Source organism: Tamandua tetradactyla, chromosome 15 (genome assembly GCF_023851605.1).
Source record: "Tamandua tetradactyla isolate mTamTet1 chromosome 15, mTamTet1.pri, whole genome shotgun sequence".
In the NCBI taxonomy this organism is placed as follows: Eukaryota; Metazoa; Chordata; class Mammalia; order Pilosa; family Myrmecophagidae; genus Tamandua; species Tamandua tetradactyla.
The window spans coordinates 71654237-71726325 of NC_135341.1; positions in this window are offsets into that span (position 1 = coordinate 71654237).

Sequence of the window (72089 nt, forward strand, 5' to 3'; positions counted from 1 at the left end):
TTTATTTGCATCCTCTCTCTTCTTCTTTTTGTCAATCTTGCTAAGGGCCCATCAATCTTATTGATTTTCTCATAGAACCAACTTCTGGCCTTATTAATTTTCTCTATTGTTTTCATGTTTTCAATTTCATTTATTTCTGCTCTAATCTTTGTTATTTCTTTCCTTTTGCTTGCTTTGGGATTAGTTTGCTGTTCTTTCTCCAGTTCTTCCAAGTGGACAGTTAATTCCTGCATTTTTGCCTTTTCTTCTTTTCTGATATAGGCATTTAGGGCAATAAATTTCCCTCTTAGCACTGCCTTTGCTGCGTCCCATAAGTTTTGATATGTTGTGCTTTCATTTTCATTCACCTCGACGTATTTGCTAATTTCTCTAGCAATTTCTTCTTTCACCCAGTCGTTGTTTAGGAGTGTGTTGTTGAGCCTCCACGTATTTGTGAATTTTCTGGCACTCCGCCTATTATTGATTTCCAACTTCATTCCTTTATGATCCGAGAAAGTGTTGTGTATGATTTCAATCTTTTTAAATTTGTTAAGACTTTCTTTGTGACCCAGCATATGGTCTATCTTTGAGAATGATCCATGAGCACTTGAGAAAAAGGTGTATCCTGCTGTTGTGGGATGTAATGTCCTATAAATGTCTGTTAAGTCTAGCTCATTTATAGTAATATTCAGATTCTCTATTTCTTTATTGATCCTCTGTCTAGATGTTCTGTCCATTGATGAGAGTGGTGAATTGAAGTCTCCAACTATTATGGTATATGAGTCTATTTCCCTTTTCAGTGTTCGCAGTGTATTCCTCATGTATTTTGGGGCATTCTGGTTCGGTGCGTAAATATTTATGATTGTTATGTCTTCTTGTTTAATTGTCCCTTTTATTAGTATATAGTGTCCTTCTTTGTCTCTTTTAACTGTTTTACATTTGAAGTCTAATTTGTTGGATATTAGTGTAGCCACTCCTGCTCTTTTCTGGTTGTTATTTGCATGAAACATTTTTCCCCAACCTTTCACTTTCAACCTATGTTTATCTTTGGGTCTAAGATGTGTTTCCTGTAGACAGCATATAGAAGGATCCTGTTTTTTAATCCATTCTGCCCATCTATGTCTTTTGATTGGGGAATTCAGTCCATTGACATTTAGTGTTATTACTGTTTGATAATATTTTCCTCTAACATTTTGCCTTTTGTATTATATATATCATATCTGATTTTCCATCTTTCTACACTCTTCTCCATACCTCTCTCTTCTGTCTTTTTGTATCTGACTCTAGTGCTCCCTTTAGTATTTCTTGCAGAGCTGGTCTCTTGGTCACAAATTCTCTCAGTGACTTCTTGTCTATAAATGTTTTAATTTCTCCCTCATTTTTGAAGGATAATTTTGCTGGATATAGGAGTCTTGGTTGGCAGTTTTTCTCTTTTAGTAAATTAAATATATCATCCCACTGTCTTCTAGCTTCCATGGTTTCTGCTGAGAAATCTACACATAGTCTTATTGGGTTTCCCTTGTATGTGATGGATTGTTTTTCTCTTGCTGCTTTCAAGATCCTCTCTTTCTCTTTGACCTCTGACATTCTAACTAGTAAGTGTCTTGGAGAACGCCTATTTGGGTCTAATCTCTTTGGGGTGCGCTGCACTTCTTGGATCTGTAATTTTAGGTCTTTCATAAGAGTTGGGAAATTTTCAGTGATAATTTCTTCCATTAGTTTTTCTCCTCCTTTTCCCTTCTCTTCTCCTTCTGGGACACCCACAACACGTATATTTGTGCGGTTCACATTGTCCTTGAGTTCCCTGATACCCTGTTCAAATTTTTCCATTCTTTTCCCGATAGTTTCTGTTTCTTTTTGGAATTCAGATGTTCCATCCTCCAAATCACTAATTCTATCTTCTGTCTCTTTAAATCTATCATTGTAGGTATCCATTGTTTTTTCCATCTTTTCTACTTTATCCTTCACTTCCATAAGTTCTGTGATTTGTTTTTTCAGTTTTTCTATTTCTTCTTTATGTTCAGCCCATGTCTTCTTCATGTCCTCCCTCAATTTATCGATTTCATTTTTGAAGAGGTTTTCCATTTCTGTTCGTATATTCAGCATTAGTTGTTCAGCTCTTGTATCTCATTTGAACTATTGGTTTGTTCCTTTGACTGGGCCATATTCTCAATCTTCTGAGTGTGGACCGTTATCTTCTGCTGCTGGCGTCTGGGCATTTAGTCAGATTTCCCTGGGTGTCGGACCCAACAAGGTTGTAAGATTTTTCTGTGAAATCTCTGGGTTCTGTTTTTCTTATCCTGCCCAGTAGGTGGCGCTCGTGGCACACGTTTGTCTGCGGGTCCCACCAGTAAAAGGTGCTGTGGGACCTTAAACTTTGGAAAACTCTCGCCGTCCGGGAGGTTCGCTAGCCGAAGCGGATTGGAAGAGTGCCAGCCGGCCCGGGGTCCGAACGCGGGGAGGGTCCCTGGCCGCCGCAGCCCGGGAAAGCGCCCGTCCGAATTTCCTAGTCGGCCCGGGGCGCCAAGCTTGGCGGGAGGGCACCAGCCGCAGCGGCCCGCCCGGGAGAGTGCACGTTCCCAGGGAGTCACGGGTTTGGAAGGCCCCCCCCCGTCGCCGTTCTCCGCGGCCTGGGGATTTCTGATCCAATTCTCTCAGTTGGTCCGGGGGGCCGCGCGTGGTGTGGGCGCCAGCCGTCGTGGTTTGAGGGGACCACCTGTCCAATTCTCCCAGCCGGCCCGGGAAGGGGGAAGGGAGTGACTCCGGCCGCTTGCCGCCCCGCCCGGTGAAGCCCGCGTCCCTTGGCGATCTCACCAGAGTGGGTTCTCTCAGCCAGCCAGCCGTTCCAGGATGGGGTACGCTGTCTTTTTTATCTCTGTCGTGGCTTTGGGAGCTGTTCTGTATTGTTTCTACTCCCCTAGTAGCTGTCCTGGAGGAGAAACTAAGATCCGCACGTCTTACTAAGCCGCCATCTTCTCCGGAAGTCTCGGAGGTAGCTTCTTAAACTTTATACTCAAGGCACAAGCCACAAAAGAAAAAAATAAATAAATGGAACTCCTCAAAATCAAATGCTTCTGCGCCTCAAAAGACTTTGTCAAAAAGGTTAAGAGGTAGTTAACTCAATGGCAGAAAATATTTGGAAATCACACATTGGACAAAGGTTTAATATCTTATATACATAAAGAAATCATACAATTCAACAACAAAAGAACAAAACCCATTTATAAAATGTGCTAAAGATATAAATAGGCATTTTTCTGAAGAGCAAACATAGAAGGCTCAAAAGCACATGAAGAGATGCTCATTTTCATCAGCTATATATAAGGGAAATGCAGATCAACACTACAATGAGATACCACCTCAGACCTATAAGAATGGCTGCTATTAAACAAACAAGAAACTATACATGTTGGAGAGGATGTGGAGAAATTGGGACACATGCACTGCTGGTAGGACTGTATAATGGTACTGTTACTATGGAAAACATGTTGGGAATTCCTTAGGAAACTAAATATTGAGCTGTCCTATGACCTATATGACCTGGCAATAGCACTGCTCAGTATATACCCAAAACAGCTGAAAGCAGAGACACAAAACGACATTTGCACCTCGATGTTCATAGCAGCATTATTCACAATCACCAAAAGATGGAAACAATCCAAGTGCCCATCAATAGATGAGTGGATCAACAAAATGTGGTGTACATATATATATATATATACACACACACACACACACACAATGGAATATTACACAGCAGAAAGACAAAATGATGTCCTGAAGTATGCAACAAGATGGATGACCCTTGAGGACATAATGCTGAGTGAAATAAGTCAGACACTTATCACACAGAATACAAGAGGATTTAGAGATAAGTAGAAGGTAGAGATGGGTGAAAGGTTACTTAATGAGTTTGAACTCCAATGTAAGGGAATAGATAGAAGTGAGGGTGCTTCACTAGTGGGTCTATAAGTAATAGTACCATATTGAAGGTAAACATGATTGAAAGGGGTTGTATAGATCAATGGGTCCCATTGATTAACAGTACAAATATAAACAAGTTTTTGCATGAACTACTTCAAAGGTATGATTATTAAACAAAGAGTATTTAAGTTCAGGATATAGGGTGAAAACTGTTGCATGCTATGGGATATGTTTAACAGGAAAACATCAATAGTACCACAGCAACACCAGAAGTAAATAATGGGGGTGAGGGACAAGAGTTAAGGGGAGGTTTAGATCTCCTTCTTGGTGAGGGTGTGTTTATTAGTTTTCTTTCTCTTAGGAACAATGAAATTATCTAAAATTGAGAGTGTTGATGGACTGTGGACTTTGGACATTATACATGATGCCTAATGAATGCAGGTAGTTGAAAGGTGCACTAAGTAAAAAGTAGATTAGTGAACGATGGTGTATACATATGATTGAATATCGTACTGCTACAAAAAGCAACAAAGTTGTGAGGTATGTGATATTGTGAATGAACCTGTTGGACATTTCTGGCAAAATAAGCCAGAAAGAAAGAGCAATTATTGTATGGTCTCATTTAAAAAATGCTTATAAGAAAACAGGGACCTAGATTGTAAGCTCTTGTAGCAGTAACATTTTGTCTGGAATGATAATTATTATTTCTGGATTTTTAGAGACTGTTTTATATATGTACAACCTGTTGTTCAAAGATAAGAACAAAGGCAGTCCGGTCATGATTAAGGTAATTCAGAACACAAGGGTAAGGAAGACATTGTCTACATTTTAGAACTTTACCTATTCTTTAAGACCAAAGGAAGAAAGGTTTATTTTGTCCAGAACCTAAATTTTCCATAGCACATAATCTAACTCAACCTATCTAGATAATCTAGTTCATTTAAACAATAAAACACAGGGAACACAGAATAAAAATGAGGGCTTTTAATACTGTATAGCCTACTGTAATGCCTGGATATATCCCAGAATATATTAAGCAGATAATCAAAAAGTATTGGCAAAGTTCCTTGAGGGATGGGAGAAAAAATATAGAACTATTAAACCTTACCACCGGGGAAACCCCTGATACAGTGTCAAACATTAGGGATGCACGAATCAATAGGCCAAGCCTTTGATCTTGATGTTTGCTCCTGTGAAGCTTATGTATGTAGTGGAGAAGCTTAGCCTACATATAGGTGTGCCTAAGAGTCACCTCTGGAGGACCTCTTTTGTTGCTCAGATGTGGCCTCACTCTCTCTAAGCCCAACTCTACAAGTGAAATCATTGCTCTGCTCCCTACCTGGGACATGACACACAGGGGTGAAAGTCTCCCTGGTGGCATGGGAGATGACTCCAGGGATGAGTCTGGACCTGGCACCATGACACCAACAATACCATCCTGACCAAAAGGGGGAAAAGAAGTGTAACAAATAAGGCACCAGTGGCTAAGAGAGTTCAAATAGTTTCAAGAGGCTACTCTGGAAGTTGCTGTTATGCATGCTTCTGTTAGACATTGCTACCTATCATAACTTGCCAAACCCCAACCAAAACCATCCCAGCCAATTCTAAAGAACACCTAAGGAGGCAATATAAGATTCTACAAAGGTTCCATGCACTAGAGTAACTTTCCAGAAAACTACAACCTCTAGATATGTCCCTGGGAAAGATAAATCCTGAAACCTAGAGGGCCCAGCCTTTCCAGAACATCAGCTATTTCCATATCCCTATCCCATATTCTTGACAGCCTTTCCAACATAAAAAAGTTAGAATGGACATAACCCAAATACCCCTAAAAAGTAGGAAGAAGATCAAAGGTGATGGTAGAGTTATACAGAGAAGGTAGGGTTTGACAAATGAGTGTGATTGCTTAATAATTCTATTGACATTTCTTTTAATTTCCAGTATCTTAGAGTCTATCCACTTCTGTCCCCTTTCTCAGCTCCTCTAGGTATATACCTAGCAAAGGAATTGCAAGATCATATGGCATCCCCATCCCTGGTCTCCTGTGGACCTGCCACACTGTCATCTGGAGAGGCTTTACTTCTCAGCTTCCCTACCAAGTGAACTGGTATATCTCTTTCTCCACATTTTCTGTACCACTTGTTTCTCTCTGGTCATTTTTAAAGAGTTTTATTCACATACAATCCAACCTAAGTAAATAGACATGCCTATGCCACCATAATCTATATGAAGACAATGAATGGAATGTGTTTCCTTCCACAACGAATCCATAACCCTATGCCCCTCACCATTTGTTGACATTTAGTTTTGACATAATGCCTTTGTTACATTCAATGGAGCATATTACAATGATACTGTTGACTATAGACCCTAGCTTACACTGACTGTAGTTTTTACCATATACCATCTATTTTCAACACCCTGCAATACTGACATTTCTTTTTCTTCCTCTTGCAAGATAGGAAAGGTGTATGGATTCTTTGTGAAATAAAAGGAAATGTCTTCAGATAGCATATGGTGGTAAAGGCATGTCTATACAGTTAGGCTGGATTGTATAATGTATGAATAAAACTATTTAAAAATAAAAAGAGAGAAACACGTGCTACAGGAAATGTGGAGAAAGAGATGTACCTATTCACTGTGGATAGGGAAATGAGAGATGCAGCCCCTTGGATAGTAGTGTGGTGGTTCCACAGGAGTCTAGGGGTGGGTTTACCATATGATCCTGAAACCCCATTGCTCTGTATATACCTGGAGGAACTGAGTGTGGGTACATGAATGGACATTTGCACACTGGTGTTTCTGGCTGCAATGATGGAGGTGACCTAAGGGTACAATGACTGAAGAATGGAAGAGGATACTATGGTACATGCATACAGTGGGCTACTGAGCTGCCACAAAAAGGAATGAAATTGAGGCATGCAACTAGATGAATGAACCTTAAGAGCTATATGTTAAATGAAATGTCAGGAACAAAAAGACAAATATTATCATGCCTCAATCATATGGACTAACTATAATATAAAAATTCTGTGAACTAAGGTCAAAAGCATGAGTAATCAAGCTCTTACAGCCATCACATATATTTAGGAGGTGTAACTGTTAATTCAAAATTCTGAGATTCTGAGCTGTTTGTATATAACATGGTCTTTCCCAGAAACTTCAGGTATTTAAGTGACATCTGAGACTCAGGGTTAGAGCTCTGAAGCTATGAAAGTCAGCAGTACCCCATACAGTAACTGTTTAAAAAGGAAAAAGAGATCAGACATCAAGTAGAGATATGAATGAAGATGATCTTCACAGGACTAAGGTAATCGGAAGACTGGGTAATGGATGATATCATCCATATTTTAACACTTCAACTTCTGTGTGAGACTAAAGGAAGAGATGTTTATTTGGTGCAAAATTTATATTTTGGGTAGTGCATTGTGGTAGTTAAGTTCAGGTGTCAACTTGGCCAGATGAAGGTGCCTAGTTCTGTTGCTGTGGACAAGAGCCAATGGTACATGAACCTCATCTGTTGCTGATTACATCTGCAGTCGGCTAAGAGGCGTGCCTGCTGCAATGAATGATGTTTGACTTAATTTGGCTGGTGCCTAAATGAGAGAGCTCAATGTAGCACAGCCCAAGCAGCTCAGCATACCTCATATCAGCACTCACAGCTCAGCCCAGGACTTTGGAGGTGCAGAAAGGAATCACCCCGGGGAAAGTTGTTGGAACCCAGAGGCCTGGAGAGAAGGCCAGCAGAGATCACCCTGTGCTTTCCCGCATAAGAAAGAACCTCAGTTTAAAGTTAGCTGCCTTTCCTCTGAAGAACTAACAAAATAAATTCCCTTTTATTAAAAGCCAATCCATTTCTGTTGTGTTGTATTCCAGCAGCTAGCAAACTAGAACATGCATTTCCTAATTCAACTTGTATGGTCAGTTTAGTTGAACACCAAAAGCACATGGAATCTTGAATAGGGCATGAGATTTTGTTGGTTTTTCCAAGTTAGTGTGATGCCCCAATAAATCCCAGAGTGATTTGGACAGTGAAAAAAGAAGTATTTGCAATATTCTCCTGGGAGAATGGGAAGACAGAGGAAAATATTCAACTTCCCCATTTGGAGAATTTCTGAAATTCTTGCAAGCAGTGGGGACAATCAAATCAATAGATCAAGTCCTCGATCTTGGGGTTTGCCCCTATAAAACTTATTCCTGCAAAGGATAGGGTAAGCCTACTTAAAATTAGACCTAAGAGTCACCCCCAGAGAACCTCTTTTGTTGCTCAAATGTGGCCTCTTTCTCTAAGCTGACATGGCAAGTGAACTCACTGCCCTCCCCCGCTATGTGGGACATGACTCTCAGGGATATAAATCTCCCTGGCAACATGGGACAAAAATCCCAAGATGAGTCGGGACTTGGCATCATGGGATTGAGAAAACTTTTTTTTTTTTAATTTTTTTTTTTATTAATTAAAAAAAAATTAACAAACAAAACATTTAGATATCATTCCATTCTACATATACAATCAGTAATTCTTAATATCATCACATAGTTGCATATTCATCATTTCTTAGTACATTTGCATTGATTTAGAAAAAGAAATAAAAGGACAACAGAAAAAGAAATAAAATGATAATAGAGAAAAAAAAAACTATACATACCAGGGGCGGGCCGCGGTGGCTCAGCGGGCAAAGTGCTTGCCTGCTATGCCGGAGGACCTCGGTTCGATTCCCGGCCCCAGCCCATGTAACGAAAACGGAGAAACAAAATACAATAAAAACAAGAAAATGTTTAAAAAGATGTTTCCCTTTCTTCCTCTCTTCCTTCCTTCTATCCTTCCTTCCTTCTCTCTGTCTTTCCTTTAAAAAAAAAAAAAAAAAAACTATACGTACCATACCCCTTATCCCTCGCTTTCATTTACCACTATGAGAAAACTTTTTTAACCAAAAGGGGGAATGAGAAAAATAAAGTGTCAGTGGCTGACAGATTTCAAACAGAGGTTATCCTGGAGGTTGCTCTTATGCATTATATAGATGCCCCCTTTTTAGTTTATGGTGTATTGGAGTGGTTAGAGGGAAGTACCTGTAGCTGTTGAACTGTGTTCCAGTAGCCTTGTTTCTTGAAGATGATTGTGTAATAATATAGCTTTTACAATGTGACTGTGTGATTGTGAAAACCTTGTGTCTGATGCTCCTTTTATTTAGGGCATGGACAGATGAGTAAAAAATATTGATTAAAAAATAAATAATAGGGAGAACAAGGGTTAAAATAAATTGAGTAGATGGAAATACTAGTGGTCAGTGAGAGGGAGGGGTAAGGGGTATGGTATCTGTTCTAGTTTGCTAGCTGCCAGAATGCAACACACCATTGACAGATTGGCTTTTAACAAAGGGGGATTTATTTTGTTAGTTCTTAAGAGGAAAGGCAGCTAACTTTCATCTGAGGTTCTTTCTTATGTGGGAAGGCTCAGGGTAATCTCTGCTGGCCTTCTCTCCAGGCCTCTGGGTTCCAACAACTTTCCCCGGGGTGATTTCTTTCTGCATCTTCAAAGGCCTGGGCTGAGCTGCAAGTGCTGAGATGAGGAATGCCGAGCTGCTTAGCTGTGCTACGTTGCACTCTCTCATTTAAGCACCAACCAATTAAGTCAAACGTCATTCATTGCAGCAGGCACACCTCCTAGCCAACTGCAGATGTAATCAGCAACAGATGAGGTTCATGTACCATTGGCTCATGTCCACAGCAGCAGAACTAGGCACCTTCACCTGGCCAAGTTGACAACTGAATCTAACTACCATATGTCCACCCCTTGTCAACTTGGCACCTACACGCGTCAACTTAAATAAGGTGCAAAAAAATCTCTTCTGGCTGTGGACCTGTGAATCTCAAAGCAAGTTGTCTGGTGCCAATATGCAAAGAAGGGACAGTCACAGGATACAGGTTTTCATTTCCATAGGGAGAAATTGGGAGAAACACAGATGTAAAACCTGCAGGGCAAGCACCATGGGATTTCAAAGTCTGAAAGTCATTTATCCTTCAGCTTTAGAAAGTGGCAGTCCCACCTTTTCCAAGGGCCTATGCAGTGGCCCACCTCTTTCCAAATCAACCTCAGGGAACACTGAGGAGACCACCTTTTTCTCTGCTCCACTCTCTCCAGGCATGAGGGCCACCCCTCAGCTCTTTGCCACTTCTGGGGCACATACTCAACCCCTCCATGTGGTGGCAGCCAGGCTCTCCCCAGTCCCTAAGATGCGTGCTATACCTTTCCCAAGGCCTGCGGCTGCACAACTCTTCCACTGCAATGAAATGGGAGACTCATCCTCTGCCCTCAGGGGAAACTCACCCTCTCCATGTATATGGGTGGGTCCACTCTCCTGACCAAGGTTTCTTGGCTTCAGACTCGAGGGTCCATGGTTCTCACTCTGCAAACTCCAGTTTGTCCCTTTGTGTCCCCCTTTGTCCAGATTGGCAGTGGTTCTGTTTACACCAACAGTCTCTTCAAGCACTCCAGGACTTCTCCATCATTCCTTTCACAGTTCTTCCAAAATCTTCCCCTTAGCCATCAAAAAAAAAAACCGTTCCAACATATCTGGTATTTGCAAACTGCAGCAGCACCCCACTCTCCAGTACCAAATCTGTTCTAGTTTGCTAGCTGCTGGAATGCAACACACCAGAGATGGATTGACTTTTAATAAAAGGGGATTTATTTCGTTAGTTCTTCAGAGGAAATGCAGCTAACTTTAAACTGAAGTTCTTTCTTACATGGGAAGGCACAGGATGGTCTCTGGTGGTCTTCTCTCCAGGCCCCTGGGTTCTAACAACTTTCCTCAGGGTGGTTTCTTTCTGCATCTCCAAAGGCCTGGGCTGACCTGCGAGTGCTGAGATGAGGTGTGCCGAGCTGCTTGGGCTGTGCTACGTTGCACTCTCTTATTTAAGCACCAGCCAATTAAGTCAAACATCATTCATTGCAGCAGGCACGCCTCTTAGCCGACTGCAGATGTAATCAGCAACAGATGAGGTTCACGTACCATTGACTCTTGTCCACAGCAACAGAACTAGGTGCCTTCACCTGGCCAAGTTGACAACTGAATCTAACTACCACAGTATGTATGAGTTTTTTCTTTTTTCTTTCTTTTTCTGGAGTGATGCAAATATTCAAAAAAATGATCATGGTGATGAATATACAACTATGCGATGATATTGTGAGCCACTGATTGTAACCATGTATGGAATGTTTGTACATGAAGAATGTTTGCATGTTTGTACATTAACTTTTATCAATAAAATTTTTTTAAATAAAAAAACCTAAACATTAGAACTAAAACCATAAAACTTTTAGAAGGAAGCATAGTAAATATAACTCTTGTAATAGGAGGCAGTTTCTAGACCTTACACTCAAAGCACAAGCAATGCAAAAAGAAATAGATAAATGGGATCTCCTCAAAATTACACACTTTAGTGCATCAAAGAACTTTGTCAGGAAAGTAAAAAGGCAGCTTATGCAATGGGAGACAATATTTGGAAACCATACATCAGACAAGGGTTTAGTATCCAGAATATATAAAGAGATTCTCCAATTCAACAACAAAAAGACAGCTCAATTAAAAAATGGGCAAAAGATATGAACAGACACTTTTCAGAGGAGGAAATATAAATGGTTAAAGGCACATGAAAAGATGATTAACTTCATTAGCTTTTAGGTAAATGCAAATAAAAAAACCACAATGAGATATCATCTTACACCCACCAGAATGGCTATTATCAAAAAAACAGAAAATGACAAGTGCTGGAGAGGATGTAGAGAAAGAGGCACTCATATGCACTGTTGGTGGGAATGTAGAATGGCACAATCACTCTAGAAGTCAGTGTGGCAGTTCCTTGGGAAGCTAAGCATAGAATTACCATATGATCCAGCAATCTTATTACTAAGTATATATTCATAGGAACTGAAGGCAAAGACAGAAACAGCCATTTGCACATCATGTTTATAGCAAAGACACAAATAGGCATTTGCACAGCAATGTTTATAGCAGTAGTATTTACAATAGCCAAAAGACGGAAACAGCCCAAATGCCCATCAATGGATGAGTGGCTAAACAATCTCTGGTATATACATACAATGGGATATTATGCAGCTGTAAGACAGAATAAAGTCATGAAGCATGTAACAATGTAAATGAACCCAGAGGACATTATGCTGAGTGAAATTATCCAGAAACAAAAGGAAAAATACTGTATGGTCTCACTAATACGAATTAACATCAGTGAGTGAACTTTGAGAGTTAAGGAACACTGCTTATCAGGAGATAGAAATAGGGTAGAGATTGGGCATTTGGTGCTAAAGAAATACAGAATGTACAACAGGACTGATTGTAAAAATTCAGAAATAGATAGCACAATACTATTTGATTGTAGCACAATAATATAAGTACTGAATGAAGCTGAATATGAGTATGATTGAGGGAGAAGGGAGGGGGACATGTAGGATACCAGAATGAAAGAGTATAAAGACTGAGATAGTATAATTTAGGCATGCCTAGAGTGGACGATGAGTGTGATCAAATGTACAAATACAAAACTGTTTTTGCATGGGGGAGAACAAATTAACATCAACATTGCAAGGTGTTCAAAATGAGATGGTATACAGGGAAAAAATACAATCAATGCAAGCTAGGGTCTGTAGGCAACAGTAATACTATAATACACTTCCACAGAACATGACAAAGCATTATGCCCAAACTAAGTGTCAACAATTAGAGTACATGGGAGTAGGGTATGGATTCTTTGCAGAAGAAAAGGAAATGTCTTCATATAGACTATGGTGGCGGAGGCATAGCTATTTACTTTAGTTGGATTGTATGATGTGCAAATAAAACTCTTAAAAATGAACAGACAGAGTGGTTCAGTGGTAGAATGTTTGCCTTCCATATGGGAGATGCAGAATTGATTCCCAGGCCATACACCATCCCCGCCCCCCCCCCAAAAAATGAACAGAGAAAAACAAGTACTAAAGAAATGTGGAGAAAGAGATGTACTATTCACTGTGGGTAGGGATGCTGAAGTGTACAGCCCCTTGGAGAGCAGTGTGGTGATTCCACAGGAGGCTAGGGATGGCGTTGCTGTATGATTCTGTGACCCCCTTGCTGGGTATATAACTGGAGAAACTGAGAGTGGGGATACAAATGGGCATTTATAACCCACTCCAGTTATAGGATTAATACCCATCCTGGGGCGGTGCAAGGTGGCTCCATGGCAGAATTCTTGCCTGCCATGCTGGAGACCTGGGTTCAATTCCTGGTGCCTGCCCATGCAAAAAAAAAAAAGGAAAAAGACCCATCCTGGACCATACTTTAACTGAAGTAACCCCATTAAAAAGGTACTACTTAAAATGGGTTAACACCTACAGGAGTGAATTAAGTTTAAGAACATGTTTTTCTGGGATGCTTACAGCTTCAAACCATCACAAGAGTCCATTTAATCTTGACCAAAATTGCAACAGATTTCACTGTTTTTTTACTCAACAAGTAGATTCTAAATTTATATCAAGGAGCAAAGGGCCAAGAATAACCAAGTCACCTCTGAAAAGGGAGAAAAAGATGGGGGACTCATCTTACTAGATACCAATACATAGTGTAAAGACATAGTTGCTAAATCAGTATGGTATTAACACAAGAATAGATTAAAAAAAAGACTAGTGGAACAGAATAGAGAGCCCAGAAACAGATCTACAAATACACAGAAACTTGATATTTCAAGTTGGCAAACAGATCAGTGAAAAAGGATAGACTTTTCTATTGCATTTGAATCATTGGGTGTTTATTCTACATCATACGTACTTTATCATACCACATATAAAAATAAATTCCAGATGATCTTAAAAATATAAATGGCAATGCTATAAAACACTTAGAAGACAAAATAGGAGTATAGCTTTATGCCTTGACATGGGAAAGGATTTCTTTAATAAGATACAAAAGGGCACAAATCATATAACACACAACTAATAGATTTAATTACATTAAAATTAAGAATTTTGTTCATTAAAAGATACAATAGAGTAAAAATATAGGCTATAAACTGGGAGAATTTTACAGCATTCACAACTAATATAGTATCTGAATCTACACTGTATAAGCAACTCTTACAAAGCAGTAAAAAAAGACATATAACACAACAGAAACATGGACCAAAGACTTAAGAACGTCACAGAAGAGAAAATATGAATGACCCAAAAAAATATGAAAAAGATGCTCAATCTCTCTAGTAATCAGGAAAATATAAATTCAAATAACAGTGAGATTCAATTTCACCCCTACAAGGTGAAAAAAAAAAGTATGATAGTATCTAATGTTGAGATTAGAGGTAACTGAAATTCTCACACACCGCTGGGGATGTGTGAATTGGTACAACTACATTAGAAAACAATTTGGCATTTTGTAGTAAAATTGAAATTTTGTATCCTTACAATCCAACAATTCTACTTTTACATACTTCATACTTGCATGAAAGATTTAGTCAATATAAATTTCAAAACATATGAAATATTATTTTGAAAAGACACATCTTTAAATGACCAAAAATTAAAACTTTCATCAAAATTAAAAAAAAAAAATTAAAGGCTTTTCCAACTCTGCTCACTACCCTCCACTCTACCTGGAACATGTCTTCCAGTGATGTGCCTGGCCATGGCATCAGGGGATTGAGTATGCCTCCTTGACCAAAAGGAGGAAAATAAATGAAACAAAGTTTCAGTGGCTAAGAAATTTCAAATAGAGTCAAGAGGTCATGCTATGTTGGACTTATGTTATTTCTAGGTTCTCAGCATCCATTCCTTCTTCTAATTGATAAATAGAATCCATAATTTCCTTCATGAAAACCTCACTCCCCATTTTTAGTCATATGGTTCTGATGAGCACAGGAGAGGACATATGACTCAGACTTAGCACCAAATTCCCTAGAATTGTTTCAGCAATGGGCCATGACTCACAGAATGTGATCAAAATCAGAGTGAATCTCAGACTTGTGCAGGAGCTACAGAAAGAGGGCTTTCCTTTTTTCCTTTCTTTTTTTGTTCTTAAATAATTGGAATGATTGAAGAACAAAGTTTCTAAAAGCCTGAGAATTAAATGAAAACCATAGGAGAGCGAAGAGATGAAAGGAACCAGGTCTAGATGTCATTTTTAAATCTCTAGATCAAGCTATACCCTGGACTTTCTCAAAATATTGCTAACAAGGATCCCTTTTACAGTTAGGCCATTAAGTCGGGTTTTCTCCCTTGCAACCAAGAGTTATAATAAAAGTTTGTTTGAAAAGGAACAGATACCCATTCAAATTAACTCCAGAAAAGAGAGGAAATAAGGGAAGGAGAGACCCTTATGGGACGCATGAGAACTGGAAAGTTACCAGACCGCAATCCTCTCCATTTTGCATGGCTTCTATTTTAAATACCTACTTCATCTCTCCCTGCTTTTCTAGCGGGTTTCTACTGTCCCCTTCATATAAAAGCTATCAGGATAGCCTCAGACCCTGGGGTTTATATCACCTTTGAATTCATTTCCACATATCCAACTTGCATAATCTCAGTATCCCAATGCCAAATTTCCAGAGGGAAAATCTGGTGGGCTTTGGCCAAGTTTATACCCATGGTCCAACCAGCCTGGCAAAGACAATGACATGAGGTCTGTAGGGGTTGCCTTCTTTGGGCTGTAAGCTGGACATGTTCTCGAAACAAAGATGTAGATAAGGGGTAAATCATATGCATCTCTGGAATATCAGAGGGTGGGAGAAATGGGTAGCCAAATGGTGATTTACTGTGGAACATTAGGCAGTCACCAAAACCATGTTTCCAAAAAGTGTCTAATATCATAGGAAAATATGCACTCTTTTAATGTGAAAAAGTCAAAATTTAAAAGTAAACGATTCCAATTTAATGTTTTTTTAATGTAGTATAGACAAATGACAGGAAAAAATATCAACAGTAAAAATTCTAGTACTGGGATTTTGGTAATTTGTATTTTCTTCTTTATACCATGCTATATCTTCCAAATTTCCAAGTGTGATCATACAATTATATTATAAATAAACAAAAACTATGAAACTCACTATTGTAGACACTTCTAATGCTCACCAATATGAGGTTGTCCTCTCTTCTGAAGGAATATACACTTCCTAGACCCCTTGCAATTAGTCAGGGAATGTGGCCATTATGGAAAATAGACTTTGAGCGAAGACATGTGTGTCACATATTGGTTATTTATTGCCATGCAATAAAGTAGCCCAAACTCTGTGGTTTCAAACAACAATCATTACGTATATCACAAATCTACCATTTGAACTGGGCTGAACAGAGACACTTCAGCTCTGTTCCGTGTAGCATCACCCAGGGTGGCTTGAAGGCCAGGGGTGGAATCACCTGAAGATTGTTCTCTGTCTCAGGTCTGGCAATTGATGCTGGCTCTGTCAGCAGGGATCTGAGCTGGAACTATTGACCAGGACACCCATGCATAGCTTCTCATGTGGCTGCTTGGATTCCTCAGAGCACGGAAGTTGGGTTCCAAGAGTGAGGGTCCCAAGAGAACCGGACAGAAGTTGTGTCTCTTTTTGTGACCTACTCTTGGAAGTCACATAGCACCCTTTCTGCTGAGTTCTTAAGTCCACCCAAGTTCAAGAGAAGGGGATATAGACCTCCAACTCTCCATAGAAAAAGTATAAAAGGCACAATGCAAAAAAAGAGAATGTGGGATGGGGGATAACTCTTTTGGACATTTCTGGAAAATGAAATTTGACACAATCAGACTGAGACAGCATAGGCACCTGGCTGACCCTTGCACAGTCCTTCAACTCTCTCATCCCCTGTTACAATGATCACAGAGAACATTTGTTGAGATGATCGATCCATACAAAAATAAGTAGACTGGACCTGATTCACCAATTGGAAGCTACCATGAAAGTCCTGGAGAGGTGTCAGACACCAACATTCTGAGTGATGTACTATACTTTACCAAAAGACATACTCACATGCTTATTTCTAATCAATTTCTAATCACGTGAAGTAGAAAATAAAAGTGGATGCTATAGATGTTGCTCTGTTGCTAACACTTTCTCTAATCTCTTGCCCTATGTTTTTAAAAATTATTTTCTAATCTCATTAGTAATTGTGCCACACCATTTTTTTAGATCCATTTTCTTGAAAGATTGAACAAATGCTCCTCGATATATGTTGGCTCACAAAGAAAAGACCACTGTACAATCAATCGTTAGTGCAAAGTGAAAAAGGAACCATTCTTGACATCTCCAAGATTGCATAATACTTTTTTTTCAGAAAGTCTACCTGTGAGATGAGCTGAGGAGTTAAAGTACTGTTTCTTCACTATTGAAGAAAATTAATTGAAAATATGGATACATATTCTTCTAAGATGACATTTTAAAAAAATTAATGCTCATTAAGCAAAAAGTGTTTTTCTTTTCAAAGTATATTGTTAACATGTAGAGAAAAAACCAAGAGTATGTATTTACTAAAAAGAGAAAAAACATAACACTGCAGAAGCATTTACAAAACATGAGTAATTTGTTAAAGAAAAGTTAAGGATGATTGGGAAATATCCTTAATATTTGAACATGATGTTGTGGTAAGAATGCTGAACTGGGAGGGGACTAGCCTGCATCAGGATGACCTTTCTTTCCAATTATCCTTCCCAGGAGTGACAGGGCAGGGCTGGGGCATGATCATTGCATCAAATCAAAGAGCCCAAGAGGAGCCAAGTGCCCTCTATATTGTCCAACTTCCACCCCCAAAGGTTAACAACCCAGAGAAAAGAAAAAAAATATGATTGTTGGAAACATGACAGATTTGCTAAAAACACATGACATCAGCTATGGAAATTGCAAAACATAACCCATAGTTATGCTTGTTCTACAGGAGCATAAAAATCACAAATGTTTTTTTAAGCTGGAAAATAAAAACAAAGAAATCTCTTAGTGCCATCACATGGAAAAATCTACTCCGCCATGTCTAGGCAATCTAACCTTCCTATCACTCACTAGCCAAACCATTTTTTTAAAAAATATGTTTATTGATAAATCTTCACACACATAACAGTCCATACATGGTGTATAATCAATGGTTCACAATATCATCCCATAGTTGTGTGTTCATCACCATGATCATTTTTAGAACATTTGCATCACTCCAGAAAAAGAAATAAAAAGAAAAAAGAAAAATCTCATACATCCCATACTGCTTACCCCTCCTACTCATTGACCACTATTTATGTCAATCTATTCAATTTATTTTATACCTTATCCCTGCTATTATTTATTTATGTTTTTATCCATATATTTTTTACTCATTTGTCCATACTCTGGATAAAAGGAGCATCAGATACAAGGTTTTCAAAATCACATGGTCACATTGGAAAAGCTATATAGTTATACAATCATCTTCAAGAATCAAGGCTACAGGAGCATAGCTCAACAGCTTCAGATACTTCCCTCCAGCCACTCCAATACACCACAAACTAAAAAGGGATATCTATATAATGCATAATAATAACTTCCAGGATAACCACTCAACTCTGTTTGAAATCTATGTCACTGAAACTTTCTTTTGTCTTATTCCTTTCTTCCCCCTTTTGGTCAAGAAGACTTTCTCAATCCCATGATGTCAGGTCCCAGCTCATCCCGGGAATCCTGTCCCATATTTCCAGGGAGAGTTATATCCCTGGGAGTCATGTCCCATGAAGGAGGAAGTAGCCCAGCCATTTTAATTATACTTTATCTGTGGCAATTGGCTTCCCAGAAACCCATGCAGGGCACAGGGTTCAGGGGATCCTGACTGTGGTATGGTATATGGGCCTAAGAATTCTTCCTAGTGATTGCATCTGTCAGAGTTTTCCACATCTCTGGGAATGAGAAAACTATTTGGAGTCATGTTAACAGATCTCAATGGGGCAAATAAGAAGTGGGGTGCAAGTCAAAAGGACAGGCAGCCAAGGACCCAGGGGAGCCCATCACGTAGAGGGCTCGAAGTGGGAAGAACATTCCTAGCTGACAGCAATCAAACACCAGGACTCTCATTTGTGCCTGAGTCCTTGTGTGAGAGCAGACAACTTCTTGTTACATTTGTTCTTCACCACTGTAAAATGTCAATTATTAAGTATGCAGGGCCTACAGAAACCTTTCCACCAGGGTTTTCTAAAAGACCATCTAAGTCAACATTAAAATTAACACACAAAGGTGTTGGTGTGAAAAGTTGTTTATGTTTGCAGAATAAGCATGGGTTGAATTGCTGTTTTCTTTTTTTCCATTTTGCTGTTTCTGTTCTCCTCCATGTACATGTCTTTCTCATCACTGCATCTGCAGCCCCAGAATAGGGTCTGACCCATGGCAGCCCTTAATTAATATTTGTTGAATGAAACAATAAAACCGGAAGGATATTAAAGGTGGGAGAGGCACTAGAAGAGTTGGGGTGGGTGAATAGGACTGGAAATGTTCAAATAAGTGTTTACCAGACCTCCAAGTTTAATGATCTGATTTAGGTAACAAAACACCAGATTGGGAATCAGGAGACTTTGCTCTATGGACTCGGATCCCATCTCTTTTCTTCTCTGGGGCACGTTTCCCCATTTGAATCTCTCTTGAACTTGTGAGAACACCTGATAAATTTAAAGTATTCACTTTCTGGACAATCATGCTATTCTAACTAATTGAGTGGTGGAAGACTAAGTGTTCAAAATGAGAACATTTAAGATGCCTAATTGCATCATTAGGATTCTTTTAGCTACAAGTAACAGAAAACCCAAGATGAAATGGCTTAAACACGAAGGTTTACTGATATCCTCAGGTTAACTTCCAAGTCTTTCTAGCAGTTGTATAATATATAAGGAGGGCAATCTTTTTCTGATGGATTCGCCTGAAGGTAATCATCCCTAGAGAGGTGGAACAGCCTGAACCAGGACAGCGATTTACTTTGTGAAGAGGGGGGTGGTAATTACATGCAGTCCTTTCCCTCCAGTACCCCTCATCATCAGGGAAGCATGACCAAAGCAATTAGTCTGGATATGGGCCAGCGGTGAGTACATCAAAGGTGTACAATGTAATCAGTTTACATCATAATGATAGAGCAATGATTCTAATTTTGTCCCCCATGGGACATTTGACTGTCTGAAGATTTTTGATTGTCACAATTAGAGGTGAGGGGTCCTACTGACAGCTAGTGGATAGAGGCCAGGTGTGCTATTAAATATACTACAATGCACAGGATAGCCTCTCCCTACCTTAACCAAAGAATTATCTCATCCAAAATGTGAATAGTGGCCCAGGTGAGAAAGCCTGTGATAAAGCATTAGAGTTATGTACCTATAATGTGAAAACTCATCTCTCTTGACGATGGGAAGGGAAAGGCACTATGATAAAATGGGCAACTGGAATCTTGGTATTAGATGACATTATTTACATTAGATGTATAGAACACCCTTTTTTCAGAAGCAATTGGTTAAGTGGGCAAAACGCAAGATTTATCTAGAAGATATGTTGGTGAGGGATGGAGATGTTGGTTTGATCTATTGCTTTCTAAAGTTTTAGAAGTTAAAGTGAGTGATTGTATGGACTCTTCCACTAATTAATTATACAAACTAAGCAGCTGTGCCTCTTTGAGAAGTCACTTAAACAGTGCAGGATGAATCATCCTCATATGGATCACTGGTTTTAAAACATTTCCATCTGCCTCTGGAAGTGTCGCAGGGCTTGTCTGGAGAGACATATGAAGGGAACAATCCCACGGCTTCCCTCCACCCAGCTTGACCAAAGCAGCTATGCTTTTATCTATTTGACGTGAAATAGGCTGAAATAAAAGCAGTGTAATTCAGATATATATCCTCTTCCCACTTCAAACAAGGAATTATGTGGTCCAAAATATCAAAGATGTCAAAGTTGAGAGATAGAGTTCCTTTGTTTCCCAATGTCCTACTTGGTGGGGGGAGGGGCATGGAAAATCATAAACCTGCCAAAAAGGGTATCTCAGTGTTTTCCTGTTTAAAACACTCTTCCAGATTAACTTCACTTGAAATTTTTTTAGGATGGTTTCTTATACAATCTATAATTGAAAATTCTTTTTTTTTTTTTTTTTTTTTGGTAAACAGCAGAAAACCTTCTTCAAATTATGTAGAAGCCCAAAATATACCAATAAAAATAGTAAACATCTAGTTAAATAATCAAATTCAAGGGTCCAACTTGTTTCTTTCTCTCCTCTCCAAGATAGCATCATGAAGAAGGAAAATTGCATGGCCACCAGGTGAGAGGGAAGATGGCTGGTCCATGTGCCCAGGAACTCACTGGGCTGGGCTGTCCTTTGTCTATCCTGGTCACTGGGTGACTAGCTATTGTCCACAACTAGGAGATTTGTGCTCTATTCTCTTGATACTACTGGGCCAAGTGGTCCCCTAACTCCTCCCTCTAAATCGGACACCTCTGGACTCCTAGAGCTGTCAGACTTGTATGTCTCAGGCAAGATACCCTAAATCTCCACTGGAAGGTCACCTTACCCTTCACCATAAGCTTCTTTGGTGAGTAGTATTTTAAGTTAAATGTAATCCATCTCACTCAGAGTGGGTTTTAATCCTCTTCTCAGAATCGTTTATAAGAGATTGAAATTCTGACATAGGGAGAGAAAGCCACGGAAGCAAGAAACTGGAAGCAAGGGAAAGACCAGCAGATGCTGCCATGTTCCTTGACACGTGACACAGGAGTCCAGGATTGCTGGTAGCCAGTCTTCACGGAGAAAGTATCATTTTGATAATGACTTGATTTGGACATTTTCACAGCCTCAGAACTATAGGCTTGTAAGCTAATAAATTCCCACTGTTAAAACCCAACCCATTTTATGGTATCTGCTTTTGGCAGCCTAGCAAACAAGAACAGGGCAGCACAAACCTTGTAAATAGTATTTTTCTGCTTAGAAAGAAAAGCTTGAAACATCTGGATTAAAAGCTCTAGAGTGGGCAACACCAAGTACAAAATGGCAGAGTAGGAAGTCTTGCAAATTGCTCCCTCCAATAGAAAAATGAAAGAACTGGAAAAAGAAACTGGAATTAACTAGGTGGTAACCCTGGAAACAGAATGGACATTTAGAAAAACCACAGAAGTGCAAGAGGAAGAAAGAGGCTGCTGAGATTTCAGCTTTTGTAAATGAATAATGAACTGGTGATCAGCCACCATTGAGTAGCTCCCCACCAGTGGCTACAGAAACAGTAACAGCTGAAGCAGTATGGTTCTGATGACAAGAGTGACAGCTGGGGCAAGGGCTAGCAAAGGATACCACCTCCTCTAAAAGTTCGGGTTGAAAGTAGAGGATGGTTAGGGTGATCCCTGAGGGACCAGCATGGAAACCGGCCTCAGTTTCAGCCCTCTGAAAAGCAGTGCTTCCAGCCTTCCATTAGCATTCACCTAGAGGTAAAGAGCTAACGATTTTTTTCCTTCTGTGTGCAGGCATTTCCTGGCCTGACAGATTGTTGAGGGCGCATAGACTTTGGTCTTCGTTTCAGCCCTCTATGCAGAAGCAGCTTCTGGCCTCACGTCCACATCTACAACGATTTAAAGACCGAGTGCACTTCTCCATTGGTTGGCTTTCTTCTTTCTCTTACGTTGTTTAGTATGGTAGTGAGCCAATAAATTCCTGCTGTTTAAGCCAATCCAGTGCCTGGTATTTGTGTTAGCAGCCAGGAAACTAAAACAGTTTTTGGTACTGGAAAGTGGGGTACAACAATAACAAATACCTAAAAATGTGGAAACAGCTCTGGAATTGGATAATGGATAGAGGCTGGAAGAATTATGAGGCACTAGATAGAAAAAGTCTAGATTACTTTGGAAATACTGTTGATAGAAAATACAGGTGCTAAAGGTACTTACAATGAGGCTTTAGAAGGAAATGATGAATATGTTATTGGAAATTAGAAGAGAGACAATCCTGGCAAAGAACTTGGAAACTTGTGTTCTAATGTTGGGCTGAAAATGGAACTTGTAATCAATGAATTTGCATTTGTAGGTGAGAAGATTCCTAAGCTGAGTGCAGAAGTGCAGCCTGGCTTCCCCTTGCAGCTTATAGTAAAATGTGAGTGGAAAGGGAAAAGCTGAGAACTCTTAAGCACAAAAAAAACAAAAGTTTATTTTGGAAAATTCTGATCCTATTCAGATACTATGCTTTGAGACTAGGGTCAGAAATTGCTCTATCAGGAACTGTTCTGAATTTCAGAAAGTGAATCTCCAGAGGACAGGGCTCCATGTAAGGTTTTAATGGAACAACTCTTTGCTATAGAGAGTGTGAATGAACATGTATCCAGTCAGCCATTTCACTGGGGGAGCCCTCCACGTTTAAAGGAAAAGACACTAGATAGAATCTCAATGCTGGATGAAGAAATAAAGATCTCCAGTGCAAGTAACAGCATGGGTAAATATATTACCAGTATCATTTCATTTCCTTTTTCATTTATAGGTCTGTCTTTTGCTTCTTATAAGGCTGAAAATTCAAATGCATAAAAAATAAGTATAAATCTCTCCTTCTAGGTACATAATGCATAAAAATGTAATTTGGGACATGATCAACAAAAAAGGGAAGGATGTAGGGATATAAGTAGTGTGTATGTATAGGCTATTGAAGTCTACTTGGAAACAACACAAACTAAAATGTAATAGATTTTGAATGCTAAATGTAGCCTCCATGGCAACCGTAAAGAAAAGATCTCAAAATTCTACACAAAAAGAAAGGATAAGTGATTCAAAAAAGCTCATTATAAAAGATAGTCTAGGGACTTCCGGAGAAGATGGCGGCTTAGTAAGACGCGCGGGTCTTAGTTCCTCCTCCAGAACAGCAACTAAAGAAACAGAAACAATACGAAACAGCTCCCGGAGCCATGACAGAGACCAAAAAGACAGCGTACCCCATTCTGGAACGGCTGAACGGGCAGGGAGAATCTGCTGCGGTGAGATACCTGAGGGGCGTGCGTTTTCCCGGCCGGGGCGGCTGGTGACTGGGGTCCCCTCCACGCACGTGGCTCCCCGGTCTGACTGGGAACGTTGGATAGCGGGGCCCTCCTGCCACGCTTGGCGTCTCGGGCCAGCTGGGCAATTTGGACCGGCACTCCCCCAAGCCGCGGCGGCCGGCGACCCCCCCCCACGCACGGTTTCCCGGGCGGACTGTGAGATTCGGATTGGCAAGTTAAAGGAGCCACAGCATCTTTTACTGGTGGGACCCGCAGACAGACGAGCGCCACAAGCGCCACCTACTGGGCAGGAAAAGAAAAACAGAGCCCAGAGATTTCACAGAAAAACCTTTCAACCAGCCGGGTCCCACACCCAGGGAAATCTGATCAAATGCCCAGACACCAGCAGAAAATAATGGATGACGCTCAGAAAATTGAAGATATGGCCCAGTCAAAGGAACAAACCAATAGTTCAAATGAGATACAGGAGCTGAGACAACTAATGCTGAATATACGAACAGAAATGGAAAACCTCTTCAAAAATGAAATCGATAAATTGAGGGAGGACATGAAGAGGACATGGGCTGAACATAAAGAAGAAATAGAAAAACTGAAAAAACAAATCACAGAACTTATGGAAGTGAAGGATAAAGTAGAAAAGATGGAAAAAACAATGGATACCTACAATGATAGATTTAAAGAGACAGAAGATAGAATTAGTGATTTGGAGGATGGAACATCTGAATTCCAAAAAGAAACAGAAACTATCGGGAAAAGAATGGAAAAATTTGAACAGGGTATCAGGGAACTCAAGGACAATATGAACCGCACAAATATATGTGTTGTGGGTGTCCCAGAAGGAGAAGAGAAGGGAAAAGGAGGAGAAAAACTAATGGAAGAAATTATCACTGAAAATTTCCCAACTCTTATGAAAGACCTAAATTTACAGATCCAAGAATGCAGCGCACCCCAAAGAGATTAGACCCAAATAGGCGTTCTCCAAGACACTTACTAGTTAGAATGTCAGAGGTCAAAGAGAAAGAGAGGATCTTGAAAGCAGCAAGAGAAAAACAGTCTGTCACATACAAGGGAAACCCAATAAGACTATGTGTAGATTTCTCAGCAGAAACCATGGAAGCTAGAAGACAGTGGGATGATATATTTAAATTACTAAAAGAGAAAAACTGCCAACCAAGACTCCTATATCCAGCAAAATTGTCCTTCAAAAATGAGGGAGAAATTAAAACATTCTCAGACAAAAAGTCACTGAGAGAATTTGTGACCAAGAGACCAGCTCTGCAAGAAATACTAAAGGGAGAACTAGAGTCAGATACAAAAAGACAGAAGAGAGAGGTATGGAGTAAAGTGTAGAAAGAAGGAAAATCAGATATGATATATATAATACAAAAGCCAAAATGGTAGAGGAAAATATTATCCAAACAGTAATAACACTAAAATTTAATGGACTGAATTTCCCAATCAAAAGACATAGACTGGCAGAATGGAATACAACCCAGCAATACCACTGCTAGGTATCTACTCAAAGGACTTAAGGGCAAAGACACAGACGGACATTTGCACACCGGTGTTTATAGCAGCATTATCTACAATTGCAAAGAGATGGAAACAGCCAAAATGTCCATCAACAGACAAGTGGCTAAACAAACTGTGGCGTATACCTACGATGGAATATTATGCAGCTTTAAGACAGACTAAACTTATGAAGCATGTAATAACATGGATGGACCTAGAGAACATTATGCTGAGTGAGTCTAGCCCAAAACTAAAGGACAAATACTGTATGGTCCCAATGATGTGAACCGACATTCGAGAATCAGCTTGGAATATATCATTGGTAACAGAGACCAGCAGGAGTTAGAAACAGGGTAAGATAATGGGTAATTGGAGCTGAAGGAATACAGACTGTGCAACAGGACTAGATACAAAAACTCAAAAATGGATAGCACAATAATACCTAAGTGTAATGTAACTATGTTGGAACACTGAATGAAGCTGCACCTGAAATATAGTTTTTTGTTTGTTTGTTTGTTTGTTTGTATCTTTTGTTTTTGTTTTTTTCTTTTTCCTTTTTTATATATATATATTTTTTATTGTATTATTATTTTAATTCTCTTCTCTATATTAACATTCTATATCTTTTTCTGCTGTTTTGCTAGTTCTTTTCCTAAATCGATGCAAATGTACTAAGAAATGATGATCATACATCTATGTGATGATACTAAGAATTACTGAGTGCATGTGTAGAATGGAATGATTTCTAAATGTTGTGTTAATTTCTTTTCTTTTTTTTTGATTAATAAAAAAAAATTTTTAAAAATAAGATAGTCTAAACAAAAAGGAAGGTACTAATGGGGGCAAAGGAGGGCAAAAATATATAAGACTTATGTTTTAGTTTGAAAGTTGCCAAAATGCAATATACTAGCAATGGAATGGCTTTTATAAAGGAAACTTAATAAGTTACAAGTTTACAGTTCTAAGCCTATAGAAATATCCAAACTAAGGCATCCAAGGAAAGATACCTTAATTCAAAGAAGGCTGATGGGGCAGGAACACTCTGTCAGCTGGGTAGTCACAAGGCTGCCATCTGCTGGTCCCTTGCTCCTGGCTCCATTGCTTTCAACTTCTGCTCCTATGGGGGCTCCTCACTTTGCTTCTCCAGGACTGGCTTTCATCTCTTGGCTTCCCTTGGCCCTCTCCAAGTTCTGGCTTGCTTAACATTTCATGGTGACGTCTGCTGGGCTCCAAGCATCTCCACAAATCCACGTCTCTGTTCTCCAAGTGTTGACATATGTATCAGCTCTGCTCTGATGTTTCTGTCAGCTCTGTCATTTCTGTCTCTCTCTAAAATGTTTCCTTTTTTAAAGGATTCCAGTAAACTAATCAAGACCACCTGGAATGGGTGGAGTCACATCTCCATCTAATCAAAAGGTCAGACCAACAACTGTCTGTACCACATCTCTGTGGAGATAATCTAATCAAATGTTTCCACCTAGGCTATTAAATCAGGATTAAAAGAAATGGCCGCTCCCACAAGACTGGATCAGAATTAAATTATGGCTTTTCTGGGGTACATAATATTTTCAAACTGGCACATTTCACCCTTTAGACCCCCCAAAAGACATATTTTGTCCATATACAAAATACATTCACTGCATTACAATATTACAAAGCCCTAAAACATTTCAGTAACAATATAAAAAAATACAAAGTTAAAACCAGTACAAAATCTCATCAAAGCTGTTATAGGCATGGTCTATTCTAGGCAAAAAAAATTTCCTCTGGCTTGGACCTGTAAAACTCAGAACAAGTTATCTGCTGCCAATAAACAAGAGAGGGACAGCCATAGGATACATATTCATTGCCATAGAAGAAATCGAAAGGTAACAGGGATCAATGGACCCAAACAGTTTTAAAAACTTGCAGGACAAATGCCATTAGATTTCAAAGTCTGAGAGTCATTTATCCTCAGAGCTTTAGAAAGTGGCAGTGCCACCCTTTCCAAGGGGCTATGCGATGGTCCTGTTCTCTTCAAATGCTGATGTGGAGTTTGCAGCCTTGGAGGACATGGGAAAACCATCTTTTTATTGGCTCTGCCCTCTCCAAACATCAGGGCCACACATGGGCTCTCTGCTTCTCTGGGCACATGCTCAATCCCTCAAGAACAATGGGTTGGCAGCCAGGCTCTCCTCAGTCCCCGAGGACTGTGCTCCACCCTCTCCAAGGCCTGGGACACAACTCTTCTAGGAGGTAGAAGGCCCACCTCCTACCTTCAGGGCACACTCACCCCCTCCAAGTGCTTGAGTGGGTCCACTCTCCTGGCCCAGGGTTTCCTGGCTCCAGACCTTAGCCTCCATGATTCTGCCTGTGGAGACATTTTTTCCTTCTACTTTGTCCCTTTTCTGTCCCTTTTAGTACAGATTGGAAGCAGTTCTGTTTATAGAGATTCCACAACATTCTTGTTAGTTTTCTATGCAGTATGCTGGGATAATGCCCATCAGTTAAAAGGACTTTTCACAAATCCTTTCTGGATAACTCCATCTCAAATCCTCAATTGTCCTATAATGACTGACTGCTTCCATGTTTGCTTAAATCCTCATATAGGGCACTATACTCTGGGGTCTCTCTTTTTGGAAGCCCAGAATTTTCCAGACCATAAATTTCTGGTTTTTTTGAATGCAAGAGTTCAGTTTTCAATTTATCTCTTTCCTGTAACATTTCACTATTAGCTGAAAACAGCATCCAAACTACATTTTCCACATTTCTACTAACAGTCTCCACAAAGCAATTCAGGCCTTCTCTATCAAGCTCCACACAATTTTTCCAAAATCTTCCCCTTATCCATTTAAAAAACCATCCCAACATGTTTGGTGTCCTAGTTTGCTAGCTGCCAGAATGGAATATACCAGAACTAGAATGGCTTTTAAAAAGGGGAATTTAATAAGTTGCTAGTTTACAGTTCTGAGGCCAAGAAAATGTCCCAATTAAAGCAAGTCTATAAAAATATCCAAATTAAGGCGCCAACAAGAGGTTTCCATCACTCAAGAAATGCCAATGAAGTTCAGGGTTTCTCTCTCAATTGGAAAGGCACGTGGTGAACATAGTGACATATACTAGCTTCCTCTCCAGCCCTCTTTTTCATGCAGCAACCCAGTGGCATTATCCTTCTTCATCTCCAAAGGTTGCTGCCTGCTAGACTCTGTGGTTCTCTCATCATTATCTGCTCTCTTGGAATCTCAAGGCTTTCCCAAAATGCTTTCTCTTTTAAAGGATTCCAGTAAAGTAATCAAGACCCACCTGAAATGGGTGGAGTCACATCTCCCTCTATTCAAAAATTCATACCCACAATTGAGTGAGTCGCAACTTCATGGAGATAATTTAAGTTTCCAATCTACATTATTGAATAAGGATTAAGAGAAATGGTTGCTCCCACAAGATTGATTAGAATTAAAAGATGATTTTTCTAGGGTAAATAAATCCTTTCAAACCAACACATTTGGTATTTGCAAACTGCAGCAGCACCCCACTCCTGGTACCAAAATCTGTTTTAGTTTGAAAGCTGTTGGAATGCAGCATACCAGAAACATAGTGGCTTTTAAAAAGGGAAATAAGTTGCAAGCTTATAGTTCTAAGCCTATGAAAATGTCCAAAGTAAGGCACTAGCAAGAAGTTACCTTCACTTAAGAAAGGCTGATGGGTCTGGGACTGCTTTGTCAGCTGGGAAGTCATGTGGCTGGCATCTACTGGTCTCTTGCTCCTAGGCTCCACTGCTTTCAGCCTCTGTTTCTCTGATGGTTTCTCATTTTACTTCTCCAGGAATGCCTTTCTTTTTTTGGCTTCCATTGGCTCTCTCCAGTTCTGGCTTGCTTAATATCTCATGGCAATGCCTGCTGGGCTCCGAGCATCTCCAAACATCTGTGTCTCTGCTCTCCATGTGTCCACATCTGTGGCAGCTCTTCTGTGAAGCTTCTGTTGGCTCTGAGGCTTCTGTTTTTTCTGCCATTTCTGGCTTTCTTTCCAAAATATATCCTCTTTTAAAGGATTCCAGTAAACTAATCAAGGCCCACCTGGAATGGATGGACCCACATTTCAATCTAATCAAAGTTCACACTCACAATTGGATGTGCCCCATCTCTGGAGATACTCTAATCAAAAGATTCCAACTTACAGTATTGAATCAGGATTGAAAGAAACAGTTGCTCCCACAATATTGGATCAAGAGTAAAACATTGCTTTTCTAGGGTACATAATACTTTCAAATTGGCACAGCATCTAACAACAGAGTACCAAAATATGTGAAGTGAACACTGGCAGAATTGGAGGGAGAGATAAAAGAATTCTACAATAGCAGATGGTTTCAATACCCCATTTTCAACACTGGATAAAACACTTAAACATACAATCAGAAAGGAAGTATTGAAATTGGACAGTGCTATAAACCAACTAGATCTGACCAACATATATACAGAACACTTCACCCAACAATGGCAAAATATACATTCTTTTTGAGTGCATGCAGGTCACTCTCTAAGATAAATCATATGTTAGAGTACAAAAGAAGTCTAAATAAATTTTAAAATATTGAAATAATTAAAAGTAACCTCTCTGATCACAATGGAATGAAGCTAGAAATCAGTAAAAGAATGAAAACTAGAAAATTTACAATTATGTGGAAACAGAACATGCTTTTAAATAACGAATGATTTAAAGAACAAACCACAAAGGAAATTAGGAAGTACTTAGAAACATTTGAAAACAAAGACACAGCATACAGAACTCATGAGATGCAGCAAAGGGAGATCTCAGAAGGGAATTCATGGCTATGAAGGCCTATAGTAAAAAAAAGAAGATAGATTCCAAATTAATAACCTAATTTTACATCTTGAGGAACTAGAAAAAAGAGCAAAGTAAACCCCAAATTAGAAGAAAGGAAATAAGATCAGAGAAGAAATAAATTAAATAGAGACTAGAAATCAGTTGAGAGAATAAATAAAACAAAAAGTTGGTTATGTGAAAAAAAGCCATTAGGTAGACTTAAAAAGAAAAAAAGAGAAAAGACGAAAATAATTAAAATCAGAAAGGAAAATGGTTCTGTCACTACTGACCTTACAGGGGAAAAAAACATTATAAGAGAATAATATGAAAGAATACCAATGAATTAGATAGTCTAGAAGAAATGGAAAATTCCTCAAAATGTATCAATTAACTCAATAAAAAAATAGAAAACATAAAAAACCATTACAAATAAACAGAGTGAATCAATGTTCAAAACCCTTCCACCAAATAAAAGTCCAGGACAGATGGTTTCATAGGTGAATCCTAACAAACATTTAAAGAATAATTAATACCAATCCTTCTTAAATTTTTCCAAAGAATTCAAGAGGATGGAACACTTTCTAATTTATTATCTGAGATTAACATCACTCTGATACCAAAACCTGGTAAAGATAGGACAAGAAAATTACAAATTATCATTATGAATATAGATGCAAAAATGTTTAATAAAATATTAGCAAATAGAATCCAAAAGCATATTTTAAAAAGTATATACCATAACCAAGTGGGATTCATATCAGGAATGCAAAATTCATTCAAAATATTAAAAAAAACCAATGCAATGCACTACATAAATAGAGTAAAAGGAAAAAACACATGATTATTTCAATAGATGCAGAAAAGGTATTTGACAAAATCCAGCACCCTTTCTTGATGAAAGCATTCAGAAAAGTAGGAATGGAAGGGAACTTTCTCAATGTGATAAAGGACATTAAAAAATATATATATATAGTTAACATAATACTCAATGGTGAAAGACTAAATATTTTCCCATAATATCAGGGATGAGTCAAGGATGCCCATTTTTACCATTACTATTCTATGTTGTACTAGTTTTTGCCAGAGCAATTAGACAAGAAAAAGAAATAAAAGGTATCCAAATTGGAAAGGAAGAAGTAAAATTATTCTATTTGTAGACAACATGATATTAAATACAGAAAATGCAAAGTAAAATCCAAGAAAACTGTTACAGCTAATAAGTGAATTCAGCAAAGTGGCAAGGTACAAGATCAATAGAAAAAAAAACAATTGGTTTCTATATGCAACAAATAATATGAAGAGGAAATTAAGAAAACAATTCCATTTACAATAGCAACTAAAAGAATAACATATCTAGGAATAAATTTAACTAAGGACATAAAAGACTTGTATAGTGAAAACTACAAAACACTGCTGAAAGAAATGAAAGAAGACCCAACTAAATGGTAAGGCATCCATATTCATGGATTAGAAGCGTTAACTTTGATAAGGTCAATATTACCTAAAGCAATACACAACTTCAATGAAAACCCAATTAAAATTCCACCAGCTTTTTTTTTTTGCAGAAATGGAAAAACTTATTGTCAAATATATAGAGAATTGAAAAGGGCCCCGAATAGCCAAAACAATCTTGAAAAGGAGATTACAGGGCTCACACTTCCCAATTTCAACTTGTATTACATGGTGACAGTAATCAAACTAGTCTGGTATGGGCACAAAGACAGACAAGAAGATCAGAAGAACAGAAGTGAAAGTCCAGAAAAAGACCCACATATTTATGGCCAACTAAGTTTTCAGTTTTTTTTTAAATTTTAAACCTTTTCTCTTGAAATACTTTCAAACTTACAGGACAGTTACAAAAATAATACAGGCCCTATTAAGAGAGCTCTAGCATGCTTCTATCCCCATTTCCACAGATAGCCAGACTCTGCAATCATAATATTTTGCCACATTTGGCATATCATTCTATCTATCCAACTATCTGTCTTCCCATATTCTTTATCGATCATTTTCTGAAAAAATGAGTGTAGGTTGTATACATCATGCTCCTTGGACTTTTAATACTGTCATATGCATTTACTAAGAACAAGAATATTCATTTATATATCTACCTTAAGTTATCAAGTTTAAGAAATTTAACATTGATATAAATCTTACACTCTATATGCCATTTTTTCCATATGCTCCCATAATATCCTTTTGTGCCTTTTCTCCTCCCTGTTAGATTTCATCCAGGATAATTCATTGCATTTAACAGTCATTGTCTCTTTAGTTGCTCTTTCTTTTTTATTTTATTGTGGGCACAATAAAATACAACAAACTTTCCCAGCTCTGCACTGAGCTGGTGTGGGAGGTTCCAGCTAGGACGCCATAAAGGCTTATGACTTTTTTTTTTTTGGATGGTCAGGCTCAGGGAATTGAACCCAGGTTTCCTATGACTTTTAAGTAGCTTTTTTTTTGGTGCTCACACTGTTACTGTATTCTGGAGCTTTGAGAAAGATGTTTCTGCCAGTATTTGCTATCCAAATCCTCTGTGGGGATATGGAGGCCTGAAGTGTCTCACACTGCCTTCTTGACAGGTGCAGGGCTCCCAATTAATTTTTTTATTGCATAATATATTATATATACAAAGCAAAGAAAAAAAAAGCAATAGTTTTCAAAGCACTGTTCAACAAGTAGTTACAGGACAGATCCCTGAGTTTGTCATAGGCTACCATACCATCATCTCAGATTTTTCCTTCTAGCTGCGCCAGAACATTGGAGACTAGAAGGAATATATATATATATATATATATATATTATCATCACAATCAACTTTTTTCTTTTTTGTGAAAAATAACGTATATAGAAAAATAATAAATTTCAAAGCACATTGCCACATTAGTTGTAGAACAGATTTCATAGTTTAGTACAGGTTACAATTCCACAATTTTTTTTACTTTTAGTTGCTCTAAGGTACTGGAGACTAAAATAAATATTAGTATAATGATTCAGCAATAGTATTCATTTGTTAAACCCTACTTTCTCTGTATAACTCCATGATCACCTTTGATCTTTCTCTCACTCTTCAGGGGCATTTGGACTATGCGCATTCTAACTTTTTCATGTTGGAAGGGGCTGTCGATAATATGGGGTAGGGAGATGGGTCTAGCTGATGTTCTGGAGAGGCTGGCCCCTCTGCATTTCAGGACTTATCTTGTCCAGGACCCATCTGGAGGTTGTAGGCTTCTGAAAAGTTACCCTAGTGCATGGAATCTTTGTAGAATCTTATACATTGTCCTAGGTTTTCCTTAGGACCTGCTGGAATGGTTTTGTTTGGGGTTTGGCAAGTTATGATAGGTAGCTATGTCTAACTGAAGCTTGTATAAGAGTGACCTTCAGAGTAACCTCTCAACTTTATTCACCAAGTAATTTTTTTTAGCTTTTTTATTGTCTAGTATAACATATATACAAAGTAAAGAAACAATAAAGCAGTAGTTTTCAAAGCACTCTTCAACAAATAGTTACAAGACAGATCCCAGAGTTTGTCATGGGCTACCATACGATCCTCTCAGATTTTTTTCCTTCTAGCTGCTCCAGAACATAGGAGGCTAGAATGCTTAGATTTTTTTTTTATCATCACAATCGACTTTTTTCCCTTCTTTTTTGTGAAAACTATATACAAAAAAAACAATACATTTCAAAGCACAGCTCCACAATTAGTTGTAGAACATATTTCAGACTTTGACATGGGTTACAATTCCACAATTTAGATTTTTACTTTTAGCTGTTCTAAGATACCAGAGACTAAAAGAGAAATCAATTTAATGATTCAGCATTCATATTCATTTGTTAAATCCTACCTTTACTGTATAACTCCACCATCACCTTTGATCTTTCTGTCCTTCTCTTTAGGGGTGTTTGGGCTATGGAGATTCTAAATTTTTCATATTGGAAGGGTCTGCCATTAATATGGGGTAGGAGATGGAACTATGAGATGTTCTGGAGAGACTGGCCACTCTAGGTTTCAGGACTTATGAGGACCAGGGACCCATCTGGAGGTTGTAGGTTTCTGGAAAGTTACTCTAGTGCATGGAGCCCATGTGGAATCTTATATATTGCCCTAGGTGTTCTTTAGGATTAGCTGGAATGGTCCTGGTTGGGGTTTGGTAGGTTATGATAAGTAGCAAGGTCTACCTGAAGTTGCATAAGAGCAACCTCCATAGTAGCCTCTCCACTCAGATTGAACTCCCTCTGCCCCTGATACTTTATTACTTATACTTTTTTCCCCCTATTGTTCAGGATGGAATTATTGATCCCATGGTGCCAGGGCTGGATTCATCTTTGGGAGTCATCTTCCACATCACCAGGGCAATTTTCACCCCTGCATGTCATGTATCATGTAGTGGGGAGGGCAATGATTTCAGTAGTAGAGTTGGGATTAGAGAGAGTGAGTATCTGCCAATTAATTTTTGATAAGGGTACTAAGTATATGCAGTGGGGAAAGAATAGTCTATTCAAAAAATGGTGCTGGAAAAACTGTATATACACATGCAGGAGAATGCCTGCCTCACACTACATATAAAAATAAACTCAAAATGGATCAAGGACTTAAATATAATATGTAACCTATAACACCTTTAGAAGATAAGAACCTTTAGGGCAAATGTTCATGTCCTGGGTTTTGGCAAGGGATTCTTAGATATGATACCATGAGTATGAGTAATTAAAGACATAATAAATAAGTTTCATTTCATCAAATTTAAAAACTTATGCATCAAAGAAAATTATTGAGATAGTGAAAAGACAAACCACAAAATGGGAGGAAATAGTTTCAAACCATATATCTGATAAGGGTTTAATATCCAGAGTATATAAAGAATTTCTATAGCTCAACAACAAAAAACACAAACAACCCAATTTAAAAATGGGCAAATATCTTGAATTGTCATTTCTCCAAAGAAGAATACTAATGGCCTTAAACACATGAAAAAGATGCTAAATATCATTAGTTATTAAGAAATACAAATTAAAGTAATAATGAGATACCACCTCACACCCAGAAGGATGGCTATTAGTTAAAAAAAAACATAAAACAACAAATGTGGGAGAACATGCAGTGAAGCTTAAACTCTACTGCATTGTTGGTGGGAATGTGAAATAGCATAACCACTGTGAAAAGCATGCTGATGGTTCCTCAAAAAGTTAAGTATAGAATTACCATTTGACCCAGCAATCCCACACTTGTACACAGATGCTTATAGGAGCAGTATTCAAAATAGCCAAAAACTAGAAACAACCTAAATATCCATCAACAAATGGATGGATAAACAAAATGTGGTACATATACATAATGGTATATTATTCAGCCACAAGAAAAAATAAAGTTATAAGACATGTTGCAACATGGAAGAAGCTTTAAAACATTATGCTTAGTGAAACAAGCAATACACAAAAGAACAAAAATGATATCACTTAAAAGAGATGACTAGAAATAGCAGATTTGCAGTGATAGAAAGCATGCTAAGGTTGCGGGAAGAAGGAGATGGGGGACCAATAAGGGGAAGTGTTAAAAAAAAAAAAAAGAAGAGCATTCATAAATGAAAAAAAGCTCCATAAGGTCTATAAGGACCCATTCAACTAAAAAACCCCAAAGGGCTCCAGTTCAGATCAACATTTTGTCCATAAAACAAGCCTCAATAAACCCAGAAGAATTGAAATCATACCAACCATGCTTTTTTGACCACAATGGAATGAAATTCAAAATCAGTAGCAAGAAAAAAATGGGGAACTCCATAATTATGTATAAATTAAACAACATTCTTCCAAAAACCAATGAGTCAAAAAGAAATCACAAGAGAAATTTTAAAATATCTGAGATGAATAAAAATGAAAACACAAAATTAAAAAACATATGGTTGTAGCTAAAGCAGTGTTCATGGGGAAATTTATACTTCTAATGCCTATATTTAAAAAGTAGAAAAATCACAAATTAGTAACCCAGTCTTCCATCTAAGAAGTTATAAGAACAAACTACATCCAATGCAAGAAGAAGGAAGCAAATAATAAAGATTAGAGTAGATATAAATAAAATAAAGAACAGAAAAACAATAGGAAAAATTAGCAAAGCCAAAAGTTGTTCTTTGAACAGATCAACAATGACAAACCTGAGCAAAAAAGAAAGAGGGAAGCTCCAAATTACTAAAATCAGGAATGAAAGAGGATATTATTAATGTCTTATCAAAGAAAAGAATTATAAGGGAATATTATGTACAGTTGTTTGCCAATAAATCAGATAACCTAAACAAAATGATCAAAGGTCTAGAAAGACACAAACTACTGTAATAGACTAAAGAAAAAATAGAAAATTTGAATAGACCTATTACAATCAAAAAGGTTGAATTAGTAATACAAATTACTATCCCTGACCTAGATAATTTCATCGATGATTTCTACCACACATTTAAAGAAATAACACCAATTTTTCACAAACCCTTCCAAAAAAATAGAAAAGGATTAACACTTTCCAATTCATTCTATGAGGCCACTATTATCCTGATACCAAATTCATACAATCACATCACTGCAAAGAAAGGAAAACAACAGACCAATATTCTTTATGAATGTACATGAGTAAATCTTCAAAAACGTAAAAGTAAACTATATCCAGCAATATTAAAAGGATTATGCACCCAGACAAATGGGATTTATCCCAGGAATGCAAGGCTGGTTCAACATGAAAAAAAATCAATCACTGTAATATCTTATTTAATAGAATGAAAGACAAAAAACACATAATCACCTCATAGCTACAAACAAAGCATTTGATAAAATCCAACATGTTTTCATAATCAAAACTCTCACCAAACTAGGTACAGAATGGGCTTCCTCAACCTAATAAAGGGTGGCTACAAAAGACCTACAGCTTCCATTATACTCAGTGGTGAAAAACGAAAGTCTTCCCTTCAATGTTAGGAACAAGACAAGGATGTCTGCCCTCACGACGTCTATTCAACATTGTGCTGTAGGTGCTAGCCAGGGCAACTCGGAGATAAGAGGCATCCAGATAGGAAGAAGACAATCTCTACTCATAAATTATATGATCTTGTACGTAGAAACCCCTAAAAGATCCACAAAAACTTAATAAACAAGTGCAGTAAGTTTGCAAGATACAAAATCAATATACTAAGATCAACTGTAGCAATGAAAAATCCAAAAATGAAATTATGGGAAAAAGTCTATTTCTAATAGTTTCTAAACTTTGGAATACACTTAACAAAAGAAATACAAAACTTGTACACTCAAATGCACAAAACTTAGTTGATGCAATTAAAAGGGATCTCAATGGATGAAAAGATATTCCAATTCATGGATCAGATGGCTTGCTGGCAACACTCCCCAAATTGATTTACAGATTTAATGCAGCACCTATCAAAATCCCAACTGGGTGTTTTTTCATGTGTGTGCAGAAATTGAAAAGCTGATCCTAAAATTATATAGAAATGTAGAAGAAACAGAAAAGTCAAAACAATCTTGAAAAAGAGCATCAAAGTTGGAGGACTCACACTTCCTTATTTCAAAACTTATTACAAGGTTACAATAATCAAAATGTGATACTCACCAATGCAAGGTGTTCATGGTACGGTGGTGTTGGGAATTCTGTATTTCATGTATGATTGTGCTGAAAACCCATAACTTCTCTAATAAAGAAAAAATGGCATGATAACTGGCATAAGGATAGATATATTGATCAATGGAATAGATTTGAGAGTCCAGAAATATACTCTCACATTTCTGGTCAACTGAGTTTTGATAAGAATGCCAAGACAATTCAGTGGGGGAAGAATAATCTTTTCGATAATTGATTCTGGGACAACCATATAGCCACATGCAAAAGAATGCACCAACCTCACACCAAATACACAAATTAACTCAAAACATATCAAAGACCTCAAAGTAAGGGCAAAAACTATAGTACTCACAGAAGAGAATATAGGAATAAATCTTTATGACCATGGACTAGGCAGCGATTTCTTAGATCTGCTATCAAAAGTAAAAGCAGCAAAAAAAAAAAAAATACATTAATGGGACCTCATCAAAGTTTAAAATGTTTGTGCTTTACAGGATGTCATGAAGAAAGTGAAAAGACAACCCACAGATCAGGAGAAAAGTGGCAAATAGTACATCTGATAAGGACTTCATATCCAGAGTATATAAGGAACTTTTACAAGTCAACAGTAAAAAGATAACTAAATTTAAAAGTGGGCAAAGGATTTGAATAGCCATTTCTCTAAAGAAAACATACAAATGTCAAATAAGTGCGTGAAAAGGTGTGACACGTCATTCGTTATGAGCCCCCTACGAGGATAGTTAAAACAAAAAACCCAGTCAATAACAAGTATTGACAAGGATATGAGAAATTAAAACACTAACCCTTTGTTGCTGGGAATATAAGATGGTAGAGCCATTTTGTAAAACAGTTTGGCAGTTCCTTAAAATTTCAAACATAGAGTTGCCACAAGATCCAACAATTCCACTCCTAGCTATATACCCAAGAGAATTCAAGCATACATTCACACAAAAACCTGTATGTGACTGTTCCTAGCAGGATTATTCATAATAGCCAAAATGTGGAAACAACCCAAATACCCATTAATTGATGAATATATAAACAAAATGTCGGATATCCATATAATGGAATCTCATTCAACAACAAAAAGCAACAAGATGTTTGGATTAATATGGGAAACATCATGCTAAGTGAAAAGAAGCCAGGCACAAAGACCACATATTGTAGATTCCATTTTTCTGAATTGTTCAGAACAGGCAAATCTACAGAAACAGAAAGTAGATTAGTAGTTGCGAGAGCCTGTAGGGATAGGAGAATGGGGAGTAACTACTAACGGGTTGGGTTGTCTCTGGGGGGGGGAAGGAAAAAATTCTGAAGTTAGATAGTGGTGATGGTTGTACAACTCTGTGACTATATTAAAAATGACTGAACTGTATACTTTAAAAGGATGAATTTACGATGTGTGAATTTTATCTTAAAAAGCTGCTATAATACTGGTATGGGTCTACTGCTACACTTAATATTCAGTGCATTATACAGCATCCTTTTCATCTTACATCAGAGTCAGGTTTGTGACTGTTTGTAACAGGTTTGTCAGCTGTATGCTAGGTTCTTCTAGTTGGTGCTAAAAGTGAAAGGCCCAGATGCTCACACACATAAAACAATCAGCACAATCCACATACAGCCCTGAGCCCTTGGAGGCTAACTAGACATAGGCTGGTTTCCTAGCAACCAAGCCTCCCTTCTCCTTCCTCCCCGACTCACCTTTTGTGGCAACTTTTCAAGGTTGCTGTTCTAGTTTGCTAGCTGCTGGAATGCAATACACCAGAAATGGAATGGCTTTTTAAAAGGGGGAATTTAATAAATTACAAGTTTATAGTTCTCGGGGCATGAAAATGTCCCAATTAAAGCAAGTCTTTAGAAATGTCCAATCTAAGGCATCCAGAGAAAGATACCTTGGTTCGAGAAGGCCGATGAAGTTCACGGTTCCTCTCAGCTGGAAAGGCACACAGCGAACACGGTCAGGGTTTCTCTTTCACCTGGAAAGGCACGTGGCAAACACGGCATTGTTTGCTAGCTTCATCTCCGGGCTTCTCATTCCACGGAGTTCCCCCAGGGGCATTCTCCATCTTCAGAGGCACTGGTTGGTGGACCCTGTGGCTCTCTCAGCCTCGTGGTTCTGCTTAGCTCTGCCATGGCTTTCTCGTTGTTCTCAAAAGGCATTCTCTCCACAAAATGTCTCCTTTTTTATAGGATCTCAGTAAACTAATCAAGACTCAGTAGAATGGGTGGAAACACATCTCCATCTAATCAAATTTAATACCCACAATTGATTGAGTCACAGCTCCATGGAGATTACCTAATCAGGTTTCCAACCTGTAGTGCTGAATAGGGATCAGAAGAAACCACTGCTAACATGGGATTGATTAGGTTAAAACATGGCTTTTCTTGGGTACATAAATCCTTTCAAACCAGCACGGTTGCCTTTAATATGTGTGTTTGCGATGTGGGCAACAAGAAGGCAGAGAAATATCCACAGTATAATTTACCTGGAGACCCAGGACCTTATGAAAGAAGTGGCCTCGCCTCTGTCTTTACAGAATTCACTGGCAGACTAAAAAGAGCCATTACCTGTAAAGAGCAGGAGATTTTGCTTCCGTGTTAAAATTCCTACTTGCTTATTCCAGAATCCTCTTGGAAAATAATAGTACCTGACTAGTATTCAAAGATTTTTTCACATCTGCAATCCACATGCTATTCACAACAGCTGCGTGATAAAACAGGTGCTAGTAATCACATTTTATATAATCAAGGAGAAATTACGGGACTTGCCCAGAGTCTCACAGTCAGAAATGTCGGAACTGGGACCAGAACACAGTATTCTTTCCAGCTTGTGGACTAATTTTTATTGTCCTCTGAGCTGAAAGACTTTTAATTTTCTCAAGCATGGCAATGCCACATAGACACAGCAATGTTAGGGCTGTGTGATGTACTTTTTTCTCCGCAGTATTTAAGACTCTTTTCCTTCTGTATCAGGTTCAATGCCAGAGTGCACTGAAATCAGTGAATAAAGAGGTAAATATTGTAGTGGGCGTGGCTAGATAGGATGTGCTGCTGTGCAGCAGAAGAGCAGCTGACTGAAGTGTTCAAACTAATTTTGTTCTCATTCTTTGACTTGGGCTGCTCTGGCACATCTGTCCCTCCAAGGGCTCACGTCAGAACCTGGAAGTCACTCTTGACCTCAGACGCGCTCCCTCACCCTCCACACCAATGCATCACCACCAGTCTACTTCCAGAATAGGACTGGAATTGACCCTACCCCTGCACGCCCACCACCGTCAACTCCTGGGTTGGAGTTTCTCCGCTGCTTGGCTTGCCGAGTTTAAATGTGCATCCACGTACATTTGAATTTCAGATAAACAATGAATAATTTTCCAGTATAAGTGTGTCCCATACAGTATTTGGGACATGCTTATTCCTCATTCATTTACACTTCAAATCGAACTGGACACCCTATATTTTATTTGCTAATTCTAGTAACCCTACCTCTTGTCCTCTGAGTCGGCAGAGTGAGCTTTTGAAAATGCAGAGCTCATTGATGCATTCCCCGGTTTAGCTCCTCCAATACAGCGCTATTGCTCGGAGGAAAATAAAACAAACACACAACTCCACTTCTTAACATCAAGCCTGCATGGTCTAGTTCCTGAGGGTAAAAGGGATGGGTTCTGGAGCCAAACTGCTTGGGGATCCTTTTAAGCGTGTCACTCAAAAGGGCCTTCCTAGCATCCAAATCCCATTGGCGTAACTCTCCTATAGTCTCTCATTGTGCCCCTCGCTTTCCTGCCGTAGCTTTTTTGTGTGTGGTGGCACTGGGGAGGAGGTCCTAGGGATCACCTCCTCCTCACTCCTCGGTTTCCAAGTGGGGACATCTCTGGAGTGACACTCCTCACCTCTGGCTCTGCCTCTGGGCGCACGACGCTTCCCACTGGTGGGTCTGGGAGAAGGACCTGAGCATGTTCAGCCGGGCCCCTGTTTTCATCTTTGGAATCTGCTCATCTGGAGGTTGCAATCTGAGCTCTTTCTTGTACACCCGCACGGGAGGCTTGATAGGCCAGTCTCTGCTTCTCTGGCCCGAGGTTTTGGAGGATAGGAAATGTTAAGTCCTGTTCAGAAAGGGCACACTAAGAGCCCAGCTGGCAGTCCCTTATCAGTAATGGAGAAGATATTTTTATCTTCATCTACGGGACTCCTGTACCTGTCACTTAGTTGTTTCTGAACAAAGTGGGGAAAAGGATATTGTTTATTAGCCTCCTAATCCCCCCCCCAATAGCACTCACTACAATTTATATATAAATGATATGAATGTGGGTATATTTTTGTTTGTTTAGCTGTTTATTTAATATATAGGAGCCATATCTGTTTTATTCACCCTTATATCCCCAATACCTACCACAATGTTAGGCACAGATTTTCATCTTTTCCATATGGTGACTAAATAAATAAATGGGACCTGGTTGTGTATACCATAGTACTGCCACCCTTATCACCCTGAGCATAATGATGGCCTACAACTAGGATGGTAATTGAGTGCTGACACTGATTACTCAGTAGCTGTTTGGAGTTTGTGTTGAGAAGTACTTAGGCTGTGGAAATTGCACTGTGGTCAATTAGTAAAGTTTAGCACATATGCCAGAGTGGGCAGTGCATGACTGCACTTCTGTTCTTGGCTTGGGAACATGTGGGGCTTGTTGCTCCCCAAAGATATATTCACTTGGGTGGAATATGAGCTGTTATTCTTTTAGGGACACTGATTTGGATGTTTAGTCACCTCCTGCTGAGTCTGTCCCACTGCCGAGTGCGTCCATCAAGTGCAGCCCTAGTCCACCTACTCCTGACCTCCTCCCCTTCCCCACTGGCTCCAATGGATGCTGAATAGGCAGCACCGACAGAACTAGGAAAGATGCTTTCGCAGCCCATAAACCTCGCTGCTATGGGCGGAGACGTCATGGTGCATGCTGGCTCTATAGAGGCAAACAAGGGCTCTCATGAGCTAGTCAGTCCAGTAATAATCCGAAGACTTTTTTCTAATACTAAGAGCTCTGCCTTAGGGAAGTTGCCTTGATGTTACCCTGACCCTGAAGTAGTGGATCTTGTAGCTAATGTAATTTGCTTCCACCAACTCAGGTTAGGGTACTTGCTTTTGTTTTTTTGTTTGTTTTATTTTGCTTTGCTTTTTTACTTTTTAATTATTGGATACTTTCCAACTTACAGGACAGTTACCAAAAATTACAAACACCATACAGAGAACTCATATACCTCTGTGCCTTCCCAAAATACCCAGATCCACCAAATTTATCATTTTGCACATTTGCCTTATCATTCTATCTACCTACTTATTTTTTACCTATCTAATTATGCATCCATCTATCTATCTCTATATCTATTTGCCTTTCTATTTATCAATCATTTTCTGAACACTTGAGTGTAGGTTGTATGCATCGTGCTCCTTGAACACTTACTATTGCTATTTTCACATACTAAGACTAAGGATATTCACTTATGTAACCACTTTAATTGCAGTGATCAAGTTCAAGAAATTTGTCATTGATATAAAGCATACAGTCTATATTTCAATTTTTTCATATGTCCTGGTAATGCCCTTTTGAGCTTTTATCCTCCATTGGTAGATCCCATTCAGGGTTATATATTGCATTTAATTGTCATTGCCTCTTTAGTTGCTGTTTTATTGTTGTAATTGTGGGAACCTATCTACAACATAAACTTTTCCGTCTCAACCACTCCCAAGGATCCCATTCAGTGGGACTAATCACACTCACAATATTGCAGCACCTTATCACCTTCCATTCCTAAAATTTTCCCATCTCCCCAAACAGAAACCCAACACCCATCGTGCATTAACTCCCCATTCCCATTCATACCCACCCTGGCAATTTGTACTCTAATTTCTGCTTCTATGAATTTGCATACTATCTGATATTTTTCTCTGTAGTTACCATAGGGCATAAATTTAATATTCTAAATTTATAACATTGCCTCTCCTTTGACACCAGCTCCACTTCAATAGTATACACAAACTGTGTTCATATACCCTACCCTTCCCCCACTTTTATGTAGCATCTGTCAAAAATTGCATGTTTATATGTTGAGTCCCAAACCACTGATTTATCATTGCATTTTATGCATTTGTCTTTTAGATCTTATAGAAACCGAAAAGTAGATTTACAAACCCAAAATACAATAGCACTGGCATTTATATTAACCATGACACTCCCCCTACTGAGGACCTTTATTTCTTCAGGCAGGTTTGGCCTATTGCCTATTGTCCTTTCTTTTTAACCTGTAGAACTGTCTTTTAGCCTCTTTTGTAGGGTTAGTCTAGTGGTGATGAACTCCCTCACCTGTTTATCTGGGAATTTCTTTAAGCAGTTCTTTGCTTTCAGCACTTTAAATGTCATCCCATTGCCTTCTTGCTACCGAGGTTTCTGATGAGAAATTGGCACTTAAACTTATTCAAGCTCCTTTGCACATGACACATAGCTTCTCTCTTGTGCCTTTCAGAATTCTCTATCTTTGCTATTTGAAGATTTGTTTATAACATGGTGTGATATGGGTCTATTTGAGTTTATTCTGTTTGGAGTTCGTTGAGTATCTTTGATATGTATATTTATGTCTTGTGTTAAATTGGGGATATTCTTTCTGCTCCTTTCTCTCTTTCTTCTCCTTTTGGTATTCCTATTTTATGTATTTTCGTATGCTTGAAGGTGTCCCACGGGTTCCTCAGGCTCAGTTCATGTTTCTTCATTCTTTCTTCCTTCTGCTCCTCAGACTGAACAATTTCAGTTGCCTTGTCTTCACATTCACTGATTCTTTCTTTTGCCAGCTCCTATCTGCTGTAGAGCTCCATTAGGGAATTTTTAGTTTCTGTTTTTGTGGTCTTCAGCTCTATTTAGTTACTTTCTATAATTTCCATCTCTCTGTTGATAAGTTTTATTCTTCTCCTCTTCCTCCTCCTCCTCCTCCTCCTCCTCCTCCTCCTCCTTGTCTCATCTTTTACCTGTCTTCTGAACCTTTGAGAAAGATGCTTCTGCCAGTGCTTGCTGGTTACAACTTCTTTAGGGTATCAGAACCCTGAAGCATCTCACTCTGCCACCTTCAACCTACTTGCTTTTGTTTTTGAGGTTTTATTTTGCTTTGTGTTTGTTCTTGGTTTTTAGGAGAACATGATCTTTTCCTGTTGGATCTTCCATCACCTCTAGGCCAACCTCATCTCTTCTCACATAGCTTACTCCCAGATCAATCAACATCCTCACCTAATGTCTCTACTTACTGTCTTCCCCTTTTATTTCAACACCCAAACATGGCCCTTTGCATTTCTGACTCCCAGGATTCCTTCTTCTAGTTCTGTAGTTCTCAATTATGGCTGCACATTAGAAATCACTTGGGAGCTTTTAAAAATCTGATTCCCAGGAGTCATACCAGATCAACTCAATTAGAATCTCTGAGGGTGCAGCCTGAGCCTCAGTATTTTAAATATTTCCCCAGGTGACTGCAATGTACAGGTGAAAGTGAGAACCACTTCTCCAGCCCCAGTGGACATTTATAAATCACCATTCAGGGATATGAGTTATGTACTTGTATGTTAAAATACTTCTACCTATTGACTTTTGTTACACATGGAGGGAATTTTAGATTTGGATCAGTGAGAGGTCTTAGAGGCATCCAGCATCCTATAGAACAGTAGACCTGCAGGATTCTCCAGAGCAATAAAAGAAAAAGGTTCTCTTGTCTAACAAATTTGGAAAATATTTCATTCTGTATATCTTTCAGAGATTTACAGTGCAAATTAATATTAAGTTTCTGAGAAGTGCCTCAGGGGCTAAAAAAGAAAAAAAAAAGAGACAACAGTAATCCATGTAGCTTAAGCTCTTGGTTTCCCAAATTTATTTGAGTAAGACACCTATTGACATCTCAAGGAAGTCACTTGTAAAACACTTTAAGTCCAACTCTTTCCTTTGGTCAACACCTGGAGGGTTAAATAATTTAAACACCTATTATTCACACAAACCACCCTGTGATTAATATTTGCATTACAAATAATTTTATTCAGTTTCCCTTGAAATATTTAGTACTTCCTCCCTACTTATGGTGCGTTCTTGCTTTCCTTCAACTATGACATGATAATTTAGGTTCAAGGGAACTAAAGTGACAATGTTAGGAACCACCGCTGATAGATTGTGAATCAGAAATTTAAATATAGCATCCTACATCTCATAATTTATTCATTAATTCAAGCAATATTTATTGAATGCCTTCTACAGGGCAGTAACATAATATGCACATTTAACAGGACTAAATTCAATTATGTAATAACAAAAATAATAACATCAGCAAAACCTTTGGATATGCACAAGGGCTTTGTCCTTATTAACTCATTTAAACCTCACAACAACCTTGATTAGATTGGTTCCATTATTATTCCCATTTTACAGACGGGAAATTGAGCTGCAAAGAGATTAAGCAAGTTGTTCAAGGCCACAGCACTGATATGCCATGATGCACTAGGCTTTCAAAGCCAGGCAGTCTTTTTCCAGCATATCTCTATCATTCCTCTACATCATACATTTCATAACATGTGGGTGACTATTTTAATAGCGAGGGCTCACATTAGTGAGCTTGGAATGGGGGAAGTGAGTTCCATGTACCTCCACAGAGTGTGATCCTACTGTTTAAATACTACTGCCCCTAACACAAGCTACCTAGTTCACGGCTGCTGAACTCAAGAAAGTGATCTGTTCCAATACTGGGGTAAAAATGACTACATGGGCTTCTCAAGTGCTAGCATATTGGCCTCCAGCATGCCAAAATCCTCAGGAAATATTCAAGGGCAATATGACTGCATGCAATTATCACCTTAAGTGGTGGCATTAGAACTGAATCGTCATTTCAGATATGCATGGTGCCAAGCATTGGACATATAAACCCAGTTATCATCCTTGCCTTCACTTACACTTTTCATGTCCCCTTTCTTCCTTCTTATCAGATTCTTGGTTTTTGTTCAGTGCAGTAATGTGTTTGGGCCCCATTGATATTGATCCCTGCCAATCATGACAATCCCCTTCCCCACATTTCCATCCTTTTTTTTCCCCAGCAATCTTTGTGACCCAGTTTTGTTCAATTAGATCTAAAAAAAGGAAGTTTACTGGGAGCCTTCTAGGGCTTTCCTAATAATGGGAAATCAACACAGCTTGAGCCACACCTTCTTTCTTTCTGCCCTGAATGCACAGATGTCTGGTAGCCAAACTGTGACTATGAGAGAAAAGCCAAGAAAATAATAGAGACCTCATCCCTGATACTACTGTGTAGCAAACCAACATCAGCAGCTGCCCACTGCCAAGCTTCTTGCTGTGTGAGAAAAACACCCCAATTTCTACAGGCCCCCTCTGGTCGGGTTTCTTTTCCGTTGTAGCCAGAGCACTCCTTTACTAACACACCTGCTCTGGTGGAATTTATCAATCAATTGGGCAGTTAGGTATTAATTCTACATAGTGGGTATCAGTCTGCATCATGATTATATCTCAGTCCACAGTCTGAAGTGTGTAAGATGTCACTCCACATTCCCTACAATTCAATTTAGTTTTTATTGAGCTCTTATTCCTCCAGGTGGTAGAAACTTAATTCCATCTATCTAGGTAGGTCTCCTCCTGCTTTTCCCTGACGTTGTATCTAAGGGGGGATTGCAGGGACCTGGGAGCTTCATCTATATTGAGATATTGGTGGAAGTTTGCATCTGGACTCAGCCATCATCTTTCCACACTAGGTTCTGTGGACACATCTGTTCTCACGCAGGCCCAGTTCTTACGGAACATGGGCAGGGTCCATAGCAAGACCAAAAAACATGCCAGGCACAGAAGCAGACATGAATTTTATTTGGACTCATGAACAGGAGAAGATTTTTCCACTGGCAGTTGTTCTGGAAGTCAGCGCTTTGCAAAAGGAACAGAAATGCACCAGGTAAGATACGATTTCAGAATACAGACATTCCATGTAGTGTGAGGACATCAGTTCTCTAGAATAATCATTAAAGGAGCTTAAGACCTGATCCTTTAAGACTAAGATACAATTAACTATTTTTTACATCCGTGATTATATTCTTCCCCCTCTGGGGAGATTGTTTATTTTCTTGACCTTTGTCCTTGGCTAAAGCAGGTTTGTTATGGGCTGTTAGGAGGGTGCCAGGGCATCAGGCGGCCACATTCCACCCCGCCCCCATACAGGCTGCACTGACCATAGGACAGACATCGCATCCATATAACACAACAATTCAAAAGACAACAGAATTGCAATAATCTAACACATGGGGCAGATAATCCTATAAAGAAATGCTGTCAAGGCTGAGTAAGAGAATTAAACCAAGTAGAAAGGGGGTCAGTAGATAATTGATCAACACTATGTATATGCTTTTGCATATGACTTAGAGCTTTTGAAATATTATGTGAGTTATCAGGATATATACACAAGATCGTTATGTTTATAAGAGCACAGATTCTACCTTGTGCCACAATTAGACTATCTAAAGCCATTCTATTTTGTAGGACTACTTTCTGTAATTGGGTGGTCTCCTCATTTAACAATGTATTGCTAATTTAGATTCATTAAGTGCCTGAGCTGTGTGGTTAGCTAAGGCTGTTCTATGTTTTTCAGTAACCATTGCAGCTCCCCTGGGACAAGAATAGGAAAAGTATAAAACCACCAGGGGGCACACTTTACTTGACACCTCGATTTAACCATTTCCCAATTGCTAGCAGTATGTGGTAAAGAGTCATAGCATCTGGCAGGAGACTTGTGGCAGGACATGTACAGCGTCCTGTCCAACTGTAAGGTAAATAGGGCCAACCATATTGTCCACAGGTCAATAGCTGCCTCACCACAGGGGAGACTTATGTTCTGAGTCTGTTGGAGGCACTTTGCCATTGGAAAAGGCTACCATTTTTTTAGCTTAACAGTAAAATTACACACTTCTGAGGGTAACCATCCATATCTCTATTCCCATTAAGACATTCTATGCTGGAAGGGGGATATGATATAAGGTTACTGCTTCTGCTGTCAGCCTTTCTATTCCATCATGTACAGCATACCCTAATATAGGCTGGGCTTATTTACTTGTTCCCTCACAAGGGAAAAGATTTAAGCCCAAGTCCCAGTATGAGATGGTAATTGGATTTCAGTCTTAAAAGAGAAATTCTCACTCCAGATTTGTCAGTGTATCAAATCCTGCCATGGCAACAGGGTGTTCCACCATAGTCCAGTTAGCAGGAGCTATGGCCCAGGGAAGGCTAGTAGCATCCAAAGATGGCAAGTCCATGCAAAACAACTTGATTTCAATTATGGGCATGGGTTACCACTGAAGTTGATTTTAGAAAGGTGTTTGATATGTTGGTCTGGGTGAAAAGAAAGATGTTTACAGAGAACAATAAGGGGTAAACCTTGTTGATCTAGTAATATACATGCAAGAGTTCTATTGGTTGAGGGATATTGTGGGGAGATTTTAAATACAAGATATTCTCCCCCTGTAAATCTTGAGAGTCCTCCACTGTGACATCAATCATTAGTCTAGGCATAAGAAAGGCCCACAAACTTATATACAAGGTTTCCATGAGAATATGAGACCCCTGGATTGGTGATAAAAACTTTAACAAGCCTTTTTTTGTATAAATTGTGGTCTTATTACAATATTTTGGATGACTCCTATTCCCCATGGGCCTAAGATTCCCAACCAGTGCAGCAGTATAGGCCAGCACCAAGGCAAAAGGAGCTCATTTTCCCCTGTTTCTATGGTCTCAGGCACAGGTGACAATAAATTATCATTCCCCCCTTTTAGGCTATAAGGAAACTGACCCTTTAATTTGTAATCTCAGTGCCTGCTATTAACATTTCAATAGGAGCTGGGGCTGTAGCTCAAGGTGTAATATTTGTATGGGTTAGAGCCTGATAAAGCCTTTTAGTCCATTGTTACAGGGATTTCTTATCATATTTCAACTGCTCCTTTAAGAAGCCATTCATTCTTTCTATAAAGCCTGCAACTATGGGGTTATAAGGTAGATGAAAAGTGCACATTACCTCAGAGTCCATAGCCCATGCCTGGGTAATTTGTCCTGTGAAAGGGTTTCCCAGTCACTGCCTATTTGTGTAGGTAGACCATAGAGGGCACTTACCCTTTCTAGACAACGTATGGTGACTCTTTCATTAGTTTTCCCCCTGGAAAAGCTAACAGAAGTACCAGGGCAGTATCTATGGCAGTGAATGCATACCTTGCCACTTCAGAGAGCAGAAAGGGGCTGATGTAATCCACTTGCTGCCAGGCCACTGAAGCCTGTGATTGGCCGATGTGTCCCATATGGTGGGGCAATCGGCATGGTCATCGTAGGGAGCAGGATGATGTCTATAAATTGTTGCCATGTGATGGGTAGCTGGAAATGCTGAGCTAAATGCCATAGGTTTGATATATTTGGTGTCCACTCTTTTGATGAAGCAACTCAGCTGCTTCTTTAGTTTTAGTAGTGTGGTTCCAGACTTGAGCAAAAGCATCTGCCTCAACATTCCTAAGTAGCATGTTAGGAGTGTGGATAGGTACATGATAGGCAGTTACCTTTCATCACTGGCCAGCATCCCAGATGTCTTGCCACAGCGTTTATACCCATAGGCGGCAACCTATAATTGTTCATTGTTCTTGTTTCCGGATCACCAACCAGGTCGTGAGGGCTTTGTAAACAGCCAACCGTTGTAGCACGAAAACCAGAAACAAGGCCGCAGGCCTCCAGGAACCTTCAGCGAAGTTAGAACAGGCTGAGACTAAGGATCCACAGTTTCGGGAAGCAGGTTTTATTAGCTCATGCGCAGGAGGGCCCAGCTGAGTCACCTCAAAAGTCTGAGCCCCGAACAAAAGGCAACCTTAGCTTTTATAGACTTTTTGACATGATAAAGACAAGGTACACAATTGGCTGCTTTAAGTTGAGAATGGCCCAGAGCTGAACCGTTGAGGGGCCCCCACCCCAGGAATGTCTTCTTTTGCCTCTGTGCATCTTTACCAGTTCCTGAAGGCTAGAGGAGGGGGTTTCTATACCAGGAAATATGCCTTATCTCACTTGCCTGCAAGGAGAGGGGGGTTGGGGATTTTTCAAAGAGAGCACAGCTAAACCAGAAAGAGGGCAAGGCCTGCCTGCTACACTGTCAGTTCAGATAGCACATCTCCTGCTTCATGCACTGTTACCATCTATACAGCTTTTAATTTAGCAGATTGACTGCTTTGTATAGCACCAGTCTCCTACCATATGGGGTCAGTACTGGGTCATATTGCCACAGCTTTCCATGTGGGAAACTGCCCACTAGTGGATCCATCAGTATAGCATGCAGACTTGGGAATTGTTCCTGTGCCCTTTATAGTGAGTATTTCAACAGCTATTTCAGGTGCGGCAATTTTAGCTGTCAAGTATTCTACACGTGATGCTGTCCTAAAACTTTGTGCATTTCACACTAAGAGGGTTGGTTTTAAAAGTTTGGGTCCTGCCTAGAAGGGCCTGAAAAAGACAATAATTTGGGAAGAATTCATGATGAGGACCAGCAGGGCTTCCTACCTTCAGAATGAACTAAGGATTGCCCAGTTTAGCCATTAGGTGAGAAGAAACATAGAAGAGAAGGTAGGAAAGCATCAATCCCAGTATGTTCCTGAGACTAGGCTTGCTTGGGGGGTGGGGAGGAAAAGCCTCCATTTTAAATGGAGGCTTTTCCTCCCCACCCCCCAAACTTTTAAAACCCAAAACCCAGGAGAAGACACCTTTTCTTCAGCTATCCACCCTTCCTTGAGGCAGAAAGTATCCATTAATAGCTACAAATCTTATCCCACTGCATGATTACACAAATGAAAATATAACTACAAACTGAATGAGTACTTTCAAGGTCAGTGGTTCAATGAGATTACATTACCAAAGGATCTGCCCTAGTTTTGGACATAGACGTGGTTCAGAAGGCTGTTTCTTCTACCTCTGATATCCTTCTAGAATCTGATCACTTCTCAGCACCCCTGCCACTTCAATCTGAATCACCATCCCTCATCTGTTTGTAGGCTCCTCATTGCCTTCTACACATAGCAGCCAGAGGGATCCTTCAGAAACAAAAGTCAAAATCATGTCATTCTTCTACTGAGAGCCCTCCAGTAGTCTCCTGATCACTTAAAGGGATCTGCTACCACAGGACTACAGGACTCCCATGAGTTGTAGCCCCTCCCCATAATCTCTCAGATCCTGTCTCCCTCTATTCTTTTCCCTGACTCACTCTGCTCCAGCCACATGCTTCTCTTGCTATTCTTGAGAGCATGACAAGAGCACTATTGCTTCCAGGGCCTTAGTTCCCTCCATTTAGGGTGGTACTTTCCCTCAGATAGCTCCATCGTTCACTCCCTTGTTGCCTTCAAGTCTGTGCTCAAATGACCCCTGATAGAGAAACCCTCCCTGTCCATGTGTCTAAAGTAACAACCTCATCCATACCTGGCTTCTTCCCCCTTACTCTGCTTTAGTTTTCTTCTTAGGACATCTAACCTCTTGACATACTGCATATTTTCATCTTTGTTCATTATACGCTTCACCCATTAGAATAAAGTATCAGCTCCACAAGAGCAGGAACTCTTTCTATATTGTTCACCCAGAATATTGCCTGGCATATAGGAGATTCTGTATCACTATCATTACCTATCTATATCTATCTATCTATCTATCTATCTATCTATCTATCTATGAAGTGAACTTTGAGCTGAGAACTAAAGGATGAAGAAAAGGAGTATTGAGGATGAATATTTCAAGAAGAAAGCAATGCATATGCAAAGAACCTGAGCGAGAAGAAAGCATGGATGAATTGAGATAAAATTATTGTTGGAGTACAGAGTAATGGGGGACATAGTATACAGTGAGGGGGTAGAAGAAGACAGCAACTAGATCATAGGCCTCATGGGTAACTGTTAGGAGCAATGGGAAGCCAGTACAGGGCATTGGGGGGCGGGAAATATGATCAGGTCTTCATTTTGAAAGCTCATTGTGAATGTGCTGGGGGTGGGGAATGGCACAAGAAGAATCAGACAGCAGTTCTGAGCTTCTTGTAACATTCAAGGAGAGAAGACAGTTATTGAGAGCATTTGATTCTTGTCAGTACATGGTGTTTACGTACTACTTTCTAAGAAGATTTCTACTTCAAAGCCCTCCCTGAATTAAAAAACAGAAGATGCGTGTTTTAGTTTGTTAATACTGACAGAATGCAATATACCAGAAATGGAACAGTTTTTCAAAAAGGAATTTATTAAGTTACAATTTATGGTTCTAAGGCCATAAAAATGTCCAAACTAAGGCATCTAGAGAAAGATACCTTGACTCAAGGAAGGCCGATATCTGTCATACGGGAAGGCACAGGGCTGGCGTCTGCTGGTCGTTGTTCCCTGTTCTGTTGCTTCCAGCTTTTGATGCCAGTGTGTTTTTCTCTAAGCATCTGTGGGCCTTCATGTAGCTCCTCTAGGACACAACTCTGGGTTTTGGCTTGTGTAGCATTTCATGGGAAGGCACATGGCAATGTCTGCTGGGCTCTGCATCTCCAAACATCCATGTCTAGGCATCTGTGCTCTCTCTCTGTCGGCACTCAAAGCATCTTCAATTGTCTGTGTGTCTGTCTGCTCTGAAGCAACTCTGTTTTCTCCAGAATGTCTCCCCTTTTAAAGGACTCCAGTAACCTAATCAAGGCCTACCTTGGATGAGTGGAGTCCATCTCCATACAATCAAAAGACCACAACCACAACTGGGCACATCATTTCTCCATGGAAATAATCTATAAAAAAGTTATAGCCCACAACTGAGTGGAACAATCTCCATGGAAACAATCTAATAAAAAATTTCCACCCTACAGTATTGAATCAGGGTTAAAGAACATGGCTTTTCTGGGGTACACAACACTTTCAAAGCAGCGCAATGAGTGTCTGCATAGGTATCAGATATTATTGTCATTTTGATAGCAGTACAATTACAATTTATGTGTAAAAGGGGATTGCAATGGTTTGAATCTGTATATACCCCCAGAAAACATCTTGTTCTTTTAATCCATTCCTGTGGGTATAGACCTATTGTGGGTGGGATCTTTTGATTAGGTATGTCAGTGGAGGCACGCCCCAGGTGGGTCTTAATCCTCTTACTGGAGTCCTTTATAAAACGATAAAAGACAGAGACCAAGACACAGAAGAAAAGCCCTAGAGAAGCTGAAAGAAAAAGGTCAGGAGAAGCTCAGAAAAAAACACAAAAATAGAGAGGAAGCTCCTGAAGCCAGAAGCTGGGAGCAACAAAACCTGGGAGACATAAGCAGATGTTGCCATGTGCCTGGCCATGTGACAGAGGAGCTGAGCATCACTGGTAGCAGGTCTTCAGGGAGAAGGTAGCATCCTGTTGATGCCTTAATTTGGACATTTTGATGGCCTTAGAACAGTAAGCTTGTACGTTAATAAAACCCCATGTAAATGCCAACTCATTTCTGGTATATTGTATTTCGTCAGCTTTTTAGCAAATTAAAACAAGGCCTCAAGCACGTTATTAAAAAGGTAAATAAAATATGATTCATTTTATAGACCCATGTATCCCACCAATTAACACTACAAATATAAATAAGTTCTTACATAAGGAATTCAAAGGTATGAATCTTGTACAAAAAGTCAGTAACAGAAGGATACAAGGGAAAACTAATATTGAATGTTATATTCTATGTTTAACAGTAGGACATCAAGAGTTACCACAGCAATACCAGGGGGTAAATAATTGGGGCAGGGAGGACAAGAGTTAAGGGGAAGTTTGGATTTTCTATTTGGTAAGAGTGTGTTTATCTGTAGTTTTTCACTTTGGAACAATGAAAATTGTCTAAAACTGAGAGTGTTGATGATTGTACAACTAGGGGAGGATAATGTGAGACATGGATTGTTGACTTTGAATACTATCTATGATGCCCAAAAGATGAAAGTGGCTGAAGGATACATTGACCAAGAAGCAGAAATGCGCACTGTGAAGTATACAAATGATGGAATTGTGTGGTTACAGAAAGGAACAAAGTTGTGAGGCAAGCAATGAGGTGAATGAACCTTGGGAACATTAGGTGGTGCAAAAGAAACCAGAAACAAAAAAACAAATATTGTATGGTCTCTTTTAGAAAATAAAATACTTATAAGAAAATTGGGACCTAGACTGTAAGCTCTTATGGCAGTCACATTTAGTCTAAAGCTTTAAATATTATTTCTAGATTTTGAGATGCTGTACTATATATAAAACCTTGATCTCTCTGAAACTTTGGGTACATGTATGACACCTAAGACTCAGAGTAGGCATTCTGCAGCCCTGAAAGTCAGCATTGCTGCATACAACCACTGTTAAAGAAGCTGAAAAAGAGACAAAACTTCAATTAGAGATAAGAATGAAGGGTGGGCCACAGTGGCTCAGCAGGTAAGAGTGCTTGCCTGCCATGCCCGAGGACCTGGGTTCGATTCCCAGTGCCTGCCCATGTAAAAAAAAAAAAAAAATGAAGCCAGTCTGGTCAGGAATAAGGTAAATCAGAATACAGAGTAAAGGATGACACTGTCTGTATTTTAGAACTTTACCTACTGCATGAGACCGAAGGAAGAGAGGTTTATTTTGTCCAAAACCAAAATTTTCTGTAGCGCATAATCTAACCCAACCTGTCTGGATAGCTTATTTAAACAACCCAAACATATGGACCCCAGAATGGTAATGAGGACTTGTAATTCTGTACAGCTTATTGTAACACCTGGATACATCCCAGCGTAAATTGGGCAGAAAATTAAGAAGTATTGGCAAAGTCCCTTGAAGGACTGGAGAAAAAATATGGAACTATTAAATTTTCCCACCGGAAAAATTCTTGTTACTGCCTCAAAAATTAAGAGATTCCCAGGTCAATAGGCTAAGCCCTTGATTTGAAGCTTGCTCTTATGAAGCTTATTTCTGTAGCAGAGAAGCAAAGCCTACCTATAGTTATGTCTAAAACTTATCCCAGATAACTTCTTTTGTTGCTCAGATGGGACCTGTCTCTCTCTAAGCCCAACCCTGCAAGGAAAATCATTACTCTCCCTACTACATGGAACATGACATCCAGGGGTGAAAGTTTTCCTGGCAACGTGAGACATGACTCCCAGGGATGAGCCTGGCCCTAGCACCATGGGATCAAAAATGTCTTCCTGAACAAAGTGAGGAAAAGAAATGTAACAAAATAAGGTATCAGTAGCTAAGTGAGTTCAAATAGACTTGAGAGGTTACTCTGGAGGTTGCTCTTCTGCAAGTTTCAGTTAGACATTGCTTCCTATTATAACTTGCCAAACCCCAACCAAAACCATTCCAGCCAATCCTAAAGAACACCTGGGGCAAAATAGAAGATTCTAAAAAAGGTTCCATGCACTAAGGTAACTTTCCAGCAACCTACAACCTCCAGATATGTACCTGGACTAGATAAGAACTGAAAAGTAGAGGGGCTAGCCTCTCCAGAACATCAGCTAGTTCCATCCCCTTATCCTATATTATCGATAACCCTTTCCAACATGGAAAAGTTAGAATGGGCAGAGCCCAAATACCCCTAAAGATTGGGAGAAAGATCAAAGGAAAAGGAGGAGTTACAACAGATAAGATAGGACTTAACAAATAAGTATGACTACTGAATCATTATATTGATATTTCTTTTAGTCTCCAGTGTCTTGGAGCACCTAGAAGGAAAAACCTGAAACTGTGGAATTGTAACCCATATCAAACTCTGAAATCTGTTCTGTAACTGTTTGTTACAATGTACTTTGAAATTTATTGCTTTTATATATGGTATATTTCATAATAAAACTGTTTTTTTTAAAAATAAAAATATGATTCATGTGAATTTATAAATATTCATAAAAAATGCTAAACTTTGGGTAGCCTCTGCCAGGGGAGCTTTCTTTTTGGTATCTTTGATCTGCCTGAAAAATTGCCATTCATTTTGACTTCTGAAGCCTTCTGGAAGATAATGCATTCATTATCCACAAACATAGACCTTACATTCCTATATAATTGTATATCGCAGGACTAGATTATTTATGATAGTTCTAGTTAGGTCTGTCAATTAGATGACCATTAAACTACCTCATTTACTTTTTTTAATGATTTTTTTTTGTTTTTTTTTTTTTTTGCATGAGCAGGCACCAGGAACCAAGTCCGGGTCTCCGGCATGGCGGGCAAGAACTCTGCCACTGACCTACCATCACACCGTCCCCCTCATTTACTTTTATAGTTAAAAATGATTGACTTGTAAAGGGCATCAGTTTTTAAAGCTAAATATTCTCTACTTTGGGATATGGAGAGAAATTTTTAATGATTTTTTTCAAAATTATTTTTTCAAAAGTGTGAAATATTAACACTACCTCAGGCATAACATTTTTTATTTTGGTAAGAAGAACTGTAATCTGCATACCAAGAACACCTTCCCCCTCCTGGATTAGTTTAGGCCTCTCCCTCCATTCCTTTTACCTGTTGGTAGTTTGAATACTTACTATTCGTTAATACCTGGTGTCCGTATCTTTCATCACACTGTCCCCAGGGCCTAGCCCAATGCCTGGCACACAGACAAACACACTACGACTTGTGGCCTGACTGACCGACCACCTCATTGGTCCCTTCCTATCTTGTCTTCCTGGCAGCATGCCAGCTGCATTTCCTATCAGCCCATGCCCACATTACTGCACTCCCCTCCTCACAGACCAGTCTTCCCATTGCAAGCCATTCTGCACATTTCTGATGAATCTACCTTGCTAAAATTCCATGTCCATGGCATTGTGATTCTGCTCAAAAACCTTCAGTGAATCAGTATGGCTTATTGAAGGAGATTTAATGCAGTGGTTAAAGGTGGGAATTCTGGAATCAGACTGCCTGAAGTCAAATCCTGGCTTCCACGTTGTGCTGGTTTGAAAGGATGTATGTCCCCTAGAAAAGCCATGTTTTAATCTAAATCTCATTTCATAAAGGCAGAATAATCCCTATTCAATACTGGATGTTTGAAACTGTAATCAGATCATCTCCCTGGAGATGTGATTTAATCAAGAGTGGTTGTTAAATTGGATTAGGGGATGACATGTCTCCACCCATTTGAGTGGTCTTGATAAATTTCCTGAGTCCTATAAAAGAGGAAATATTTTGGAGAATGAAAGAGATTTGGAGAGAGCAGAGGATGCTGCAGCACCACAAAGCAGAGAATTCACGAGCCAGGGGCCTTTGGAGATGAAGAAGGAAAACGCCTCCCAGGGAGCTTCACGAAACCGGAAGCCAGGAGAGAAAGCAGCAAGTGACGCCATGTTCACCATGTGCCCTTCCAGCTGGGAGAGAAGCCCTAACTGTGTTCACCATGTGCCTTTTCACTTGAGAGAGAAACCCTGAACTTCATCAGCCTTCTTGAACCAAGGCATCTTTCCCTGGATGCCTTAGATTGGACATTTCTATAAACTTGCTTTAATTGGGACATTTTATCGGCCTTAGAACTATAAACTAGCAACTTATTAAATTCTCCTTTTTCAAAGCCATTCCGTTTCGGGTATATTGCATTCTGGCAGCTAGCAAACTAGAACACACATTAAGACTTGTGTGAATTGTCTTATTTCACATATTGGTTGAATAAGGATAATATTACAAACTTTTATGAGAATTAAATGAAATAAAGTGTGTAAGGCACTTCTAAAAGTTTTTTGGCAAATAGCAAGCATTCAATAAGTGTCAGAAATTATTGATGTTATTCATATTGCAATCAAGTTCAAACTCCTTAGCCTTGTTCAAGTCATTCTATTATTTGATATTAGTGAATATTATCAATTTTATCTTTTTCTATTCCACCCTCTGCCCCACCCCTCAATCCCTGGCATTCATCTGCTGTGGTCCCTATATCTTCAGCTTCCCTATTTCTGGGAATTTGTTTCATTTTCCATCCCAACGGAATGTCCTCTTACGGCTCTTATTATACTATGCCATTTCCATTCTTGAGGGTGCAGTGTAAGTCCCACAGTTTCCACAAAGCTTTCCCTGATCAGATCCAGTAGTCTCATCTATAGCTCCTAAGAACTCTATCTCATATTCCCAAATAAGCAATACCTTCCAAGGGAAAAATCTTATTTTTTTCTCATGTATTTTTTTAAATGTAAATGTTCAACTGAACTGAACAAAATCCTCAATTCAAAAATAGCTCATTATCATCAGTGGTCCATGAAAGAGCCATTTTATTTTATTATATATTAATTTCACTGTTATCCCCTAATCCCAGTATTCAGCTAGTATTATTTGCTCATCCAGCTTGTTGCTTTTTTTCTTCAACTTTATTTTTAAGATTTATCCATATAATTATATGTAGTCTAGTTCATATTTTGTAACAGCTGAAGTGTATTTAATTCTTTTTTCTTAGACTACATTTAATTTCTCCATTCTCCCATTGAAGGACCATTATAGTTTGTTATGGGTTGAATTGCATCTCCCCCAAAAAATATGTTCAAGTCTTAGCCTTCAGTCCCATCAGAGTGGCCCTATTCTTAAATAGGGTCTTTGAGGATGGAGTTAGTTAAGGTGCAGCTAAACTGTAGTATGGTGTGTCTTTAATCTAAGAAGACTGGTGTCCTCATAAGAAGGTGAGAAGAGATACAGACACATGAGGTGAAAAGGCTTTGTGTGACCACAGAGGCGGAGTTTGAAGGACTGTAGCCATGCCAAGGGACATCAAGGGTTGCTGGCAAGCCACCAAAAGCTAGGAAGAGGCAAGGAAGGATTTTCCCCTATGAGTTTCAGAGGGAGCGTGGTCCTGCTAAAACCTTGATTTTGGACTTCTTGGTTCCAGAACTGTGAAAAATAAATTTCTATTGTTTTAAGCCACCACTTTGTGGTACTTTGTTAGGGCAGTTCTGGGAAACTAAAACAAGATTGTTTCCAGTTTTTCGTTGTTATGAAAACTTCTGGAATGCACACTTTTTGCTTAAGTTCTCAATTTGTGTACCTATTCATTCCTTTAGTCAACAAAAATGTATTGGATTCCTGCAGCGTTCTACGTATTACTAGATGCTGAAAATACAAGAGACCTTCCTCTCATTTTAATAGGGAGAGATAATAAATAGACAAATACGTAATGCTTGGTTATGATAAGTGCAAAGAAGAAAAATAAATTAAGATAAGAAGATAGAGAATAATAAAGGCTACTGTTTCAGGTAGAGTGGTCAAGAATGTGTTAACATTTGAATGAAGTGAGAGAGTGGGCCAGGCTGGGAGAGGGGGGGCCATTCCAGGCAGAAGGACCAGTGAATGCAAAGGGTTAAAGGTGGAAATGTGCAAGGCATGTTCCAGGAATGGCAGGGGATGAGGCTAAAACAGATGAGTGAGGGGTCAGTGGTGAGAAATAAGATCAGAGGGGTAAGCCAGAGCCAAATCAGATAGGGTCTTACAGGCCATGGAAAGGACTTTGGCTTCCATTCTGAGTGAGTCAGAAAGAATTTTGAGGAGGAATAAAAATGACAAGATCTGACTTACTTTTTTTTTTTCTCGGCATGGGCAGGCTCCAAGAATCAAACCCAGTTCAGACTTACTTTTTAAAAGACCGCCCTGGCAGCTGAGTGGAGAACAGACTAGTAGAGCAAGGGTGAGATGACAGTCCAATTAGGAGGTCATTGTAGTGGTCCAGGACAAAGGGGATGGTACTTGGGCCAGGGGTGGTGGTGATGAATGTGGGAAGAAGATTGGTACACCACAGCATATTTTAAAGGTAGAGCCAGTAAGATTTGCTAATTGATTCGATGTGAGATGTGATAGAGGAGAAGAATCAAGGGTAACCCTGAGATTTCTGACTGAGCAGCTGGAAGGTTGGAGTTACCACTTACTGAGATGAAGAAGACAGGGAAGGAACAGATTTCAGGTTAGATCAGAAGTGCGATTTTAACATTTTAAGTATGAAACGCTCATTAGACATCCAAGTGAAGATGTCAATAGGTGGTTGACATCTGGGCTGTAGGGATCAAGGTCTATGCTGGAGATAAAATTGGGAAGTTATCCTGGTATTCAGAACACTTTAAATCCAAGATTACCTAGGGTGTGGCAGTAGATTGAGAAGAGAACAGGTTGAGGGACAGAGCCCTAGGGCAGGGACAAATGTGAAGGCTGGAAAGATGCTGAGATACCCGCAAAGAAAAGGAAAGAGTAGAAGCTGTGAAGCCCAAGAATCAAGCAAGAGAGAGGTTCCCCTGGGGAAGAAAAAAAAGGGGGTCTTCTGGAAGGAGGGTATCTTTGATTGGGCCAAGCGATGCTAATGGGCCAGACAGAATTATAGCCAATTCTTTAGAGTTTTGCCATAAAAGGGAGCATAAAAATGGAACAGAACATGGAGGGAAAATGGAACAGATGGAAGCTTTCTTTCCTTTTCCTCTTTCTTTTCCTCTCCTTTATGAGGACTAACACAGCCTGTTGACATGAATGATCCAATAGAGAGGGGACATTGACAATGCAGGAGAAAGAAAGGATAATCCAGGAGCAAGGTTCTGAGGAGGTGAGAGGAGCTGGAGGAGTTAGTGCTAAAAAAGGAGGAAAGCAGAGGATACAGGCACACTTCCAGGTAGACTGATAGATCTGGCAGTGGGAGCACATGGAAATATTTGTGTTTGCATCCATATTCTCAGTTCATTAAGAAGCCAGGTCATAATAGAAAAACCAATAAGCAAATTTATCTGGAAGGGCAGGGTGCCCCGAATTGCTAAAAACATCTTGAGGAAAAAAAACGAAGCTGGAGGTGTCGCGCTGCCTGACTTTAAGGCATATTATGAAGCCACAGTGGTCAAAACATGGTATTGGCATAAAGATAGATATATTGACCAATGGAATCGAATAGAGTGCTCAGATATAGACCCTCTCATCTATGGACATTTGATCTTTGATAAGGCAGTCAATCCAACTCACCTGGGACAGAACAGTCTCTTCAATAAATGGTGCCTAGAGAACTGGATATCCATATGCAAAAGAATGAAAGAAGACCCGTATCTCACACCTTATACAAAAGTTAACTCAAAATGGATCAAAGATCTAAACATTAGGTCTAAGACCATAAAACAGAGGAAAATGTAGGGAGATATCTTATGAAACTTACAATTGGAGGCGGTTTTATGGACCTTAAACCTAAAGCAAGAGCACTGAAGAAGGAAATAAATAAATGGGAGCTCCTCAAAATTAAACATTTTTGTGCATCAAAGAACTTCATCAAGAAAGTAGAAAGACAGCCTACACAATGGGGGATAATATTTGGAAATGACAAATCAGATAAAGGTCTAGTATCCAGAATTTATAAAGAGATTGTTCAACTCAACAACAAAAAGACAGCCAACCCAATTACAAAATGGGAAAAAGACTTGAACAGACACCTACCAGAAGAGGAAATACAAATGGCCAAAAGGCACATGAAGAGATGCTCAATGTCCCTGGCCATTAGAGAAATGCAAATCAAAACCACAATGAGATATCATCTCACACCCACCAGAATGGCCATTATCAACAAAACAGAAAATGACAAGTGCTGGAGAGGATGCGGAGAAAGAGGCACACTTATCCACTGTTGGTGGGAATGTCAAATGGTGCAACCACTGTGGAAGGCAGTTTGGCATTTCCTCAAAAAGCTGAATATAGAATTGCCATACGACCCAGCAATACCATTGCTGGGTATCACTCAAAGGACTTAAGGGCAAAGACACAAACGGACATTTGCACACCAATGTTTATAGCAGCGTTATTTACAATTGCAAAGAGATGGAAACAGCCAAAATGTCCATCAACAGAAGAATGGCTAAACAAACCGTGGTATATACATACGATGGAATATTATGCAGCTTTAAGAGAAGATAAACTTATGAACCATGTAATAACATGGATGGACCTAGAGAACATTATGCTGAGTGAGTCCAGCCAAAAACTAAAGGACAAATACTGTATGGTCCCACTGATGTGAACGGACATTCGAGAATAAACTTGGAATATGTCATTGGTAACAGAGTCCAGCAGGAGTTAGAAACAGGGTAAGATAATGGGTAATTGGAGCTGAAGGGATACAGACTGTGCAACAGGACTAGATACAAAAACTCAAAAATGGACAGCACAATAATACCTAATTGTAAAGTAATCATGTTAAAACACTGAATGAAGCTGCATCTGAGCTATAGGTTTTTATTGTTTTTTTTTTTACTATTATTATTACTTTTATTTCTTTTCTCTATATTAACATTCTATATCTTTTTCTGTTGTGTTGCTAGTTCTTCTAAACCGATGCAAATGTACTAAGAAACGATGATCATACATATATGTGATGATGTTAAGAATTACTGATTGCATATGTAGAATGGTATGATTTCTAAATGTTGGGTTAATTTCTTTTTTTCCATTAATTAATAAAAAAAAAAAAAGAAGAAGAAGAAGAAGAAGCCAGGTCATCAACTGAGTATAAGATGAAAAGAGACAGTTTTAGAGAAGAGCGTGTGAAAAAGGAGAGGGGGAAAGAGAGATGAACTTGGGAGATGAAATAGGATAATTAGAACCACCAAAGACCCACTTAATGTGTGTTTGTAGACCGACTAGGATGGGTATGTGAGTTTCTGTGGGAATAGGGGAAGAGTTGCAAGACTGTATGGGGTACATATATTCACTAAACACTTTAATTGTCTTCCAAAAATATCTGTCATAGTGGTGAATGGCATTTCTATTTTTCCACATTCCCACTGGCACTTTATAAAATCCACATTTTTTATTTTTGCCAAACTTTTGGGTAAAGTGATGCTTCCCTACATAATTTTCATTTCTTGGATTTTTAAAGTTAAGCATCTCTTCCCACTATTTAGCCATTCCTATTTCCCCTCTGTGAAATGTTTATTTAAAATCTGTCCTAATTTCAGCTCCCCTGAAAGCAGATAACGATTAGGTATAGGTCATTTAAATGGAAGCACAAATGAGAGAGTAAGGACAGCGAAACAAGGGAGATAAACCAATAACGAGTATATGAGCAGATGACTGCTATGGAAGGTTGGGCTTCAGTCCTGCTGGGACCCATGAGGGACAGTTGTGGTTTGAGGCAGCATGTCCTCCTGAAAAATATGTTCATAAGCTTTATCCATTCCTGTGGGTGTGAACCCTTGTAAATAGGACCTTTTGATGAGGTTCTCTCAGTTACAGTGTGGCCCAGCTGAATCAGGATGGGTCTTAATCCTATTACTGAAGGTCTTATAGGGAAGGTCACACAGAGAGAAAGCAAGAGGGAGCAGCCCAAAGCCAACAATCAGTGGAACCAGGAAGACAGGAGAGGCTGTCATGTGCATTGCCATGTGACAGAAAAGCCAAGGAACGTTTGGCAGCCTCCAAATGCCATGGTCTTCTGGGAGAAAGCATTACCTTAACGACACCATGAATTTGGAATCTCCTAGCCTCAGAACCATGGGCCAATAAAGTCCCATTGTTTAAACCAACCCATTGCATGGTATTTGCTTTAGCAGCCAGGAAACTAAAATAGGGGTATATTGAAAACTTCTTAAAATTGTTCCATCAGAAATGAGGAAGCTGAGCCATTTTACCCCAGGCCCTCATTGGTTAACTACTCAGTGCACATAAATTGAGGATGGAGTCTGCTCCCACAGCTTCCGAGAAAACCTTCAGGCTGGCCTAGAAAGAGAGAGGCTCAGGCACAAACAGGAAGTTATGTGTGCAGGGAAACCATCCACCACAGCTGCAGGTGAACTCAGAGATGGTCTGAGGAGCAAGACAGTAACAGAGTCTACTACAATATCCTTTATCCCTTTCTTTTTTCTGATTTGCAAGAGTTCTTACCTGTCTGTTAACTTTGCGGTGTGAGGAATCTTGAATGTTGGTGTTATTAACCATATCAATTGTCACCTTTATGATTTATTCTTTTCAGCAACTTAAAAAAGTCCTTCTCCATCCCAAAGTCACAAAAATATTCTCCTACATTTTCTTTTAATAAGGGTATGGCTTTGCCTTTCCTATTGAGTTTTTAAATACACCAAAAGTATATTTTGTATTTAGAACAGATAGGGATCTAATCTCGTTTTTCCCCATAGAGTAAAATAGTTTTCTAGAGACTATTGATAAATAATCCATCTTCCCCTGCCAGTTTATGATACCTCATCACTCATAACCAAGCTCCCATATACATATGGGTATGTATCTAGAGTCTACCCATTTGTCATCCACTCAATTCTTCAATCCTTTCTTTATTTTGGAAATGATAATTTTTATATTCAATATTTGCAATTGGCTCACCCTTAGAATCACCTATTCTTGTTTCACATTTGCAATGTCTTCTGTAGGATTTTGTTTCTTGTTCTTTTTCTGTCAAAAAGACAGAAACAACCTTTCTCTCCTGTAGGTTGTTCTTTTTGTGGTTGTTCTTTGTTAATACTCGTTCTTCTGAAATTGTCCCATGATTTTGACTGTGGGTTCATCTTCAGTCTTTCAATTCTGTCCACCACGTTTGGTTGTGTGGTCTAATTGGGGTAAGTAGCAAAAGCCATGGCTAAGTGGATATGGGGCATAGATGGGCTACATATCACAGGTGAGTATTCTTTATACTGTTGATCGAGCTTAACATCCCATTTTCTCGTGGGTGCACCTCAGGGTGCTGCCTTATCCCTCCAACCCAAGTACTAAGAGGCCCCTACTTCACAGAGTGACTCTTACCTTGCTACCTCAGACCACTCTTTCCCCATTGCCTCACCCCATCCAAGACTTTTTTCCAAACAAAGCATCCTAAAATCCTTCAGTCATTCCTCATAACAGGGTTTTCAAACCTCTTTAGCATCCCATTGCCTATACTATAATTTGCATCATCTGTGGTAGGTGAATTGTGCCCCCCAAGAAAGCATGTTCTGAATTTTAATCTGCATTCCTATGGTTGCAAAGCCATTTGTAAATAGGACCTTTTGAAGATGTTATTTTTAGTTAAGGTGTGGTCAATGGAATCAGGGTGGGTCTTAATCTGTATTACTGAAGACCTTATAAAGAGAAGAAACTAAAAGCCAAAGTCAGAGAAAACCCCAGAGGAGGGTGAGAAGCTGGAAGTCAGCAGAGTAGACACAAGGAGAGAGAGAGAGATCAGCATGTGATACGAGGCAGAAATGCCAGTCAAGGAAGCCCAAGGTGTCCAGCAAACCATCATCAGAATGTTACAGACTCCAGGGGAAACAAACCTTGCCAATATCTCGATTTTGGACTTCCTCCAGTCTCAAAAGTGTGAGCCAATAAATTCCTGTTGCTTCAGCCAATCCATTGTGTGGTATTTATTATAGCAGCCTGCAAACTAGGACAGCATTCTTCTTAAAATGTGATATACAGATCTGAGTACAGTGCTCTAGGTGTTCATATGATAACATTTAGCGAGATAGATATCCAGATTGAAAAGATTATTTTTTTTCCTTTATTTAAACCAGGAATTTTCATTAAAAGAATTTAATTGCTAAATTTCCAAGAGGAAATTATAAGATGTGTGAAAATATCCTAGCAAGAGAGAATGAGATCGCGATCTGTAATTACAAAATGAGATTGTTGTAATCACAGAATGGACAGAGAGGAAAGAATTGATGGAGAGGGGATGGTTAAAAGAATATTAAACAGTCTTCTTAGGTACTTGAATCATTATTAGCCACATATGGGACAGACAAATCATGCTAAAGGGAATATGGAGAAGACAGTGAAAAAAAGAAAAAAGAAAAGGCGAAAAGTGTATGGTATATGAATAGGGAAAAGGAAGGCTCTGATATTTGGGAAAATAAAAAACATTAAATACAGAAATGTGAAGCGCTGAAAAAAACTGTAAACTTTCATGAAATTTTCCCATTCATTTCTGAGGATGGTTTTTAAAAAGTGGAAAAAAATGTATTATCTTAAGTGAATGAAATTTTTCATATAAATTGCTCATATATTACTGCCCCGTTTTTGCTCTACAAAATTTCCTTCTAAGAACTATAAAATAGGAACCTTTGCATGTAAACCTGTTTAAAGTAGTGTCTGCAACTCAATCAGAAACCTTGCTTTGGAGATAAAACCAAATGGTTTTGAAATGTAAAAATATTTTTATTCTAAAGAACAACTGAAAATAAAATAAAAACTTTTATGAAGAAAAGAGCAGAAATTTTGCTGTTGGTTAATTCATGCTAATCCTTGTTTGGATCCAAGATTCAAAGGTGTAGTGGCTTACATATGTTTGTGAAATGAATGAAGGAAATAATGCGTAAATTAGAGAAACATAAGGTGAAAAAAGAAAGATATTGTGTTGGTGTGCAAGCTTCCAGAATACAATACACCAGAACTGGAATGGCTTTTAAAAAGGGGAATTTAATAAATTACAAGTTTACCATTCTAAGGCAATAAAAATATCCAGATTAAGGCACCAACAAGAGGTTACCTTAGTTCAAGGATGGTCCACGGGTTAGGAGCACCTTTGTCAGCTGGGTAGTCGGTGGCTGGCATCTGCCTTTCCAGGTTCTGGCTTCCTTAACATCTCAGGGCAGCATCTGCTGGGCTCCAAGCATCTCCAAACATCTGTGTCTTTGTTCTCCACCTGTCCACATCTGTGTCAGTTCTGCTTTGAAGTTCTGTTGGCTCTGAGGCTTCTGTCATTTCTTTAGGCTCTGTCATTTCTGAGGGTCCTCCAAATTGCCTCCTATTTTAAAGGATTCCAGTAAACTAATTAAGACCCACTTGGAATGGGTGGAGTCACATCTCCCTCTAATCAAAATTAATACCCACAAGTGGGTGTGTCACATCTCCGTGGAGATAATTTAATCAAGTTTCCCATCTACAGTACTGAGTAGGGATTAAAAGCCATGGCTGCCTCCACAAGATGGAATCAGGATTAAAAATGGCTTTTCTGGGGTACATAATATTTTCAAACTAGCACAGAAATAATAGAAGAAGGAAGAAGGAATGATTTTGGAGATATATCAAATGAATGATGATGAGGATAACACCAACATCAGATTACACCACCCATTTCTCTGCTCCTCTTTTGATCAGAATTCCCTGGAAGAGTTATCTGTTTGCCTTTCCTTTATTCACTTCTCTCCCTTCTCCAGTTCCTCTCCTCCCCTCTCCATGAACCTACTCCAGTCAGGCATGCATCTCTACCACACCCCCACAACAGGGTACCCAGTGATCTTGACTTTACTAAACCCAAAAAGCAGCCAAGTCTCACTTAGCTTTAAGAAAATGATTCTCTGGGGGGTATATACAAGTTGCAAACTACCAGACCCCCAAAGATATTCACATCCCAATCCCCAGAATCTGAATACACTACCTTACATGGCATAAAGGACATTTTGCATATGTGTGTATGGTTATTTTAAGCCACCAAGTTTGTACTAATTTGCTACAGCAGCATAAGAAACTAATACATATGCTGCAGTGCATCACAGTGATGTATACTGATTTCTGCAACTTTCTCTGAAATGCATCAAAAATATGAGATAGGTTACTAAATGAATAGAGGGACAGAGAGATGATTAACTGTGTGAAAAAGCAAAGATGGCAAAATGTAAATGGTAGAGTCTAGGTGATGGGTCTACAACTGTTGATTTGAAATTCTTTCAACTTCTCTGTATGGTTGAAATTTTTTTAAACAAAATGTTTGAAAAAAGAGAACAGAGTAGTTGTACTGGTTTGGAAGTGTTGTGTACCTCAGAAAAGCTATGTCATTTAATCCTGATTCAATATTGTAAGGTGGAAAACTTTGGTTAGATTATTTCCATGGAGACTGACTCATTCAATTGTGTGTGTGTGTGTGTGTGTGTGTGTGTGTGACCTTTTGATTACATTATTTCCATGGAGATGTAGCATACCCAATTAAGGATGTGGCCTTTTGATTAGATGGAGGTGGGATTCTACCCATTCAAGGTAGGTCTTGAACAGTTTACTGGAGTCCTTTAAAGGGAGAGATATTTTGGAGAAAATATTGATGCTTCAAAACTGACACAGACAGAGACATTTGGAGATGCAGAAAGAAAATGCCCACAGGAAAGCTGTTTGAAATCAAAACCCAAAACTCAAGGCACATGCCAGCCACATGCCTTCTCAGCTGACAGAGGTGTTCTGAAATCATCAGACTTTTTTGAGTCAAGGTATCTGTCACTGGATGCCTCAGTTTGGACATTTTTATGGCCTTAGAACTGTAAACTTGTACCTTAATACATTTCCTTTTTAAAACCCATTCCATCTCTGGATTTATTGCATTTTGGTGGCTTTAACAAACCAAAACAGTAGGTAATATGATTTTCCCAAAATTTCCTTTACTTGGTGACATGGTCAGGTTCATGTGTCAACTTGGCCAAGTGGTGGTACCTGTTTGTCTGGTTGGGCAAGTGCTGGCCTGTCGCGATGAGAAGATTTCATAGAATTAAATCACGATCATGTCAGCTGCATCCACAGCTGATTCCATTTGTAATCAGCCAAAGGGGAGTGTCTTCTGCAATGAGTGATGCTTAATCTGATCACTGGAAGCCTTTCAAGGAGGATTCAGAAGAGACAGGCTCTCTTCCTGCTTCGGCTGGTGAGCCTCTCCTGTGGAGTTCATCTAGACCCTCCATCAGAATAGTTGGCTTCACAGCCTGCCCTGCAGATTTTGGACTCTGCTTCCTGCGGTCATGTGAGACACTTTTATAAATTTTATATTTGTGAGTGTTCCCTGTTGATTCTGTTTCTCTAGAGTACCCTAACTAATACACCTGGCTTCCTAAAAGTAAAATTACATGTCTTCTCCCTGCCTCTTCCCCCAGCAAAATTCTGGGACTTTATTGAAAATATTAAATTTCTACCTATTTACATTGCCTGGCTCCCCTGGTGACTAAGTGCAGTATTTTAGAAAGGATTGGAACACAGCAAAGGTAATCAGACCCTATGGAAACTGAGGGCTCAAACTTGGCATTAGTAGTGACAAGCAGTAATCAGCTAGTTTAACTAGCCTCAGAGAAAAAAAACAGGTATACAAAACCCCTTGGAATGCTAATAGGTGGGTTTGCAAATGACTTGAATTGATAACTTCCTATCAAACCTGAACTGAGAGTACTCTGAATACTGATAACTATCCAATGGAGAAAAGTGAGGAAAAACCTTGATGTTACACTCAAGAACTACATCTCACTCCTAACTTAATGAGAAAATTCTTATTTCCATAGTGAACATTATTGGGCATTAAGGAAACAGGCAGTTTCCATTGGCCTTCTTGTCCATTAGGTAGTGAGATTAACAGAAACTCTCTGTATGTAGCTTCTTTTAGGTTGAAATTTGCCTTTATATATATTTCAATAGATACAGAAGCCATACCATAGAGGATATGGGGAGAATTGGGTTCTTTCAAATGTTTTTTGATTCAGGTGTTTGCTTTCATAAATTCTTATTTTGAAATAATTTCAAACTTACAAGTCAGTTGCAAAAATAATAATATTTTGCTACAGTTGCCATATCATTCTTCTATCTATCTGTCTGTCTGCCTATCATCTATCTCAATTTATCAGTCCATTTATCTATCCATCATCCAGCTATCTTTTTTGAACATTTAAGAATAGGCCATATATATCATGTACCTTCAACACCGAATACTCACATGTACATTTCCTAAGAACAAGGATATTCACTTATATAATCACCTTAAGTGCAGTTATCAAGTTCAAGAAATTTAACGTGATATAAAGCTTACAGTCTATTCCAATTGTTCCTATGTCCCACTAATGTCCTTTTGAGTCTTTTCTCCTTCATTATGAGACTTTGTACAGCATCATTTATTGCATTTAATTATTATGTCTCTTTAGTTGTCCTTTTTCCAATTGTGGAAAGTTATACAACATAAACTTTCCTATCCCAGCCACTCCCAAGCATACCGTTCAGTGGGTTCATTGCATTCCCAGTGTTGCAGACCCTTCCCACCATCCATTAGCAGATATTTCTCATGGTGTCACACACCCATTATGCATGAACTCTCCATTCTTTTATCTCCACCCCCACCCACTACCTATGGTAGTCTGCACTCCACTTTATGTCTCTGAGTTTGCTTATTCCAACTATTTAACATAAACGGAATCATCCAATATCTGTTCCTTTTTGTCTGACTTACTTCACTCAACATGATGTCTTGAAGGTTTCTCCACGTAGTGCCATGTATCAGAATTTCATTCCTTTTTTTAAAAAATAATCTTATTGAGAAATATCCACACAGATAAAGTCCAGCCATATTATACAATCCATATTATACAATGGCTCACAATATCATCACATAGTTGTGTTGTCTTCACTATGATCCTTTAAAAATATTTGCATCACTCCAGAAAAACAAATAAAAATAAAAAAAGAGGTTTTTTTTTTGTCCGCCGGCCCGCCGCGCGGCGCCCATGCCCCACAGCAGCGGACCCGCCCGCCCTCCTCTCCCCTCTTTTGTCCGCGCGGCGTCTTCCGCCTTCACCGGCTCCTCCGCCACCAGCCTCGACAGCCTTGCCACCCTCACCTTTCCTCCTCCAGAACAGCTACTGGGGGAGTGGAGATAATACAGAGCAGCTCCCGGAGCCACGAGGGAGATCAAAGGGACGGCGTACCCCATCCTGGAACGGCTGACTATCTGGGAGAACCAGCTCCGGTGAGATCACCAAGGGGCACGGACTTTCCTGGGTGGGACGGCAAGCGACTGGAGTCCCTCCCTTCCCCCTTCCCAGGCCAGCTGGTAGAATTGGACAGGCGGTCCCCTTAGGCCGCGGCGGCTGGTGCCTCCACCACGCGAGGCCCCCCGGACCAACTGAGAGAGTTGGGTCAGAAATCCCCAGACTGCAGAGAACAGTGACCGGGGGATCCCTTCCAAACACATGACTCCCCCGTCCGGCTGGGAACAGTGCACTCTCCCGGGCTGCAACAGCTGGCGCCCTCCCGCCACGCTTGGCGCCCCGGGCCGACTAGCTAATTTGGCCGGACGCTCTCCCGTGCTGCGGCGGCTGGCGACCGTCCCCGCATTCAGAACCCCAGGCCGGCTGGCACTCTTCCAAGAAGCTTCGGCTGCCGAACCTCCCCTACGGCGAGAATTTTCCAGAGTTAAAGGACCCACAGCAACTTTCACTGGTGGAACCCGTAGACAAACGTGTGCCACGAGCGCCACCTACTGGGCAGGATAAGAAAAACAGAACCCAGAGATTGCACAGAAAAATCTTTCAACCTGTGGGGTCGAACACCCAGGGAAATCTGACTAAATGCCCAGAT